The following is a 72,089-nucleotide window of genomic DNA, read 5'->3' on the forward strand; positions in this document are numbered from 1 at the left end:
TTTCTTTCCCTTTTTCTCCTTGAACTAAATCCATGGAGTCCTAAAAATCAACATAGTCTCAGAGCTTTAATATTTAGGACTCTGACTATGGTTTCTCAGGTTCATTCTCCGTTGTGTTCCTTTTTTTAGTTGATATTTATTTTTATGTTTCATTTTTTATGCTGCTATTCTCTCCGTGAACATGTACTAGTTTCTTAATATTTGTTTTCCTTCCTGATCATTATTATTGTTGTCTTCCGTCCTTGAAAACTTGTTTGAATTGCCCTACGGCCATGGCTTTCGCCTGCCCGTGGCTTTCAAGTACGCCACTCAATTCAATGTGACTTTTTCAGAGCACTATTGATGAGTGAGAGGCAGGATCATTGTCACTCTCATAAATTTCTCGAATGGCCCAGTAACTATGTCTCGGAAGAACTCGTCTCTGGAGTTGAGGTCGTCTGTCGTCTTCTTTTTCTTCTCCTTCGGCCATTTTCATCTGTGTGTTCTTTCTGCTTCTGCTTTCGGCCAGAGACTTCGGCATCAATGTACTATTAGAAGAAATGCTGGGGGACATACGAGATGCACTCCTGCACCATCTCCTTGGCATCCTTGGATATCTTCGAGTTCACCGGCAGCACCTTCTTCATGATCTAACTCACGTTAGCAATTAGAAGGAACCTTTCCTGCTCCCTCGGCAAGAACTCGCTGTAACCGTGGCTGTTAGTCTGTCCCCCCGATTCGTTGTTTGAGTCTACCATTCGGAAACATTACGACGGAAGAGTCTCTGCTGAATTTTCCAAGCTATCTCTGCAGTCGATGTGATCCCGTGCTGTTCGGGAGCGTACTGTGGGAAGAAGATATTTCTGGAAGGTCTATTCTGGAGTGAAGTATTTTTTGGAAAGTCCTCTCTGTTTGGAATTGTTGTCGAAAATTTTCCTCCCAAGCCGAGCTCGATTGCTGCCGAGCTTCCTGAGCACCAGCTACGTGTTGCTGTTTTTGGAAGTTATCGTTGCCGATGTTCGGCTTATATCCCGGTGATGTCTCTTATTTTGGAAAGGTTCCATTTCGATTTCTTCATTGAGATTTCTCTGCGGGATCCTCCGTTCGAACGCTACTGCTATTCGAAAAGGAAAGTTTCCTTTTTTCGAGCCATTCGCGGGAGGAAGAAGATGATTAAATATTTCCTAAGTTAAGAAATATTATTTCAGCGCTTAAGTTCAGAAAGGTTAATTGAGCGCAATCCTGACTCGCCCGAGTAAAGTCAGCGCAGCCTGTGCCCGAGTTCCCAGCCAACCACTCTTCTATTCCAGGCCGAGTCAAGTTGGACCAACCCGGACCGGGTCAACTCGGGTCCGGGTCAACTCGGGTCCGGGTCAACCTGATGCCGGCCTCTTAATTTCTACCTCGATATGCACGCCCAAGATTTTGGCGCGACTCGGTAAAAAAAAATTCTGGCTGGATTAATTTTTTTTAAGAATTGACAGATTATTCATTGGTCAGCATATTATTTGGTATAGATATGTGCAATGCATTACTTCATGGGTCATTTTACAAGAATTATTTTGGGTCGTGTTAAATGGGCCCAAGCCAAGCCCATTTAAGTTGCTGCTATTGTGTCTCTTTTTATGAGACAGTATTATTGAAGAAGTGGTAGCCTCATACCATTATTTATTGTCAACCTCGTAAAAAATATCAAAATGTTTTTGGTGAGGAACTTATTTTTATATTTATTGTAAACCTTGTCAAAAATATCAAATTTATTTGTGGTTGGTTGTGGTTGGGAGTCCATGATGGAGGAACTTATTATTATATTTACTGTCAACCCCGTAAAAAATATCAATTTTTTTTTGTTGGGAGTCCATGACGGAGGAAATTATTATTATATTTATTGTCAACCCCGTTAAAAATATCAAATCTATTTGTGGTTGGGAGTCCAAGATGGAGAAACATCATCCCCGTAAAAAAAAAAAATCAAAATTTTGTGGTTGGGAGTCCATGACAGAGGAATTTCATCATCGTCAAAATTATCACATTTTTGTGGTTGGAAGTCCATGACAAAGGAACTTATTGTTATATTTATGTTACATCCCACCATTAATATCATATATTACTCTACCACTTGAGAGTCATTGTCTTGTGGAGGGACACGGTGGTGAACGTGGACACTTCAGAGCAATGTCTTAATGGCTAGAAGTGATTTACTCTCACTGATATTATACTAGTTGGGCCTCATGAACGAGAGCACCAAGCGTGAGGGGGAGTGTTGGAAGATGAAGGCATATTATACAAAAAACGATTTATACATCATTTGCAGCAAGCTGGGAGTTCATGATGTTCTCTCACCCCTAGCTTGAGGGGGAGTGTTGGAAGATAGGGCCCAAGCCCACACGACCAAGGAAGACCCACATATCAAAGTATATTAGAAGATGGGCCCAAGCCTATAAGACCAAGGAAGACCCATAGATCCAAGAGAAATAGAACATGGGCTCAAGGCCAACAAATCAAGTAGAAGGCCCATAGGCCCACATACATTGATGGCAGGACGGTAAATAAAGGGTCATCTCATAGAGATGGCATTGATGTAATTAAATTATAGTTCCAGGGTTAAAACCCTAAGTTCAGGGGTGTTATTATAATATTATAGTTTCATAAATCTATAAATAGAGCTTCAGGGGTAGGGTTAGGAGAATCAATTCCATAACCCTTCTTCCTCCAGTTTTCTCCCAATGAGTTTCTTACCCTTGTTCTCCATGAGCTAAATCCATGGAGTCCTGAAAGCCAACATCCTCATCGAATTGGTGTCACCGGGCAAGATCAAGACCACTCTGTTGTTCTCTCCCATAACCAAGCTGCTACACCAATTACATTAGTGGCTACAAAGATCATTGACACTAAAAATCAGAAGTACAAAAATGTTGTGCTTTCTGTGGATGATGGCTTCCTTCATAATGCATTTATGTCCGACCGGGCTACACGGATGATGGTTGTCAAGAAGGATGGCACGATCACTACTGGTAACTAATGCCAAGTAGGTGATGTTGCTGGTGCAATCCTCTTTATGAGCAGTTCAGTTGCAAAGCAGAAGGCATTACCATTTCTTGGTGTATTCAGCAATTTTACTATTGTTGGTGTGGACCCTTCTGTAATAGGCATAGATCAGCCCATGGCAATTTCTGCTGCGGTGAAGGCGTTGTCTGAGGAAGTAGTTCCTGCATTCCATGTCATGGTGCTTTACAGTATTGGGGTGTGCTACATCAAATGATGTTGGCAATGTAAAAAAACAAAAAACAAAATCTCAGATGGAATGATCCAGTTTTGTCGTCCAGAGGTCTGACACAGATACCGCAGATGCTACTTGGGAACAGGTTGACACATCGGCATGGGCCAGTAGACCCTACCTTCAAGCTTGAGGACAAGCTCTTGCTCGTAGGGGGTGTAATGTTATGCACACAATAACATTATTAAAAGTCTAATTAATTATTTTTATTTAATTTAATTTATTTTATTTCAGTTAAAAAATAAAAGGCCACATGGGCATTTTTATAATATTTTATTTGTAGGGGTATTTTTGTAATATTTTATCTTGAACCTTGTAAGGTTGAACCTTATTTAAGGGGTAAGAGTAATAAGAAAAGACAAGCATTGATTTAGCGTAAACAAGGGTGTGTGTTCTCCTTAAAGAACCTAGGGTTTTCAAGCTTCTCTTCGGCTTGATTTTCATATTTCTCTTCTTCCTCCCTACGAATCCATGTGTCGGATTGAGGACCGTAACACCTTGCTCTGATACCAGTTGTTATGGTCCTGGATCTAACACAATGATTCGTAGGGAAGAAGAAGCAATGAGAAGAATCAAGCCGAAGGGAAGCTTGAAAATCCTAGGTTCTTTGAGAAGAAAGCACACCCCTGAGCTCGTTGAGGATAACTCAAAATCCTTGTTTACTCTAAATTAATACTTGCCTTCTCTTCATTCCTTTACCCTCTAAATAGGGTTTGACGCAAATAGAGTTTAGGGTTTAATAATTACAACTCTACCCCTGTGGCATCTAGCCTTAAATACTTAATGAAAATATACTTAAAAGCAATATAAAATATGAAAGTAAAAGCAATTAACTCAATGAGTCAAAGGTGCCTCCTTTGGGTGAGTCGGTTAGCTATTGAGTACTGAATAGTGTCCTACTACTTATGGGTTTGGCCCCATCTTACAATACTCTTAGATAAGTGGGCCTTCCTTGGTCGTGTGGGCTTGAGCCAATCTTCCAACAGTTATCAGGGGTAAGGATGTGATCTTCAATGAAGGTGCCATGTATAAAGATAGGTTGAGAACAGAGTCTGAGAGCACAAGTGATGAAGCCAAGAAGTTTGAAGTGATTCAGTTGAGAGATCTTCCATCTATTGAGATGGAGAATATCGCTCAGGAAGATCACGAAAACATACCCCTAGAAGTAAATCAGAACATTCCAGTGACTGAACTCAGAAGATCTGCTAGAACTAGCAGACCACCACAAAGGTACTCCCCTACACTGAATTATATTTTATTGACTGATAAAAGTGAACCAGAGAGTTATGAGGAAGCCGTGCAAGTTGATGAATAAACCAAGTGGGAGTTGGCCATGAAGGATGAGATGGATTCATAGTTATCCAATCAGACATGGCAATTGACCGAGCTACCAAAAGGGAAGAAGGACTGGCATAATAAATGGGTGTATCGAATAAAAGAAGAACATGATGGCAGCAAGCGGTGCAAGGCAAGACTGGTAGTGAAAGATTTTCAATAAAAAGAAGGCATTGACTACACTTAGATTTTCTATCAAGTAGTGAAATTGACTTCTATTAGAACAGTGCTTGGTCTAGTGGCAAATGAATACTTTCACTTAGAGCAGTTGGATGTAATGATAGCCTTTCTTCATGGTGATTTGTAGGAAAAAATTTACATGATGTAGCCATAGGGTTTCAAAGTACAAGGAAAGGAGAAAATGGTGTACAAACTTCAAAAGAGCTTGTATGGTTTTAAACAAGCTCCAAGATAGTGGTATAAGAATTTTGACACCTTTATGAGTACTAATGGTTTCTTGAGGTGCCAGGAAAATCATTGTTGTTATGTGAAGAGCCTTGATGACTCCCATATCATTCTACAACTATATGTTGATAATATGTTGATAGTAGGTGCTTGAAAATAGGAAATAGAAAAGTTGAAAAGGTAGTTGTCCAAGAAGTTTGCAATGAAGGATTTGGGTGCTACAAAACAAATCTTTGGGATTAGGATTACTATGGACATTGATGTCTTGAAACTGTCACAAGAAGAATATGTGAAAAAGTTGTTGAGCAGATTCAACATGAATAATTCAAAACAAGTACGTACTCCTTTGGCTAGTCACTTTAGGCTATCTATGGCTCACTTACCTTATACTGAGTAGGAGTGAAGTGGATTCTCGGGTATTTGAGAGGCACTGCAGATTCAACCTTATGTTTCAGAAAGTCAAAATTGGGATTACAAGGTTATGTAGATTCTGACATGGCTGGAGAAAATGATGGCAAGAAGAGTACCACTAGATATGTAAACACATTAAGTGGTATAGCCGTTAGTTGGGTCTCTAAGTTGCATAAGATAGTTGCCCTTTCCACTACTAAGCTAGAATATGTTGTTGTGACCAAAGCAAGCAAAGAGATTGTTTAGTTGCAGTCTTTCTGGGAGGAACTAGGTCTCAAGCATGGGAAGAATGTGTTGTATTATGACAGTCAAAGTGTTACTCATTTAGCAAAGAATCTCGTTTATCATGCTTGAACAAATCACATACAAGAGCGTTATCACTTCATCAAATCGGCTCTGGAGAATGGACTCTTAGCACTCAAGAAGATTCAAAGAAGTCAGAATCTGACTAATATGTTGACAAAGACTGTTATTGTTGAATTTATGGAAAAGAGAAATACTTCATTGACTTGTTGTAATCAGGGTACTTGAACCTCTATTTATAATAGAGGAAGGTAGTAGACTCCAATTACAAATAAACTACCTTTTTCCCAATTATACCTAAACACTAACACTTAAAGATAAGTCCTAGCATAATTAAATAACCCAATATAAATAGAAGACTAACATGACTAAAATTCCTTTAAACTAAAACTCCTCTATGAGACCTGCTCCCATAATAATTGTGGCTCTGTTAGACTTCTTACTGTGTAAGACTTCTTATGCCACCTCATGTGATCATGGTATGTTCCATATCTTATGGGCTTGGGCCCATCTTCCAATACTCTTAGATATGTGGGCCTTCCTTTATCTTATGGGATTGGGCCCATCTTCCAACACACTGGGATATGTGGGCCTTCCTTGGTCGTGTGGGTTTGGGCCCATATTCAAACACTCCCCCTCAAGCTGGGCGTGAGAGAACATCATGAGCTCCCAGCTTGCTTCAAATGATGTATAAGATCTTCTCGTATAAAATGGCAATCATCCATGTCTTCCAACAGGCCTCCTCATGTTGGTGCTCCCTTCCATGAGGCCCAGCTGGCATAAGATAAGTGAGAGTATAATTACTCCAAACCGTATGGCATCGATCCATACTCCAATCATAACCCATGCTAGATGTAGGGCACACTCCTATCATTCTCAGGTAGTGGCACTCCTATTTTTCGCAAGTAGTGGGTCTATACGCAATGCTCATAAGTGTAATAAAAATCCCCCATCATCGTGTCCCTCCACAGGACAATGACTCTCAGGTGGAAGGAGTAATAAATGCCAATTAAGGGGGTAACATATATGTAGTAATAAGTTCTTCCATCACAATATCCCAACCCGGGCACCGACTCTCATAGGTAGAAATGGGAGATAAATGTCTATCATTCACAAGACGGTGACGTGATACGGGATAAATGTTTGTCATTCACAAGACGGCAATAAAAGACATGATAAGTGGGTAATGCCTGTCATTCACAAGACGTCAATAAAAGACCCACGGGTACATAAAAAGTATCAATGGACTTAAAACACCCAACCATGATGGACTTAAACTCCCAACCTAAGCAACACACAAAAGGTTGGCCCAAAGATGTCTGTAAGAATCAATTAAAGGATGGTAGGAGAAAGGTTGTCAAATAACCAATGGGTAATGGGTATAGAGGAAGATAGGATGTTGAGGTCACCACTTCTTCAATAATAATGTCTCATCCAAAGAGACACAATAGCCATAGCTGATATATGCCTGGGGCCATATAACACTAACCAAAATAATAAAAATCCTTGTAAAAAGACCCATGAAATAATCTGATGTGAATTTGTACTAAATAATATGTTGACCAAAGAATATGTTCCGAATACTTCAAAATAATAATCCAGCCAGAGAAATAGGATCGAGTCAAACCAAGTTAGACATCACCAATAATAACCACAATTATTATTGTGAGTCGGGATTCTTGGTCTTCAACTTTCTTTGCTTGTACTTCTTCTACTTCTCCCCCTCAAGCTGGGAGGTAATGGCAGTGATCCAGCTTGAACCAAATAATATAGTTGTAGTAAATTTGCAATAGTATAGTAGTAGATAACTGGTATATGATGAAAGTCCTTAAGAGTAATTAGGACACATGGAATAATTCAGCTTAAATTCGGATTTTTTAATGCAATAGGATACCATAATGATCTTTGATTCTTCCAATGCAAATATATCCTTAAATATAGATTAGATTGATAAAAAACTTTCTCCTTATGAAAATAGACTTAAATACCTTTCATCCAAGTATAACTTATCTTCAAAAAATATACTTCTATTGAGATATATAATCTGATAGATTTTGGTCTTTGTAATCTAGTCGAACTAAGCACTCATTCTCATTTTGCTAGCATGACCATTGACTCTTCCAAGATCAATATTTCTATATAAAGAACTCAAATCGAGAATTATTTGAATAGGTAAGAAAATAGACTTACAGATCTTTATTGTGATATATGATTCTCCATAAAGTCTCGTTCTTGATAGCATAAAATAGCTCGAAAGTTGAAGTTTTATGCTCTTGTTTGAACCTCTTTTGTAATCTGACCTTCGCTGCTTCAAATATCAATTTCTCTTTGTAGATAACTCTGATTGGAAAAAAATAATTTTTCCTTCGATATTAGACTCAAATATCTTTCTTTAAATATATAATTTTCAATATGAAAATCTCAATATAGAGGAGAAATTGTAATGTGAATAATGGGTATAAGGACTGAAAAAATGATAAATACGAACCTAAACTGCTAGAGATAATAAATCAGAAAAGATCACATTACCTTTGTGGGTTAACCGAGTCAACTCACAAAAACTGCTCTAATAGCATATTGAATTTAAGAAAAAGATAAATACTTCATTGACTTGTTGTAATCAGAGTACATGAACCTCTATTTATTATAGAGGAAGATAGTAAAGCCCAATTACAATAAAACTACTTTTGTCCCAATTACACCCAAACTCTAACACTTAAAGATAAGTCCAAGCATAATTAAATAACCCAATATAAATAGAAGACTAACATGACTAAAACTCCTTTAAACTGAAACTTCACTATAGGACCTGATTCCATAATAGTTGTGGCTCTATTAGACTTCTTATTGTGTAAGACTTTTTATGTCGCCTCACGTGATCATAGTGGGCCCCATATCTTATGGGCTTGGGCTCATCTTCCAATACTCTTGTATGTGTGGGCCTTTCTTGATCTTATGGAATTGGGCCCATCTTCCAACACATTTGGATATGTGGGCCTTCCTTGGTCGTGTGGGCCTAGGCCCATCTTCCAATAGTTATGATTGAGAAACTGAAGTTGTGTGCAACTTCAGTTAGACTTCTCTCTGAGGATTGAGAAGTTGTTGCCTCTGTAGAGTAGATATTGATGATGGATTAGTCTCCAAGTTGAATATTGTTAAATTATGGAGCCTAATCAATGCCCTACAATAAGTCGATACGCGGATCAACCTTTTTCTCTTGTATCGCGGTTGTCCTAATTTTCTTTAGGTTTTATTATCACCGAGAAGGAGCTGGAGTTGTAGCCCAAGACAGATTAGAGAAAAGAATTGTAACTGTGTGTGGTTTCTCTTGTAAACTATTTCATCTTTATAGTGGATTACTGTAGTGGCGAAAGACAGGACGTAGTCTCACCTTGAGGAGAACCTATATAAATCTTGTAGTTTTTTGTGCTTGATTTTTCTTTCTTTCGTAATTATTATTATTGCTCTTGTTAGTTTGGAATTAGGGCATCTAATTCCTAACATCAACATGGTATCAAAGTGGGCAAAGATCTGAGATGGAAAAAGAGAAGAAGATGGAGAAGAAAGGGAGGAAGAAGATGAAAAAAAATTAAAAAGCGAAGTTTCTCATTTTTCCTTAAGTCTTCTTTCCCAATTCCTATTTTTCATTGAAATTTTCACTCTCTTAATGTATTTTTCATTTATTAAATTATATAAAATTCTAAAAATCTTTGAGTCTAGTTTTCAATTCAAAAATAATCGTTGAAATCAGATTTTCCTAGAAAGAGAAAACAACATTTGAAGCAGAAAAGGTCAAGTGGCAGAAAAATTTCGTGCAATAGTAGAAAGCTTCAACTTTTGAGCCATTTTATGCCATCACTAACAAGACTTTATATGAATAATTATATATTAAAATAAATATATGTAAGTCTATTTTCTTACTTATTCAACAAATTCTCAATCTCAGTTTTTTAGATTGAGATATCAATCTCGGAAGAGTTAATGGCCATGCTGGTCAAAGAAGAAATAGTACTCAGTTAGGTCAAATTACAATGTTCGGAATCTATCAGATCATTTATCTCAAAAGAAGTATATTTAACTAATAGAAGTTATACTTGGATGAAATTTATTTAGGTCTATTTTCATAAGAAGAAAATTTCATGTCAATCTAATCTATACTTTAGGACATATTTGCATTGGAAGAATCAAAAGTCATGCTGGTATTTTGTTGCATGCAAAGATTCGATTTTAAGCCGAATTTTTTTGCATCACTTTTTGATCAACAATATCAGGAAAGTATCTCATCATCTACCCTTGGAAAGTTTCTATTTGTTAACTAACAATATCTAGAAAGAATCTTTAGAAGATCATCTTATTTTCATAAACTTTCTTTGATTTATTTGTCACAGAGAAGAAGTGTTCCTATTCTGAATTATGGCAATTTTCAAAAAGTAGTTACTTGATTTAATGCTGAAAATTATAGAAGTATCTATGTAAGGAAATTTTAATCTGGGATCAGATTCAAAACGTGTGTAACTTCTCTGGTTATGAGAAATCCTTGGGGCATATTAACAACATTGTGGAGCAGCACTCGGTATACTTATCCCCTTATGAAGTGAGCAGCCTCACTCAGCCAATCACTTAATGAAATACTTTCAAGATATAATTGGTCTAGCCTCAAGTTTTGACTTTGGTTTTTTATCTTGCATTTTAGAATCGGTTTCATTCTATAATTACATATCTAAGCATGGACTATGATAAGAAATAGGACACTTATGTCATTGGCTACTAATTAGTTGGTTTACTAAGTCTAGCTCTTGGTTGGGTGTCTAAATTATTTACTGATGGAGTAAGCATGGAAGCAACATCCATTACTATTTTATTCACTCTTCACTGTTTTTTAAAAGAACTTGCAACTACTCTCGAAACTAGTAGTAGTCAGTTCTGTTATTCTTTTTAAGAAGATTATCAACACTTGGTTCAACTAATTCGCAACTTATTACTTGGCTCCAGCTTATTATTTGGTGCACATCTTCCTTATTCAAGGATGAACTTGCTACAAATTATCTTATGTGTCCTTATTACTCTTAAGGACTTTCACTATTTACGGGTTTCTGCTGCTATATAACAACATAATTGGTATATGTTATTTGGGTAGTGGTTCATTAAAACAACCTCTGTTGTGTCTCTTTGATTGAGACATCATTATTGAAGAAGAACTCCTTAGATGCATGCCTTGGGTTCATTATTTGCTAACTGTTATCGGTATTGGTTCATCATGAAGAATTTCAATTACTTCAAAAAATAAAACACATGATGGCCCCAACTTCTTCATCTTCTCTTCCTATTAGTTCCCCATTACCCTTTTATTGGGCAGCCTTTCTCCTACCGTCCTTTATTTGACTCTCCCTTACCCCTTTGTCCAACCCTTTTGGAGCGTTACTTTAGTTGGTCCTTTTATATAAGAGGGTGTTTTTAAGTTTGTTGAAACTTTTTGTTGGTACCTTTGGGTTTTCTATGTTCGTCTTGTGAATGATAGACATTATCCACTTTAGTGATTATTATCATTATATGTATTCGAAATCATTTGAAGTTGGTTTCGACTTATGATCTATCACCCATTTCTACCTTTTGAGAGTATGTGCCCAATGTCATACTTATCCTTGGGACACCGTGATGGAGAAGATTATTACTACATCTATGTTATTTGTTTCAAGTTGGGATCACTGCCATGACTTCCCAGCTTGAGGGGGAGTGTTGGGAGATATGATGTAATCAAAGTGTCATTGATGTAATTAGTTTATATTTTTTGTCTCTTCTTCACTCTTACTAGTGTGAAGGGTATAATTATAATATTGGTACTTTTAGCATCAATAAATATAGCTTAAGGGAGAGGGTTTGGATGAATTCCACAACCCTAATTCTCCGGCCTCTTTTTCATTCTCCAAATTCATCACTCTTCCTCTTCTCCTCCTAAAACTTTCTCTCCACAACTCTTCTTCTTCTTCTCACCCCTTAATCCTCTTCTAATGTGATTATACTTCATGGAATCCTAAGTTTCAACAAGATTGTCTACTCATGAATAGCTCCTGCTGAAAGAAAAATCTTTACGACATTTAATGTAGATAAAAATATCATAATGGTACAAATAGTTTTCTTCTCCACAAAGATTCGTAATCCATTTGAAATTATTCAGCTCAAATACACTGTGCAGTCTGCACCTTGAAAATCAAGAAAGAATTTTAAAAACAATAGCTATCAACTCAAACCATCATAAGGCAAAGAGATTTGATGGGGGTTTGTAACTCAAACTAAGGTTGTTTTATCCGGTACTCCTAAAGTGTCTCCACACGTTGGAGTTGAATCTACTATAAAAAGTCAAATGAACAAGCAATCAAGAAGCCACAAAGGCCAATTAAATCAAACTTGTCCCAAATTATAGAATGAACTTATATTGCAATACATAAGCTATATACCAAGATTTGGAGATCTATTAAAGTCAGATAAAAACACGTTACTCTTCATTTTGAATTTCTAATTGAGAACATTTCAATGATAGGTTAGGATTTGAATGTCGAATAATTGAAGTGAACCTCTATAGGTCTTGGGCATTCATATTAGGATCTAGTTTGAAATGAAAAAAAAACATGTATTTAAAAAGTTTTTATTTTATTTTCTTTTTATATAATGATGTTTGAAGTTATTTGAGGTAGATTTTTTTTAAAAAATTGTTAAACTTATTTTGTGTTTTATATTTTTTGGTTGTATTATATGTACCATGTTTATTTATGTCGTTTTAGGTTTTTCTTTTATTTTGAAGTTTTAGTTGTTTAAATTTAACTATATTTCATTTAAATTTTATTCTAAATTGAAAGTTTTATTAAATTTTACCATATTTTATATTTTCATTAATGAGAAATATTGTTTTTAGTTAATCTCTCTATAGTTCTTCATTTAATCTTATTCAAAAGATTGTAGTTACAAAGTTTTTTTTATTCCAGAAACTTATGTATTTAAATAGTATGCCATGAAAGTTTGTGGCTATGTAAACAAGTGAACCTTTACTTATGCCGTTTAGCCCCTCCCCTTTAGTATTTTTTTTCCTCTTCATGACTTAAGAAAAAAAGAAAAAAAAATATTTCACTAACTTGTTGTAGTTTGAGTACAATGAGTTTTTATTTATAATAGACAAAAAAAGTATAATTAAATTAAAATTAAACTACCCTCTTCTCAACTACCCCCAAAGTAAAACACTAAAGAATAAGTCCTAGAACAACTAAACAAGTGAACATAAATAGAATTAATATGACTAAAACAATTGAATTTTTTTTATAATTAATTTATTTTTCAATTTTATTTATGTTAAGTTTATAAGTATTTTATTTATATTTTAATTTAATTATATTTTATATTTATTTCCACATTTTTCAGTTTTTAGACTAATTATTTTTGAATTTTTATTTTTTGTTCATTTTGGATAATTTTTATTTTATATAAAATAAAATATAATGGAAAAGAAAGTAAGAAACCTATGCCCTTTGTTTAGTAAGTAATAAACAATAAATAATGGCAAATTAAAATTAGAGTCAAATGGAAAAGCTTAAAGATTTGACACTTTGCAAAAGAGAATAGACCAACATTTAACCCTTAACTATCGTTTGGGGATTTTCTTTTCCTTGTAGTTGAGAGGTGCCTAGATTTTTTCAAAAAAAACAAAAACTAATTTCATAACCTACTTTAATATCAATTACTCATTCATTAACAATGGTATCGCAAATCAACTTAGTCATGATATTGTTTGATTTGATAAGGCCTTAACAAGTTTTGACAAAATTAATCTAGTAAATTTTGTCGGAACTTATCAAATTATCTATTATGTAAAATTTCTAAAAATGATACTTTATTTGCAATTGTGCTAAGTGCTAGTGATTGATAATTCCATATGCTTCTTGATTTATTTTTAAAAAATAAATTATTCAAGAAAATATTATTTGAGATTCTCAATTTATTATATTCCATTGAGCCATAATATTATAGTTATTAGCTTACAATATTAAATTAATTACTAATTATTTATAATTATTCATTATTTTATCCTTCTTATTTGGTGTCGTATTTAATAATGGAAATATAAGTAAATAAACTAAAAGTGTAGTAAGTAAAAGTTTATGTAGAGAGTAAGATATTAATGTAAATATGTGAATATTAATTTTGTAATTATTATCAAGAAACATTCAAAAAATAAATCCAGAAAGATTGAAATCTATTTGAAAATATTTGACTAATGGAAAATTAAGATACAAACCAGCGGGAAGAAGAACTTGGGCGCATAACCAAGAATCAAGAATAGGGAATCAAAAATCAAGAATTAAGAATCTAGATCTTGAGCGAGTAAGATGATATCTTCTCTATATAAATGCATAACCACTTCACTTTCGGCATTCTTCCCTTCATCAGTTCTTTCTTCTTCCTGTTTCTCATTGCTTGTTTGCTTCCATTGTCATTCCTTTCTTTCCCAAGAAGCATGGAGCAAACTCATCGTCCCTATGTTGTTCGTGGCCTTTACTTGACGATGACATCTGAAGTTGGCCTCCTTCGATTATTTGCTCAACCCGAGACTGGTTTAGAAGGTTGCTAAAAGAAAGGTGGTTTCTACTTTAACGTCTTCAAATAGTGAGATGGGGAGATAATGTATTGCATTTGACTGCCAATGTATAGCTCTTTTATAGAGACTATTTCACTCTCGTGTGACTCTAGACTAGTGTTCAGAAATTAGAGAAAACCAACATCTCATTCCTCAACATCAGCTCTGCATCACAAATGGTTTATTGATCAAGAAACTTGTCTCAAATATCTTTAATTCGATATCAAATTTGACATAAAAATATTTGTTCTTGAATTTTTTATGATCTCTTGATTCTCTTAATTCAATATCAAGACCCTTGTTGACTTCAATGCGAATATCTTCTTAAATATAGATCGGATTGACATGAAAGTTTCTTCTTCTGAAATTACACTTCAATAAATTTCATCCAGGTATAATTTCTATTCATAAAATAAACTAGTTTTGAGAAAAATAATATGATATATTTTGGAATCTATAATCTGGCCAAACTAAGTACTCTTTCTTATTTGGCCAGCAACTATTGACTCTTCGAAGATCGATATCTCCATCTAGAAAACTCAAATTGAGAATTGGTTGAATAATTAAGAAAATAGACTTACAAATATTTCTTTGAATATATAATTCTCCCTGTAAAGTTGTTACAACTTGGGACCCACTATGGTGCACGAACTGGTGGGACCCACCATGAGGACATGGGATGCCAAGAAGAGTCCTCACCCAAGCTAGCATGAGTTAAGAAGATAAGAAGCACAAACTGAAATGAGTTAGAAGACTTGAAGATCAAGTGGGGCCAACAAAGATACCACGAGTTGTAATCTTATCCATATGAACTGAACGATCACTTGGGACCCACAAGGATAAGGCCACAAGCTCACCTTCTCCCGTATTTCAACGTTATTGAAGAAAAGTTATAGTTCAACTTATATTAGAACTCTATTAGATTGTGTTATCCTTTCAAGATAGACTTATCTTAGAGAGTTGGAGTTGGAATGTAATTAGGTGATTTAAAGGTTAATTGTATAAGGACTCTATCACTTCCTCTACTATAAATAGAGGTGTTGTAATTCAGAATAAATGAAGTTCTACAATTCTCTCTTGAGCACATCTCTCTCTCTCTCTCTTTGCTTGGCACACACCTTGTTCATCTTTTCTTCTTCTCTCTACCCGAGAGCCTTCTTCCCCTTTTCTCCTTTTTCTCTCTCTCTTCCCTTGCTCGGAATATTGAAAAAGGGATCCTAAATTCAACATGGTATCAAAGCATTAAATTTAGGATCCCTACATCAAAAGGAATGCTCTAAGAAGATATGATCAACTCCACTCAAAGAAGGCTCCTTGTGAAGGAAGATAAAAAAGTGTGAGATAAGTTACGTCATTATTTTTTTTTTATTACTTCATGTTACTGGTTTCAAAATTTGGAAGATGATTTCAAGATGAGTATGTGAATGTTTTTCATCTTATGAGATTTTGGATATGAATAACTCTCGATCTAGAAGAAGCTATCAAAGCAGTTTTGTCGGTTTAGAATTTTTGTTAACCGAGACCTTTCCATGATCAGATTGTTGAAAAAAAAAATTCATGGGAATATGATTCCCTTGATATATATAAGATTTATATTGAGTCTATTATGAGAGGTTATTTACTAAAAAAAATCAGAATAATGATTGTTTAGCGTCAATGCTAAATTTCTCCGTGCACCAAGTTGTTTGAAGATACTAGGATATTTTGGTTAGAATTTTTTGGAGAATTATTTTCGTTGAAGTGTCTATTATGGCTAAATAAAATGAGTAGCAAAGGTGGTATACTCAGAATTATCATAATACCCTTACGAAGGGTATCAAATTTTATGAGTTGGTCCACATCAATTCGGAGGTTTCTTATAACAAATGACCTACTTGGTCATCTCACCAACCGTGGACCACCTACTGATCAAGAAGACATTTTTTTTTATAAAAAATGGTTAAAAAGTGATACCATTGTGATTAGTAGGATAATCAAAATCATGAAAAAATTGTGGAAAGAATGCAGTCATTGTGGGAGATATGGCCACACTATAAATACATGATATTACAAGGAAAGGAGTTACTGTGGAAAAAAGGGTCACTATGGAGAAATATGTTATAATGCCTACGACAACTCAGACTTGAAAAAGGTTAATCAAGCCTTGGTAGGTGATATAAAGGAGGATCAGCCCACAAAATCAACTGAAAATAAAAGTTTTATTGATGAAGAATATGAGTTGTTTCAAAAAATCATGGGTTACGTTGAATTTATGGAAAAGTGAAATACTTCATTGACATCAATAACTTGTTGTAATCAGAGTACATGAACCTCTATTTATAATAGAGGAAGGTAGTAGAGTCCAATTACAATAAAACTACCCTTGTCCCAATTTCACCAAAACTCTAACACTTAAGGTAAGTCCTAACATAATTAGGTAACTCAATATTGATAAAAGACAAATATAACTTAAACTAAAACTCTTCTTGGTCGTGACCCTAAGATAAAGATACTTTTGTGAGCCTTTCTTGATCTTTCAACTGATGTGTTAAGGATGCCAGCTCTTGGTAATTATTGTGGGTCCTACTTCTTATGGGTTTGGGCCCATCTTGTGGACCTTCCTTGGTCATGTGGGCCATCTTATAATAATCTTACATATGGGGGCCTTCCTTGGTCGTTTGGGCTTGATCTTATCTTCCAACAGATTCTTCTCCAAGTTCCTCATTAAATACCGTTGCCTCCACTACTTTAGGTATGCTATTTGCCTCATCTTCATCCTGGATAATTGACTCAGGAACCTCTGAGCATCTTACAGGTAACTGTCATTTATTACATTCTGTATCTCTGTGTCTTTCACATAAGTTTGTTACCATAACTGACGGTTCTCAAACCAAGGTTCAAGGGAAAGGGTCTACTTCCGTTACACCATCACTTCTGCTCACTGAAATTCTATTTGTTCCTACCTTCCCTTTGAATTTGTTATTTGTTAGTCAGCTGACAAAGTATTTTAATTGCTCTATCACCTTCTCACCCACTCCGTGTGTATTTCAGGATCTTATAACGAAATAGGTGATTGGTGGAGGTCGTGAACAAGGGGGGCTATACTACCTGGATGTGCCAAAAATAAATATTGTTTCCACCAGTGAAACTGAGACAAGGCTATGGCACAACCAGTTGGGACATCCATCTTCACAATCTCTTCATTATATGTTTCCTACTCTAAAACTCAGGTTCAAGTTTAATTGTGAAGTTTGTTAACTAAGTAAACATCAAAGGAGTACATACTCACCTCATCTAGAAGTCAAAAGTATTACTCTATTTTTCATTAATTCATACCGATGTATGGGGACCCTTGAACGTCTCAAAATTTTCTCAAGTCTGGTATTTTATTATATTTATTGATGACTTCACTCGTACCACTTGGTTGTTTCTAATTATGAAGCGTTCTAAGGTACCATTGACTTTTAAGTCTTTTCATACTACGGTACTCACTCAGTTTGGTCAAAACATAAAAATACTTCGGTCTAATAATGCCAAAGAATATGTTTCCAAAGAACTTCACTCTTTTTGTGAAGAAAATTGTATTATCCATCAAACATCATGTGCCTACACTCCTCTACAAAATAGTGTAGCCGAATGAAAAAATCGTCATTTTCCTGAGGTAGCGCAAAGTTTATTATATGCCATGAAAGTTTCATACTATTATTGGCCTCATGCAATCCTTACCGCATGCTTTCTTATAAATCCTCTACCATCTTCCGTTCTTGGTAATAAATCTCCTTACTCTATACTTTTACCAAATGATGATCCATTTTCGCAACCCTTGAAATTCTTCGGGTGTCAATGTTTTGTCCATATTTCCTCCTCAAAACATAGTAAACTTGATCCTAAATCTATCATGCGTATCTATCTTGGATACTCTCGTATAACAAAAGGGTTATGTTTGTTATAATCCCACTCTTCAGTGTTTACTTGTGTCCAGGGATGTCACATTTTTTTAAAGACTCTTCATACTTTTCTGACAATGCACCTCCAGGTTTATCTTCAATACCAGGTTCTCCTCAACCAGTTGTGCCCCATGCTACAAAAAATTCTCAGCCCCCAGAAACGTTGACTGACACCACACCTACTGACTTTATGGATCCCACTGAGGTAAGTCCATCTCCTCCAGTTGTTTTTGGCCCACAATATGATACTCGTCCTCTCACACAAAGAAAAGAACCATGATCATGCACCATACCCTCTACGTCTCATCCCATATCAAATTTTGTGTCTTATCATTGTCTGTCCCCTACATGTTGTCAATTTCTCTCTGCTATTTCTTCCATATCTATACCATAGTCCTATCAGGAAGCTCTCAAACATCCAGGGTGGAAGGCAGCAATGGATGAAGAAATGCAGGCACTTTATGAAAATCAGACATGGGATCTAGTCTCACTTCCATCATATAAGAAACCCATCGATTGCAAATGGGTGTTTACTATGAAACACAATTCGGATGGGTCTGTGGCTCGGCTGAAGGCTCTCCTCATGGCTAAATACACAATGTTATGAAATTGATTATGAGAAAACCGTCTCTCCAGTAGCAACAATGAACTCGGTACGTGTGTTATTATCTCTGGTAGCTAACTCTTCCTGGAAAGTATATCAACTTGATGTGAAAATTGTCTTTCTGAATGGGGACATCAAAGAAGAAATTTATATGCAACAACCACCTGGGTATGTGGTTGAGGGGGAGTCAGTATATCGACTAAAAAAATCTTTGTATGGTCTAAAACTGTCCCCACGTGCATGGTTGGAGAAATTTAGTCAAGCCCTCATACGGGCAGGATTTTACAGATGCTCTGGAGATCACTTAGTTTTTATTAAAACACACCAAGAGGCAAGGTAATTCTGGCAGTATATGTTGATGATATCATTTTAACTAGTAGTGATTCTGAGGGCATCCAGGAAACAAAAGAAAAAAATATGTGCTGAATTTAAGACACAGGATCTTGAACTACTCAAATAATTTCTTGGTATTGAAGTGTTACAATCCAGACATGTCATTGTGCTATCCCAAAGGAAGTATGCCCTTGATCTACTGGAGGAGGTAGGAATGCTGGGATGCAAACCAACAAACACTCCTATGGACTTGAATACAAAATTATGTGCAAGTACTGGAGAAGATGTCGATATCGAAAAATATCAGAGACTAGTAGGAAGACTTATTTACCTGTGTATAACAAGGCCAGATATATCATATGCAGTAAGTGTGGTGAGTCAATACATGCGCAAACTACAACTTAGTCATTGGAAAGCACTTGAAAGGATATTACAATATCTAAAAGGAGTTATAGGAAGATGGTTTCTCTATAAAAATCATGGTCACTTCAACATCGAAGGATTCTCATATGCAGACTGCTCCAGATCCCCGGATGACAGGAAATCTACTTCGGGATTTTTTACGATGGTTGGAGGGAATTTGGTTACATGGAGAAGCATGAAGCAAAATGTAGTAGCACAGTCTAGTGTAGAAGCAGAATATAGAGCCATGGCACATACTGTTAGTGAAATCCTATGGATAAGATCTCTTCTCACTAAATTGGGATTCTACAAAAAACTCTAATGGATCTGTATTGTGATAATCAAGCAGCAATATACATTACATCAAATCCAGTCTTCCATGAAAGAACAAAGCATATTGAATTGGACTGTCATTTTATACAAGAAAATTTCCAAGCAGAACTTTTATCTCTAAAACATATGTCATCACAAAGTCAAGTCGCAAATATTCTCACCAAGCCGGTCACTCACAAAATTATGTCTACCATCTATAGCAAGATGGGCATCATGATGTTTTCTCACCCCCAGCTTGAGGGGGAGTGTTACAATGTGGGATCCACCATGGTGTACGATCTGGTGGGACCCACCATGAGGACGTGGGATGCCAAGAAGAGTCCTCACCCAAGCAAGCATGAGTTAAGAAGATAAGAAACACAATTTGCAATGAGTTAGAAGACTTGAAGATCAAGTGGGACCCATAAAGATACCATGAGCTGGAATCTTATCCATATGAGTTGGAAGATCACATGGGACCCACAAGGATAAGCCCACAAGCTCACCTCCTCCCTTATTTTAACATTATTGAAGAAGAGTTATAGTTCAACTTATATTAGAACTCTATTATATTGTGTTATCCTTTCAATATAGACTTATCTTAGAGAGTTAGAGTTGGAATGTAATTAGGATATTTAAAGGTTAATTGTATAAGGACTCTATCACTTCCTCTATGTTATGGACTCCATAGCATCACGAGTTATCCACAGGCATAGGAATTAAATTATGACAATTTACTTCTAATGTAATTTCATTTGGTTTGGTTTACTTTGGGTTGGTTTAGATGTAATGTGGCGTGAACCACTTGACCTATGGGTCACTTTTGTAATTCTATCCTCAACCCTATTTAGGGAGACATCAAGGGAAGGAGAGAGGCAATTAGTTGAAGATAATCGGCAGAGGATAGACCTTTAGGCTCAATCCCTGGAAGAGGTGTGTTAGACAACCTCTGACTTGCGTGAGGCCATAAAATCAATGGATGCTGCCATCCTCCTCCGGCGACAAGAGGACAATGGTACACGAGCACAACCACCGGCAACCTACTCTCCACTGGCCAAGCACCATCAATTCCATCCACCACCTCCCCCACAACCACCAATGCGTCAACACAACCCCCATATGGGGTCTGCCGTTCAGGGACCAAATACGGTTCCCAGGTATTTAAAACTTGACTTTCCTACATATGATGGGTCTCAAAACCCCTTGATTTGGTTAGCCAAGTGTGATTAGTTCTTTTATCATCAAAAAATACCTACGGATGAGAAATTTTATTTGGCCGCCTACCACATGCTCGATGAAGCGCTTCTATGGTACCACCAATTCCGAAATGACCAATTGGTTCAGGATTGGGCAACCTTTAGGCAGTCTTGTATGATAAGATTTTGTCCTCCAGCCATTGGGTGAATTAATCAATTACAAGCAAACTGGATCACTAGAGGTGTACCAAAAGACCTTCCAGGAAAGGTTAGCCAGAGCAAACCAATTTGTCAATCACACCCAGTATGTTCATATTTTTACTGCGGGTTTGACAGAAGATCTGAGACTGGAAGTTGAATTACATGGTCCAACAGATTTAGACCATGCTATATGAATTTAGCCAGGTCAATTGAGCACAAGAAGCGTGTTCTAAAGGAGTCATTGGTCAGAAAACCAGCTCGGCCAAGAAGGGGCAATGCCACTGCGCCAACCCCTTATTATGGACCTCCACGTTCTGGAGCCAGTGCAACCCCATGCCCAGATAGCTCTAATTCTGCTCCACCTGCTCCTTAATTCAAAAAACTTAATAGATAGGAAAAGGATCAGAGAAAGGCCGAGGGCCTTTTTTTAACTGTGATGAACAATATGTCATTGGTCACCAATGCAAAAGATTATTCAGTATATGTCTATGAGAAGATGGTGATGACATACTACCTGAGGAGGAGATTTTGGAGACAGACCAGGAGGGTCCAGAGATTTCCCTTCATGCCATGACTGGTCTACGCAGTTCTAGTACCATGTAGGTTAAATCCTAGTTACATCATCTACAGTTATTGGCTTTAGTTGACTCTAGCAGTGCACATAATTTCATCAGTCAACTGGCGGCAGAACAACTTGTGTTAGTAGTCCAGCAACAAACTGGCTTTTCGGTATCTGTAGCCAATGGGGCTAAAATTACTAGTGTGGGCATATCTCCAATCTGTTAGGGTCCTGGGTTAAGTACCTATGTCTTCCGCTCCTAACAGGTCGGTCTTTTGGGTGGTATTGGCTAGGTGCTTAACATTTGGTATCAGAGCTAGCGCTGCGTCCCGACTTCGAATCCCTGCGCCCCCAAAAATGGATGCTGGTGGTCACACGCCTGGACTGACCCGGGTTCGACCCGGCTTCGGTTGCTCTATTGTGGTAGCCTCCGCGGTCGTCGGCTCGGGGAAGGGTGGGGTACTGTTAGGGTCCTGGGTTAAGTACCTATGTCTTCCGCTCCTAATAGGCCGGTCTTTTGGGTAGTATTGGCTAAGTGCTTCACACAATCACACACTTTGATATTGAGGGACATGCATTTATTATAAATTTCCTGATGATTCTAATTTCAGGTTTCGATTTGGTACAAGGAATTAAATGGCTCCAATTGTTGGGGCCAATACTATGGAATTTTCAAGCTCTGACTATGTCCTTTACAGAAGACCACCTTCAGATTATATTGCATGGCACCCAAGCACCAGTGCCCTGTACACTATAGGTTGTTCAAGTCCAGACCACGGCCAACTGTAAGTTATCTCAATTAATTACAAAATTTGAGGATATCTTTCAGGACCCTACTACTTTACCACCAATTAGGCACTGTGATCACTGTATCCGTTTGAAAACGGGCACTGAGCCTATAGTAGTTCGTCCTTATCGTTACCCCCACTTACAGAAGGATGAGATTGAGAGGTAGTGCCAGAAGATGCTAGCCCAGGGTATTATTCAGCCCAACAGGTCTCCTTTTTCCTCACCGATATTACTGGTCCGCAAGCATGATAAGTCATGGAGGCTTTGTGTGGATTACAGGCAACTCAATGCGCATACAATTAAAGATAAATTTCCCATCCCAGTTGTGGACGAGTTGCTAGATGAGCTACATGGAACTACTATTTTTACCAAACTGGATTTGAAATCTGGCTATCAGCAAATCCGAGTTCACCTATCAGATGTGGAGAAAATAGTGTTCCGCACGCATCACGGCCATTTCGAGTTCCTCGTAATGCCATTTGGTCTCTCAAATGCGCCAGCCACCTTCCAGACCCTCATGAATGAGGTATTTTCCTCTCTCCTGAGGAAATACGTATTGGTATTTTTTGACGATATTTTGGTCTATAGCAACAGTTGGGAAGAGCATCTTCAGCACCTTCACCAGGTATTTTCTCTTATCCGCTCACATCATTTGGTTTTAAATCAATCCAAATGTTCTATGGGAACTTCAGAAGTGGCATACTTGGGCCACGTTATTTCAGCAGTTGGGATGAAAGTAGACCAGAGTAAGATAGAGGTGTTATAATCAGGAATAAATCAAGTTCTACAATTATCTCTTGAGTACATCGCTCTCTCTTTGTTTGGCACACACCTTGTTCCTCTTCTCTTCTTCTCTCTACTCGAGAGCCTTCTTCCCATTTTCTCCTTTTTCTTTCTCTCTTCCCTTGCTCGTAATATTGGAAAAGGAATCCTAAATTCATCAAAAGTGTCATTCTTGATGGCATACGCCGACTTAAATTTTGAAGCTTTCTATTGTTGCGCTATCCTCCCTTGCAATCTGACCTTTCCTTCTTTAAATATTGATTTCTTTTTGTATAAAATTGTGATTTCCAAAATGCATTAGGTGTTTAAAAGTAGACTCTAATATCTTTCTTTCAATATATAATATTAAATATGAACATCTTAGTATAGAGGTGAAAACTCAAAAAAAAAAAAAAAAAGCAGGTACATGGACTAAAAAGAGAAAAAAAATATAGATAAGAACCTAAACTGCTAGAGATAATAGATCAGAAAAGGATCACATTATCTCTATGGGTTGACCAAGTCAACTCATAGAACCTGTTCTGATATCATGTTGAATTTATGGAAAACAGAAAAACTCCATTGACTTTATGTAATCTTAGTAAATGAACCCCCATTTATAATAGAGGAAAGTAGTAGAGTCCAATTATAATTAAAATACTCTTGTCCCAATTACACCCAAACTCTAACACTTAAAGATAAGTCCTGGTATAATTAAATAACTTAACATAAGTAGAAGATTAACATACTAAAACACCTTTAAACTGAGACTCTTCTGTGAGACATCCTTTTGTGAGACTCCTATAAAATTCCACCATGTTAATTTTGGCTCTGTGAAAGTCCTGTAAGAGCCTTCTGTATCTTCTCTTCAAACAACTAAAACTCTTATGTGAGACCTCCTTCCATAATAATTTTGGCTCTGTAAGACTTCTTATTGAGTCATGTCAGACTCTTTCATATCTGCTCTTCAACACTCCCACTCAAGGTGGAGTTTATAACTTCAACTTGTAATGAAAAGAATTTTGGGTCTTCAATTTTCTTATGCTGAAAAAAATTCTTGACAAATGCAATTCTTCATAGAGGCAAAAACTTCATCTTTTGTGCACCACCTTTCTTGAATATTTTGGTCACATAAAAATTATCACAACATGTGGAAGAAAATACCTCTTTCTTCTACTTCTTCTTGTACTTCTCCCCTTCATGCTAGAAGGTATCGATGTAATCCCAGCATGAAACAAAAACATAATTGTATTTATTATCTCCTCCATCAAGGTGTCCTGAGGATAAGAAAATTGGATACACTCACAAAAAATAAGATTGGTGATGTATGTATAAAAAAGGTCAAAACCAACCTCATAGGATTTCAAAAAAAATTAGTGATAATAATCATTGAAAAGGATAACATCTGTCACTCAAAGGATGACGATAAAAACCCACTTAAAGGTACTCATAAAAAAGTCTCAATGGACTTAAAACACCCATATGTATTTAAAAAGAGAAACTAACCGAAGCAACGCACAAAAGGTTGGCCCAAAAGGGAATGCGTGAATCAAAAAGGATGGCGAGAGAAAGGAACCAATCAAAAGAGGTATGTGGGGAATGCAACAAATGAAAAATAACCACCTCGATAATAAGAAGGAGACTGTAATGATAGAAAAATAAGTTAACAAATTCGACCAAGTATGACATCAAGATAATTTACTTAGGGTGAGAAAAAAAATTTAGAGTTGATGATGCAGAAGATATACGACCAAGTAACAAAAAACACAAAACTTTGAAACAACATTGACTATGGAAACTCTGATAATTGCATAACATAACTTACAAGTTTCTATTAGGAAAGTTTCTAATCGAATAGTCAATGGATTTTTATCTAGAATACTTTCCAGATTTTGCTTAATCAAAACATAAACTTCCAATGATAGACTTTTCTAAATTTGCAGCACTTTCCTACATTAGATTATTTAAAGATAAGAGATTTATGGGATCAAAGAGGCTTCGAAAAACAATAAAGTGTTAAAGTCATACCAAAACACTTTGAATAGAAGACATTTTTCCTAAAAAACTCGGACTTTCGGAGAAAAGGAAATTCAATTCACACCAATGCCTAAGAGATAATAGGAGAGAAAATAGGGGAAAAGAGAGATTTTACTATAAATATCTCAAAACATATAGCTCAGAATGACAAACGGTTAATTTCTCAAGAAACTAGACTCGAAGATATTTAATTTGATGCCTAATTTGGCACAAAAATATTCATTCTAGAAACTTTTCTTACCTCTTGATTCTCTTTGTTTTGTGGCACGACCTTGCGACTCCAATGTTAATATCTCCTTAAAATAGATCAGATTGACATGGAATTTTCTCCTTCTAAAACTTGAATTCAATACATAACATCCAAGTATAACTTATTTTTATTAAATATTCTTTTTTTAGTTAAAGAATCTGAATGATTTCGGACTTTGTAATCTAGTGCAACTAAGTACTCTTTCTTCTTAGGCCAACATGACCATTGATTCTTCCAAGATCGATATTTCCCTAGAGAAAACTTAAATTGAGAATTTGTTGAATAGGTAAGAAAATAGACTTAAATATATTTATTTTATGTATAATTATCCATGTAAAGTCTCAATCTTAGTGGTGTAAAATGGCTCAAAATTTGAAGCTTTCTATAGTTACTCAAACGTCACTTGCAGTCTGACCTTTGCAGCTTCAAATATTGATTTCTCTTTGTATAAAACTTTTATTACCAATTTCTTTTTTTGTGTAGGAACGAACACTTGAATATTTTTTTGTCAGTATATAATTTTTAATATGAAAAGCTCAATATAGAGGTGCAAATGCCAAGAATACAACATGTCATGAGACTGGAAAGAGAAAAAGAAAAGATAGAATAAAAATCTAAACTACTAGAGATGATAGATAAAAAAAAGGATCACAAGATCTCAGTGGGTTGACCAAGTCAACTTGCATAACCTTTTTTGATACCATTGACTAAGTAAACTGTTGTGGACTCAATAGCACACCGAGTCACACAACGAAGGAGGCAACAACAACTCAATAGGATTTATTTCTTATATTACTTTTAGTAGGATTTATTTCTTATATTGTTTTAAGTAGGAGTTATTTCTAATTACTTTTATATGTAGGGGCATTATGGGAATTATTGTAACCCTAATCCTAAAACTCCATGATATGATCTATTTAAAGGAAAAAAATGAATGAAATAGGTAAGCTTAGAGATTTTAGAATAACCTAGTGTAAACAGGCTGAGATCACCTCTTGATCTCGAGTTTAGGGTTTACTCCAAACATCCAACGTATCCTTTACCCTCCTTTGCCATCCATCTTCATCCACCTTCATCCTCCATCATCTATAGCTGGAAGAGGAGCTTCCTGCCCCTTTTCTGAGCCCAAAGAGAGGGTCTTCCCTCCTTCTCAGTGTCAACAGCCAGCAAGGGTTCTAACCCTCTTGATGAGCAGAAAAAAGAAGGGTTTTCTGGTTCTTCCACGTGAAGGTCTGGTGCATCCCATCCTAGATTGGAAGCATCACGGAAATCTAGCATCCACGTCCACCAAGGTGAGCCAAGAGATACACCCAAGCTAGGCCTTCAATCCTAGCACAAGCATGAACCAAACCTGGGTTGAAACCCTGGTTTTTGTGAGCAATGAAAGTTATTTCTACCAGTCCTTTCTCTATGTGAATTAATTCAATTCTAGCTATAACTTTAGCACTAGAGGTGATACATCAAAAAGGGAATTGATCACGTGTGGAAGATCAATCCAAGGAAGGAGTTTTAACCCTCATTATCGAGTCCAACAACTCGGTACAAGTGCTGGATTCTCAAATCCCACGCCGTGTTACTCGATCCATGACCCAGGACCGTAACAATGTGGTATCAGAGTAGGGTAACATGGGGGATACTCTTAGCAATGAAGAAATCCAAATTAAGATACAAAAGATAGAAGACAGCCTTCAAATAGCACAACCAGTGTTGGGGAAGGTTTGAGGTTTGGAAGAAGAGATGAGCCAAGTCATCAACATGCTAACTGAGCTGAAGGCAGAGAGACATCAGAGCCCAGAGGCGAGAGAGGTTGCTCAACCATATCATAGAAGAGGGGAGCAGTGGCCTGGGCGCACTACTGTTCAAGGACCACAGCATGAAGGCACAATTCCAAGGTACACCAAGTTAGAGTTTCCCTCTTTCAATGGTTCAGTTGATCCCTCAATTTGGTTGCATAGATGTGAAAAAAAAAAAAAATTGAACCAAGGGACTACTGAATGGGATAAGGTGCAACTAGCCTCTTTCCAAATGACAGATGAAGCCATGTTCTGGGTTACGCAAGTAGAAAAAGAGAGACCAGGGATGACTTGGGGAGAATTTAAAAATCTATGCACAGTTAGATTTGGCCCTCCTGCCAACAGCAACCCCTTGGGGGAGTTAGTCCTATTGCGACAAACTGGTTCAGTGGAACAATATCAAAACTATTCCAAAAAAAGTTGGCTCGTACTAGTGAGAGGGTATTGGTTGACCAACAGGTCTTCCTATTCACAGCGGGTCTCAATGAGTATTATTTCTAGAGGTAGAACTCCTTATGCCTACGGATTTAGCTCATGCAATGAATATGGCCTGAGCAATGGAACAACGATAACAGTTGCAACAACGTAAGCCGGGTTGGTTAGGTGAGAGGAACACTTTCTCCACGTGGCAAGGGCGCTGCTATACTTCATCTCAGAGAGCATCTCCAGCAGCACCATCCTCCAGACACACTCCGACTACAACTCGGATAGCCGATCCCCACCTTGGTTCCTAACTTTATCAAAAAATTAACCAGTGAGGAGATGGCAGAACGGCGGTCCAAAAATTTATGTTATAACTGCGATGAGCAGTATCGGGTGGGGCAGCAATGTAAACGATTGTTTTGGCTCAAGGTGGAGGATTCAAAGGATTCAGAGGAGACAGAAGATATTATCGAGGAGGAACCACCGGAGATGTCCTTGCATGCTATTACTGGGCAGAAACCGCCTCACACAATGCAAGTCTGAGTTCATGTCATCGACCGAGAATTGGTGGGACTAATTGACTCAGGGAGTACACACAATTTTTTTGAGTTTGACAGTCGTACAGCACCTCCAGCTCCAGATACACCCTCATCCGACAGCCACCATCTCAATGGCCAATGGCGAGAAGGTCCCTAGCTATGGGATTAGTAAGGCAGTAACTTTTTCCATTGGCTCTACTTCATTTAATGCTGAATTTTTTGTTATTCCCCTGGCGGGATTTGATATGGTATTAGGCATTAAATGGTTACAAACATTGGGGCCCATTCTATGGGACTTTTCAGCTTTAACCACGAGCTTTGATGTGGTCGGGAGTTGGGTGCTCTTACAGGGCTGTCAGGTGGACAGGGCCCACCGCATGCACACTTTGAAGACACAGGAACTGCTTGACAGTACTAGTGATGGTTTGGTTGAGGAGTTCTCTGACCTCTTCCAGGAGCCTTCAGGATTGCCTCCCCAGAGGCACTGTGACCACAGGATCTGTCTGAAACCAGGATCTGAGGTAGTGGTCATGCGACCGTACCATTACCCAAACCTTCAGAAGGACAAGATAGAGTGTCAGTGACAGAAGATGTTGAAATAGGGTCTTATTCATCCCAGTCGCTCCCCGCTCTCTTCACCCGTCCTACTTGTGAAGAAACTTGATGGGACATGAAGATTTTGTGTGGATTATCGGGAGTTGAACGTGTAGATAGAGAAAGACAAGTTTCCGATTTCGGTAGTGGATGAGCTCCTGGATGAGTTACATGGGTCATGGTTATTCACTAAACTCGACCTCCGTTCGGGATACCATCAGGTCCGGATGCACCCCTCTGATATCGAGAAGACGGCGTTCCGCACGCATCATGGCCATTTTGAGTTCGTCATCATGCCGTTCGGGTTATCAAATGCACCCTCTACTTTTCAAGCTTTGATGAACGAAGTATTTAGCCCCTATCTTTGAAAAAAATTTCTTGTGTTTTTCGATGATATTCTTATATATAGCAACTCGGTTGAGGAGCACTTGGCACACTTGAGGATTGTTTTCGACTTGTTACGAGCACATCAGCTCTATTTAAAATATTTGAAGAGTTCTTTTGCGGCTTCACATGTGGGGTATATGGGACACATTATCTCACATGATGGGGTTATGGTAGATCCCAAGAAGATCTAAGTTATTCATGAGTGGCTGAAGCCACATTCCTGTTCTGCATTACAGGGTTTTTTGGGTCTTACGGGCTTCTACCGCAAATTTATTCAAAACTATGGGCCGGTGGCAGCACCATTGACCATTCTGCACAAGAAAAATTCCTTTATTTGGAATGAGGAGGCCACCAACTCATTTGCGGCACTAAAAGCTGCCCGCACCAGTATTACAACTTCCCAGCTTTGATGAATTCTTCGTGGTAGAGTACGATGCTCCGGGCGTAGTCATTGGGGCCGTTTACTGCAGCTGGCCCATCCTATTGGTTATTTTAGCAGACAGCCTATGAGCACGAATTGATTGGGTTGGCCAAGGCGGTCCAACATTGGAGGACTTATCTCTAAGGCCGGGTTCTTCTCATACGCACGGATCACTATAGCCTTAAATTCCTACTAGAATAGCGTTTGACGATGTCGCCACAGCAGCACTGGATCAGTAAGTTGTTGGGGTTTGACTTCTCGGTGGAATATCGTGCAGGGAGATTGAATAAGGTGGCAGATGCCTTGTTGTAGTATTTTGAGGATCAACAGTCGGTCTATTCGATCAGCCAGCAGAGATTTCTCATCCTGGACTTGGTGAGAGATGCACATACCACTGACCCTGCACTGTAGAAACTGCATCAGAAGATTTCGGAAGGGACAATGAATTCGAAGTGGTACATCTAGGATTCACTTATTTGTTACAAGCAATGGCTTTTCCTTCCACTTTAGTCTGAATTGATTCCAGCTATTCTCTTGGCCTACCATGACAGTACACACGAGGGGATACAGAAGACCTTGCACAGAATTCGAACTGATTTTTACTGGCAAGCCATGAAGCCCTCTATTGCGACTTATGTGGGTGACTGTCAAGTCTGCCAGCACAACAAAGTCGAGCACTTGAGTCCAGCCGGTCTTCTCTAGTCTCTAGCCCTTCCTACACAGGTTTGGGCCGACATTTCGATGGATATTTTGGAAGGTCTACCCCTGTCCTCCAACAAATCCGTACTTTTCATGGTGGTTGATAGATTCTCCAAGTACAGACATTTTATATCACTGGCTCATCCTTATACAGCAACATGGGTTTACCAGACTTTCTTAGAGCAATAGTCCACTTACATGGCATTCCAGAATCCATTGTGAGTGATAGAGATGCAGTTTTCACGTGCACCTTTTGGCGAGAACTTTTTCTCTTGAGTGGGACTAAATTGAAGTTCTTCTCCGCCTATCATTCGCAGACAGACGGGTAGACAAAGGTGGTGAACCGCACCATCAAGATGTATCTACGGTGCTTGGTGGGTGATCATCCGCGGCAATGGGTTCAATGGCTTCCTTGGGCCGAATACTGTTATAACACTTCGTTCCACTCTGCCTTGCAATCCATTCCTTTCCAGGTTATATATGGATGGATCCACCTCGCCTTCTCATGTACAACCCAGGGTCCACCCCGCATGGACGCGATTGATCAGACACTCATGGAACGGGATCTGCTGATACAGAATATCACAGAATGGCTACGACGTGCCCAAGTTCGGATGAAGGATATCTATGACAAAGGCCACCGTGAGGTCTCTTTTGAGGTTGGGGATTATGTGTGGCTACGGCTCCAGCCCTACCGTCAGCAGTCTCTGGCAGGGCCTCCATGACATAAGCACTCTCCCAACTTTTTTGGTCCGTTTCCCATTCTTTGACGCGTGGGACCAGTCGCCTATCAGCTTAAATTATCGTACATGGCCAAACTTCATGATGTGTTTCATGTCTCTCTTTTGAAGCTACATTCCGGAGCGCAACCTACATCCACTCCATTCCTACCACCGGTTGATAATGGCAAGGTTATTCTTACCCCTGTTGCGGTGTTACGCGCTCGGTTGACCAATGACCATTGGGAGATTCTTGTTCAGTGGACGAACACTAAACCCGACGCTGCAACATGGGAACGTGTGGACATCTTCAAACAAGTCTACCCAGCTTTTAAGCTTGAGGACAAACACTTTCTCCAGGGGGAGGCAGATGTTGTGGACTCAATAGCACACCGAGTCACACAAAGAAGGAGGCAACAACAACTCACTCAATAGGATTTATTTCTTATATTAATTTGAGTAGGATTTATTTCTTATATTGTTTTTAAGTAGGATTTATTTCTAATTACTTTTATATGTAGGGGCATTATGGGAATTATTAGAAACCTAACCCTAAATCTCCATGACGTGATCTATTTAAAAGAAAGAATGAATGAAATAGGTAAGCTTTGAGATTTTAGAATAACCTTGTGTAAACAGGTTGAGATCACCTCTTGATCTCGAGTTTGGGTTTACTCCAAAAATCCAATGTATCCTTCACCCTCCATTGCCATCCATCTTCATCCACCTTCATCCTCCATCATCCATAGCTGGAGGACGAGCTTCCTGTCCCTTTTTCAAGCCCAAAGAGAGGGTCTTTCCTCCTTCTCAGCGTCAACAGCCAACAAGGGTTCTAACCCTCTTGACGAGCAGAAAAAAGAAGGATTTTCTAGTTCTTCCACGTGAATGTCTGATGCATCCCTTCCTAGCTTGGAAGCATCACAGAAATCTAGCATCCAAGTCCACCAAGGTGAGCCAAGAGCTACACCTAAGCTAGGCCTTCAATCCTAGCATGAGCAACAACCAAACCTGGGTTGAAACCCTGGTTTTCGTGGGCAACAAACGGAATTTCGACCAGTCCTTTCTCTATGTGAATTAATTCAATTTTAGCTATCACTTTAGCACTAGAGTGGATACATCAAAAAGTGGAATTGATCACATGTGGAAGATCAATCAAAGAAGGGAGCTTTAACCCTCATTATTGAGTCCAACAACTCGGTACAAGTGCTAGATTCTCAAATCCCATGCCGTGTTACTCGATCCATGACCCGGGACCGTAACATAAACTCACAAAACCTGATCAAATACCATGTTCAACTGGAAAAGAGAAAATTTTCACTAACTTATTGTAATCTGAGTATATGAGAATAGAGGAAATTAGTAGAATCCATAACAATTAAACTACCCTGGTCCTAGTTACCCCCAAAGTCTAACACTTAAAGATAAGCCCTAGCATAATTAAACAACAAAGCAAAAATAGAACACTCACATAACTAAAACACCTTTTTATTGAAGCTCCTCTGTGAGACCTCCTTCCATAATAATTCTTTCTCGATAAGACTTCTTACTATGAGAGTCATATAAGACTCTTCCATATCTGCTCTTCGAAATCCTACAACAATTGAACAACTGAATACAAATAGAAAGAGTAACATAACTAAAACACCTTAAACTAACACTCTTCTATGTGACCTCCTCCTATGAGACTCCTTCAAGACTCCACCATATTTATTCTTGCTTTTTGAGTGTCATTTAAGACTCTTTCATAAATTCTCTTTAGCCTAGTATTTCAAATACTTTTCCTTCTAAAGACATCAATTTCAAGGTCTAAAGCATTGAATTGATACGAGCTTCTCAAAGACCTCAAGATTCATGGAAACTTAAGAAATCATGAATAAACACCCTTAGAAGATGAATATAAATTGAAGACTAGAGTTTTAGAAATCACTGAGAAATTACTAGAACTCAATCTAAGTAAGCGAGTAGTCCAGTCCTTCCAAAACTTGAGGTACAATGCTGAAATGAGTTAGAAGACTTAAAGATCAAGTCGGACCCACAAATATCCCACGATCTGGAAACCTTATCAAGATAAGTTGGAAGATCATGAGGGAACCACCAGGATAAGGCCATGAGCTGGCCTCCTCCCTTATATTTACGTGATTGAAGAAAGAGTTCTAGTTCAACTCATATTAGTCTTCTAGTAGATTATTTTGAATAGACTTATCTCAGAGAAATAGAGTTGGAATGTAATTAGGAGATTGAAAGGGCAATTGTATAAGGACTCTATCTCTTCCTCTAATATAAATAGAGGTGTTGTAATACAGAATTAATCAAGTTACACATCTCCTTCATGAGTTAATCTCTCCCTCTCTTTGCTTGGCGCATACCTCTTTTTCTCTTTTCTTTTTCCTTCTCTCTACCCAAGAGCTTTTCTTCCCTTTTCTTCTTTTTCTTTCTTCTTTATCTTGCTCAGAATATTTGAAAAGGGATCCTAAATTCAACATGGTATCAGAGAATTAAATTTAGGATCCCTCGTCAAATGAATGCTCTAAAGAAGTGATGATTAACACCACTCAAAGAAGGCTCTTTTGTGAAGGAAGATCACAAGCCGAGAGATAAGTGCTTAAATTTTTTTTTTCTCTTCATGTTACTATTTTCCAAATTTAGAAGATGATTTAAATATGAGTATGTTAATTATTTCTTCTTATTATATTATGGATATGCATGCCTCTCTATCTAGAAGAAGCTATCAAAACAGTTTTGTCGGTTTGGAAATTTTGTTCACCAAGACCAGTTCATGATCAGATTATTGGAATTTTTTTTCGTGGGAACAAGATTCCCCTGATATAGAAGATTTTTATTCCGTCTCTTATGAGTGGTATTAGAGGAAAAAAATCAGAATAATAATTTAGCATCAATGCTAAAATTCCCCATACATCGAGTTGTTTGAAGAGTTCTACATGGTGTTATTATTAGAATTTTTTGAAGAAGGGCCTATCATGGCTGAAGAGAATATGAATATAAAAAGTGATATAGTAAGAATTACCACCATACCCTTATATGGGGTATCAAATTTTATGATTTGGTCCACATCGGTTCGGAGGCACCTTATAACAAAAGACCTACTTGGTCACCTCACCACCCTAGGACCACCTATTGATGAAGATGATACTTTTTTATAACAAATGGTTGAAAAATGATACTTTGGTGATTAGTTGCCTAATCAATAGCATATAAGAACATGTCTCCAACAATATCATTCATCTTGACACTGCTAAACAAATTTGGGAGACATGTGCTAAACTATACTCTTGCCCGAATACTCTACATAGACCATGTGACATTCTCCAAGGAATTTTGAATACTAAATAAGGAGAAAATATTCATGAGTACTTGGCCAACTTTAGAGACTTTCTTCAAGAGATGAAGTTAGCTCAGCCTTCAACCACAAATATTTCTATCCAAGACAAGCAGAAGGAAGCCTTAATTACTGCTATTTGCCTTGCAAGTGTTAAACCCCATCTTGAGATTGCCAAGAGTCAACTTCTGAGTGCTTCTGTTGTCCCCAAGTTTGATGATGTATGTGCAACAATACTTCGTATTCCAGACATTTCTTCCTCCACTACTAAAGTATCATCCGCTATGTATTCTAATCATAGAGGATCATCATCTGACCGCGGTCGAGGCCGAGGTTATAGAGGAGGCAGAGGACGAAGTGGAAGGACTGGTGCTAGCAGAGCAAATGGGAAAGAATGTACTCATTGTAAGAAATTTGGCCACACTATAGATCAATGCTATTACAAGGATTCCAAGGCATGCAGTTACTGTTGATAATATGGCCATTATAAAGAAATATGTTATAAAGCCAATAGACAGTTAGAATTTACAAGGGCTAATCAAACCTTTGTAAGTGATACAAAAGAAGAACAGACCACAAAATCAGCAGCACAGAAATATTTTACTGATGAAGTCTATGAGCTATTTCAAAAAATGAAGACAATTCTGGGTTCTTCTCCTAGTTCCTCCACAACTACGGATGCCACTACAGCTTCAGGTATGCTATCTTCCTCATCTTCATCCTGGATAATTGACTCAGAAGCCTCCGAGCATCTTACAGGTAACAAAAATTTATTACATTCTCTATCTCCGAGTCTTTCACACAAGTTTGTTACCATAGGTGACAGTTCTCAAACCAAAGTCCAAGGGAAAGGTTCCACTTTAGTCACACCATCACTTCCGCTCACTGATATTCTTTACCTTCCTACTTTCCCTTTGAATCTAGTATTTGTTAGTCAGCTGACAAAATATTTTAATTGCTTTGTTACCTTCTCACCCACTTCATGTGTCTTTCAGGATCTTATAACGAAGCAGATGATTGGTGTAGGCCATGAACAAGGGGGGCTTTACTACTTGAACATGCCAAAAAGGAATATGGTTGCCACTACTGAAAATGAGACACGGTTATAGCACAATCGGTTGGGACATCCATTTGCACAATCTCTTCACTATATGTTTCCTTCTCTTAAAGTAAGGTCAGAATTTCATTGTGAGGTTTGTCAATCGAGTAAACATCAAAGGAGTACATACTCTCCTCGTCCAGAAGTCAAAAGTGTTACTCCATTTTCTTTAATTCATACTGATGTTTGGGGGCCCTTGAGTGTCTCCAAATTTTCTCAAGCAAAATATTTTATTATATTTATTGATAATTTCATTTGCACAACTTGGTTGCTTATATTTAAGGAGCGTTCTGAGATACCACTTATTTTTAAGTCATATCATGCTATGGTACTCACACAATTTGGTCAGAAAATAAAAATTCTCCGGTCTAATAATGCCAAAGAATATGTTTCCAAAGACCTTGACTATTTTTGTCAAGAAAAAGGCAGTATCCATCAAACATCATGCGTCTACACTCCTAAAAAAAATGGTGTAGCCGAATGGAAAAATCGTCATATGTTTTGTTCATAATTCATTTCTAGACATAGTAAATGTTATAGTCCCAGATCTGACACAGAGATTCGTAGGGAATAAGAGAGAGACGAAGATCAAGCCAAAGGGATAGATTTGTTAAGGAGAACGTACACCCCGAAGCTTGTTGAGGAGAACTCAAAACCCTGTTTAACCTAAAATCAATGCTTGCCTTTCTCATTACTCTTACTCCTTAAATAGGGTTGATCCTTACAAGGTTTAAGATAAGATATTATAAAAATACCCCAATAAATAAAATATTCCAAAAATACCCCTATGGCCTAAAACTGAAATAAAATAAAATAAATTAAATTAGATAAAAAATAAAATAATAATTTTATTGTGTGCATAACATTGGAAACTTGTTGGGATTACGTATGACGCAATCTAATTTCTAGCACAACAATCCGATTTCCAACTAGCATCCATCTTATTTCTGGAAGTTGCTCTTTTATTCGTGATTATTTATGCAAGTTTATCTTTGGTATCTTATCATCCAACTGGTTCGGAAGTCACAAATCATCTAGCTGGTGGAAGACTCCAACCTCGGTTTCCATTCAAAATTGGAAATTAGTTTGGAAGGTTCGACCAAGATTATGCCTCGTATCTCTGCTATTCCATCCAAATGCTGCAATCAAGTTCAAAAAGATTTTATCATTGCTGCAATTTTTTTGAAAGTCGCAGAACTATCTTTGCCACTCATCCAGCTCTGCATGGCTATCACCAGGCGCCACTTCCCTGCTTCGGGAGGACGAAGACACTGGATCCATTCTACTGAGGTTCTGTTTCTGACTCATCCACCGTTTCTGGTTAGTTTTTGTCTTGCTTTGTTCCGAAGGTGATACAGAAATTTAAGATGAAGAAGAATATATGAACGGAGAAGGAGAAGACAGAGTAAGGAAGATAGATTTCAGGATTAATCACATATCCCCATTACATTTCATCCCGACTATATATAGCCATACAATAAAATACCCACGACTTTGAAAAGGAAATAACCTCCCACGATCAAAGAACTAATTAACCCATTAAAATTAACTGATTAAACATTAATTAATAACTGCTAAACCACTAACCCACTACACAACGGCCTTAGCCATGTCCGGCCTTACCTTCGTGATCTTCTTCATGTGACCATATCATTCCCCACCCCTTAAGAATCCTTGTCCTCAAGGATGAAATCAGAATAGGATCCTTGTCCTTAAGCTAGTATATAAGCCACCCGACCAACTTTCGTAATGACTTTGTATGGAACCAAGAAACGTTGGGCGAACTTCATGGATGGTCTGGTTCAGGTTGATCGCTATCAATATCCTCGATGCCCGTAGGGGAAAAATCCTCGATCATAAATAATTGTGGTCGTTCGCAACGATGGCCTGGAATGAACTTCTCATCACAATAATAGCATAACCCCTTTTCTCGACGTTCTCGTGCCTCTCGGTTGGTTATTCGGCAGAAGGTTGTTGGTTGAATATTAGAGCTTTGGTTTATGTGCTGGGTTGGTGGAGGTCCTAACACCCTAGCTATTGGTTTGGCTGAGACCTTTGGTGTCGCAAAAGTTGGTTGTGAAAGTATTTGGTGATTTGGTTGCCTCTGCAGCTGATTGTGTTCCTCGATGAGTCGAGCCACTCGTATTGTATCTGCCAAGGTTCTAGGTTGTTTATTTTTAACGTCGATGCGAATGTTGTCTCTAAGTGCTGCAATAAAACAACCAATTATAAATTTTTCCGATAGGCCGTCCACTCGGTGGGCAAGCGTTTCAAAAGCTTCTTGATAAGCTGCTACGGTTGTGGTTTGTTTAAGGCGATTAAAAGCTTCTGAAGGGTCCTCGTAATCGGTTGGACCAAATCGAGGTTGTATAGCCTTGGTAAACTCATTCCATGCGAATGGTCCGCGAAATTTCGTCAACCACCTGTGCCATTGCAAGGCGATGCCCTCTAAATGGAAGGAGGCTAGTTGAACTTGTAGTTCTGGTGCAATGTGTTTGAATTCGAAGTATTGCTCAGCCTTGTAAATCCATCTAGTTGGGTCGTCTCCGTTAAACCTTGGAAAGGACAACTTGAGGTGTTGATGAGAGTGGTCATTTATAGTGTTTGAGGGAGAAATATGTGGGTGTGAGGATTCATCACGTGCAAATGGGTTGGTTTCAGAAGGGCTAGTGTTTTGGCTACGGAAGTCTCAAAGAGCCTGGAGCTCGGTTAACACGGCTTGTAAGACTGCGTTCACCCAATCGAAACTAGACTCGTGTTGTGCCAAGATTTTGTTGACCTCGTTGTGGAACTCTGCATTTGTTTTTCTGCGAGTATCCATGGACGAACCCGTATTTTTTTATTTTTTTAAACGACAAAAAAATAAAAATAAAAATAAATAAATAAATAATACAAGAATTGGTTAGGAAGAAAATATGATCATTTTAGACCGAGAGAAGGAGACAGAAAGATAATGAAGTGTAAATAAGAGAAAAAATAAGACAAAGGCTATTTCTGACAGAGAAAAAAATGGAACGGATTAAGGGAAGTTGACGACAGGAGGGAGAAAAATGAAAAAAATACGAGGGACGCGGGGGCAGAAACAGGAAGAGAAAAAAAAATTTTGGCAGAAAGAAAAAAAATGGAATTGATTAAGGGAAGTTGATGACAGGAGGGAGAAAAAAATCTGCTCTGGTTTTCGGAAACAAAAATTTTCTTCGATTCCGACAGCGTTGAGGAAGATTTGCGGGTCTGATTCTCAGCGGCAACGGTAGCGACGAGGAGGTGAAAGTCAATTCCGGCAGAGTTGAGGAAGATCTGCGGGTCTAATTCTCAGCGGCAACAACAACAGCGAGGAGGCAATGACTCTTTCAGTCGCAGAGCTCGAGTCCCAGCAGCAGCAACGACAACGTTGAGGAAGTCGTTGGCTTCAAATTTTCTTCCCAAACAGAGATTTCTGATTTTGAAATTTCTTCCCTAACAGAGATTTTCTCTGATTTCGGAATTTCTTTTCGGTGACAAAGGGAAGGGCTGCGGTAACTCCAATTTTTGGAATTGCTTCTCGGCGAGGGAAAGTGACAGTCGAGAGAGAAATTTAAGTACGACTTGGAAAAGAAGCTGCGTTGGAGGGAACAAAAAAAAATTGGAACAGAGAGGTTTGAAAGGAAGCGGCGACAACAGTTTGGAGATGATTATTCTGAGTTTTGGAAAGATGGAAAGAACGGAAGGAGAGTTGGGGAAATTGAAGAGCGTTGACGGAGAGAGATGTAGAGACAGAGGAAGGAAACTCGCGGATGGAATCCTGGAGTCATAACAGCTCTGATACCACTGATACGAAAATTTAAGATGAAGAAGAATATATGATCGGAGAAAGAGAAGACAGAGTAAGGAAGATAGGTTTCAGGATTAATCACATATCGCCATTACATTTCATCCCAACTATATATAGCCATACAAGAAACTACCCACGACTTTGAAAAGGAAATAACCTCCCACGATCAAAGAACTAATTAACCCATTAAAATTAACTAAATAAACACTAATTAATAACTGCTAAACCACTAACCCACTCCACAATGGCCTTAGCCATGTCCGGCCCTACCTTCGTGATCTTCTTCATGTGACCATATCAGAAGGATCTCCAGTTGTTGCTTTGCCACTATCTCGTTGTTTTCTCGCTCTATTCGAAATCGTCACAGGAAAGAAGACACTATTCTGGATTTAATCTTGCCAACTTAGGTGTTGATATTAATCCAGCAAAATAGAACCAACGAGTCTGTCCTATTCCACCCAGGTTAACCCAGCCAGTGTGCAACAAGAATGTCTCCGCTCCGCTTGGGTTAACCCAGCAAGTCGGGTCAACTCAGTCTGGGTCAGTTTGACTCGGCCATCTCATCCTTGTCTCCTGACTCAGTGTGACTCATTTATTGACACAGATTTTTTTACTCGGTAGATTTTCATTATTTAGTATGTGTTATTTGGGTCTAGGCCGTGTCTCTTTGATTTAAATATTATTAAAAGAAACACTTCTCGATTGTTGACTGTTGTCAACATTGGTTATTCTGATGAAGAATAAAGAATATAGTAGCCCCAGAATCTTATTCTGATGAAAGTCGATTCCGGCAGCGTTGAGGAAGATCTGCGGGTCTGATTCTCAGCGACAACGACAACAGCGAGGAGGCAATGACTCTTTCAGTCGCAGAGCTCGAGTCCCAGCAGCAGCAACGACAGCGTTGAGGAAGTCGGTGGCTTCAAATTTTCTTCCCAAACAGAGATTTCTGATTTTGAAATTTCTTCCCGAACAGAGATTTTCTCTGATTTCGGAATTTCTTTTCGGTGACAAAGGGAAGGGCTGCGGTAACTCCAATTTTTGGAATTGCTTCTCGGGGAGGGAAAGTGACAGTCGAGAGAGAAATTTAAGTACGACTTGGAAAAGAAGCTGCGTTGGAGGGAACAAAAAAAAAATTGGAACAGAGAGGTTTGAAAGGAAGCAGCGACATCAGTTTGGAGAAGATTATTCTGAGTTTTGGAAAGACGGAAAGAACGGAAGGAGAGTTGGGGAAATTGCAGAGCGTTGACGGAGAGAGATGTAGAGACAGAGGAAGGAAACTCGCGGATGGAATCCCGGAGTTATAACAGCTCTGATACCACCGATACGAAAATTTAAGATGAAGAAGAATATATGAATGGAGAAAGAGAAGACAGAGTAAGGAAGATAGGTTTCAGGATTAATCACATATCGCCATTACATTTCATCCCGACTATATATAGCCATACAAGAAACTACCCACGACTTTGAAAAGGAAATAACCTCCCACGATCAAAGAACTAATTAACCCATTAAAATTAACTGAATAAACACTAATTAATAACTGCTAAACCACTAACCCACTCCACAATGGCCTTAGCCATGTCCGGCCCTACCTTCGTGATCTTCTTCATGTGACCATATCAGAAGGATCTCCAGTTGTTGCTTTGCCACTATCTCGTTGTTGTCCCGCTCTATTCGAAATCGTCACAGGAAAAAAGACACTATTCTGGATTTAATCTTGCCAACTTAGGTGTTGATATTAATCCAGCAAAATAGAACCAACGAGTCTGTCCTATTCCACCCAGGTTAACCCAACCAGTGTGCAACAAGAGTGTCTCCGCTCCGCTTGGGTTAACCCAGCAAGTCGGGTCAACTCAGTCTGGGTCAGTTTGACTCGGCCACCTCATCCTTTTCTCCTGACTCAGCGTGACTCATTTATTGACACAGATTTTTTTACTCGGTAGATTTTCTATATTTAGTATGTGTTATTTGGGTCTAGGCCGTGTCTCTTTGATTTAAATATTATTAAAAGAAACACTTCTCGATTGTTGACTGTTGTCAACATTGGTTATTCTGATGAAGAATAAAGAATATAGTAGCCCCAGAATGTTATTCTGATGAAAGTCGATTCCGGCAGCGTTGAGGAAGATCTGCGGGTCTGATTCTCAGCGGCAACGACAACAGCGAGGTGGCAATGACTCTTTCAGTCGCAGAGCTCGAGTCCCAGCAGCAGCAACGACAGCGTTGAGGAAGTCGGTGGCTTCAAATTTTCTTCCCAAACAGAGATTTCTGATTTTGAAATTTCTTCCCGAACAGAGATTTTCTCTGATTTCGGAATTTCTTTTCGGTGACAAAGGGAAGGGCTGCGGTAACTCCAATTTTTGGAATTGCTTCTCGGCGAGGGAAAGTGACAGTCGAGAGAGAAATTTAAGTACGACTTGGAAAAGAAGCTGCGTTGGAGGGAAAAAAAAAATTGGAACAAAGAGGTTTGAAAGGAAGCGGCGACAACAGTTTGGAGAAGATTATTCTGAGTTTTGGAAAGACAGAAAGAACGGAAGGAGAGTTGGGGAAATTGCAGAGCGTTGACGGAGAGAGATGTAGAGACAGAGGAAGGAAACTCGCGGATGGAATCCCGGAGTCAAAACAGCTCTGATACCACTGATACGAAAATTTAAGATGAAGAATAATATATGAACGGAGAAAGAGAAGACAGAGTAACGAAGATAGGTTTCAGGATTAATCACATATCGCCATTACATTTCATCCCAACTATATATAGCCATACAAGAAACTACCCACGACTTTGAAAAGGAAATAACCTCCCACAATCAAAGAACTAATTAAACTATTAAAATTAACTGAATAAACACTAATTAATAACTGCTAAACCATTAACCCACTCCACAATGGCCTTAGCCATGTCCGGCCCTACCTTCGTGATCTTCTTCATGTGACCATATCTGAAGGATCTCCAGTTGTTGCTTTGCCACTATCTCGTTGTTGTCCCGCTCTATTCGAAATCGTCACAGGAAAGAAGACACTCTTCTGGATTTAATCTTGCCAACTTAGGTGTTGATATTAATCCAGAAAAATAGAACCAACGAGTCTGTCCTATTCCACCCAGGTTAACCCAGCCAGTGTGCAACAAGACTGTCTCCGCTCCGCTTGGGTTAACCAAGCGAGTCGGGTCAACTCAGTCTGGGTCAGTTTGACTCGGCCATCTCATCCTTGTCTCCTGACTCAGCGTGACTCATTTATTGACACAGATTTTTTTACTCGGTAGATTTTCATTATTTAGTATGTGTTATTTGGGTCTAGGCCGTGTCTCTTTGATTGAAATATTATTAAAAGAAACACTTCTCGATTGTTGACTGTTGTCAACATTGGTTATTCTGATGAAGAATAAAGAATATAGTAGCCCCAGAAAGTTATTCTGATGAAAGTCGATTCCGGCAGCGTTGAGGAAGATCTGTGGGTTTGATTCTTAGCGGGGACGACAACAGCGAGGAGGCAATGACTCTTTCAGTCGCAGAGCTCGAGTCCCAGCAGCAGCAACGACAGCGTTGTGGAAGTTGGTGGCTTCAAATTTTCTTCCCAAACAGAGATTTCTGATTTTGAAATTTCTTCCCGAACAGAGATTTTCTCTGATTTCGGAATTTCTTTTCAGTGACAAAGGGAAGGGCTGCTGTAACTCCAATTTTTGGAATTGCTTCTCGGCGAAGGAAAGTGAAAGTCGAGAGGGAAAGTGACAGTCGAGAGAGAAATTTAAGTACGACTTGGAAAAGAAGTTGCGTTGGAGGGAACAAAAAAAAAATTGGAACAGAGATGTTTGAAAGGTAGCGGCGACAACAGTTTGGAGAAGATTATTCTGAGTTTTGGAAAGACGGAAAGAACGGAAGGAGAGTTGGGGAAATTGAAGAGCGTTGACGGAGAGAGATGTAGAGACAGAGGAAGGAAACTCGCGGATGGAATCCCGGAGTCATAACAGCTCTGATACCACTGATACGAAAATTTAAGATGAAGAAGAATATATGAACGGAGAAAGAGAAGACAGAGTAAGGAAGATAGGTTTCAGGATTAATCTCAAATCGCAATGACATTTCATCCCGACTATATATAGCCATACAAGAAACTACCCACGACTTTGAAAAGGAAATAACCTCCCACGATCAAAGAACTAATTAACCCATTAAAATTAACAGAATAAACACTAATTAATAACTGCTAAACCACTGACCAACTCCACAATGGCCTTAGCCATGTCCGGCCCTACCTTCGTGATCTTCTTCATGTGACCATATCAGAAGGATCTCTAGTTGTTGCTTTGCCACTATCTCGTTGTTGTCCCGCTCTATTCGAAATCGTCACAGGAAAGAAGACACTATTCTGGATTTAATCTTGCCAACTTAGGTGTTGATATTAATCCAGCAAAATAGAACCAACGAGTCTGTCCTATTCCACCCAGGTTAACCCAGCCAGTGTGCAACAAGACTGTCTCCGCTCCGCTTGGGTTAACCCAGCGAGTCGGGTCAACTCAGTCTGGGTCAGTTTGACTCGGCCATCTCATCCTTGTCTCCTGACTCAGCGTGACTCATTTATTGACACAGATTTTTTTACTCGGTAGATTTTCATTATTTAGTATGTGTTATTTGGGTCTAGGCCATGTCTCTTTGATTGAAATATTATTAAAAGAAACACTTCTCGATTGTTGACTGTTGTCAACATTGGTTATTCTGATGAAGAATAAAGAATATAGTAGCCCCAGAATGTTATTCTGATGAAAGTCGATTCCTGTAGCGTTGAGAAAGATCTGCGGGTCTGATTCTCAGTGGCAACGACAACAGCGAGGAGGCAATGACTCTTTCAGTCGTAGAGCTCGAGTCCCAGCAGCAGCAATGACAGCGTTGAGGAAGTCGGTGGCTTCAAATTTTCTTCCCAAATAGAGATTTCTGATTTTGAAATTTCTTCCCGAACAGAGATTTTCTCTGATTTCGGAATTTCTTTTCGGTGACAAAGGGAAGGGCTGTGGTAGCTCCAATTTTTGGAATTGCTTCTCGGCGAGGGAAAGTGACAGTCGAGAGAGAAATTTAAGTACGATTTGGAAGAGAAGCTGCGTTGGAGGGAACAAAAAAAAATTGGAACAGAGAGGTTTGAAAGGAAGCGGCGACAACAGTTTGGAGAAGATTATTCTGAGTTTTGGAAAGACGGAAAGAACGGAAGGAGAGTTGAGGAAATTGAAGAGCGTTGACGGAGAGAGATGTAGAGACAGAGGAAGGAAACTCGCGGATGGAATCCCGGAGTCATAACAGCTCTAATACCACTGATATGAAAATTTAAGATGAAGAAGAATATATGAACGGAGAAAGAGAAGACAGAGTAAGGAAGATAGGTTTCAGGATTAATCACATATCGCCATTACATTTCATCCCAACTATATATAGCCATACAAGAAACTACCCACGACTTTGAAAAGGAAATAACCTCCCACGATCAAAGAACTAATTAACCCATTAAAATTAACTGAATAAACACTAATTAATAACTGCTAAACCACTAACCCACTCCACAATGGCCTTAGCCATGTCCGGCCCTACCTTCGTGATCTTCTTCATGTGACCATATCAGAAGGATCTCCAGTTGTTGCTTTGCCACTATCTCGTTGTTGTCCCGCTCTATTCGAAATCGTCACAGGAAAGAAGACACTATTCTGGATTTAATCTTGCCAACTTAGGTGTTGATATTAATCCAGCAAAATAGAACCAACGAGTTTGTCCTATTCCACCCAGGTTAACCCAGCCAGTGTGCAACAAGACTGTCTCCGCTCCGCTTGGGTTAACCCAGTGAGTCGGGTCAACTCAGTCTGGGTCAGTTTGACTCGGCCATCTCATCCTTGTCTCCTGACTCAGCGTGACTCATTTATTGACACAGATTTTTTTACTCGGTAGATTTTCATTATTTAGTATGTGTTATTTGGGTCTAGGCCGTGTCTCTTTGATTGAAATATTATTAAAAGAAACACTTCTCGATTGTTGACTGTTGTCAACATTGGTTATTCTAATGAAGATTATAGAATATAGTAGCCCCAGAATATTATCTTCACAACCCCCCCACCCCTTGTACTTGGCAATGTTACTCCTACCATTTGAAAATTGCTGCCCTGTGGAGGGACATAGTGGTAGAGGAATTTATTACTACACTTCTTAACAATGCCTATAGACCCGCTACTTATAAAGGATAGGAGTGTGCCCAACATCCAACGTGAGTCAAGTTTATTATTCACCCAAGAACTGTCTTTTTGAGCTACCTAAAGAAAGTGGGTAGACTTTGCGCCCCACAGTAAGGCTACTTTTTGGCCTATGAAATTAAGACAAAAATATTTTTTAATGACTATTTGACTAGAGTATGGAGTGATGTCTTACAGCTATTAGTGATTTTACTCTCTTATATTATGCCAACTGGGTCTCTTGGAAATAACAAAGAGACCACCAGCTTGAGGGGGAAATGTTGGAAGATATTGTGGACTGCCATTTTATACAGAAATATCTTATACACCATGTGTAGTAAGTTAGGCGTTCATGATGTGTTCTCACCCCAGCTTGAGGGGGAGTGTTGGAATATGGGCCAAAGTCCACACGTCCAAGTGTGTGGAAGATGGGCTCAAGCCCACAAGACCAATGAAGGCCCACAGATCCAAGAGAGGTAGAAGATTTTATGCACGCAATAACATTATTATTTTAGTGTTTTCTTTAATTTACTTTATTTATTTCAGTTTTAGGCCACAGGGGTATTTTTGTAAAATTTTATTAATAGGGGTATTTTTGTAATATTTTATCTTAAACCCTAACAGGGTGAACCCTATTTAAGGGGTATGAGTAATGAGAAAGGGAAACATTGAAGTATTAAGAATTAGGTTAAATCTAGCGTAAAGAGGCTTGAGATTCGAGGTTAGGGTTTTCCTCAAAAACTCACGTATTCTCTCATCCTCCATTGATCTTCATCTTCCCCATGTCTTCCTACTATCCCTCTGGTAGTGCTTGGAAGACCCGTAACCCATGGCAGATCCCAGATCCTCCCAAAGAATCCTTATGTCAAATCTAGGACCGTACTAGTAGATGGGCTCAAGGTCCTTAGACCAACTTAAAATGGCAGTCCACCATATCTTCCAATAGGGCCAAACTTAAAATGGATTTCTACGGGTTAAATCTCTTGTGATGTAGGTTTGTCTCCAAGCCAAGGCACCGAAAAATGTTTGGATTTTGGATAGCAGTTGCTCGAGGCACATGACTAGTGGTAAGAAGAATTTTGTAGAACTCAAACTGAAAGACAGTGGTCATGTAGCACTTCGAGACAATAGCAAAGTTACCATCAAAGGAATTGGTAAAATCAGTACCTCAACCTCTTTCATATTTGGTGTCTATTATATAGAAGGGTTGATGCATGATTTACAATAAATTTTGTGACAAAGGTAACAAAGTTTCTTTTGGAAAGGACAAATGCTTTGAGAGTCAAGGAATTGGTACATAATGAGTTTGACGAATCTAATTCGCCGAATACAACCCCAACTCCATTTTTTTATGACGGAGAGGGAAACCCCTTCGATTCATCCTCATGATCTCAACCTCAAAACCACAATCTTGAAGAGAACCCAAATGACCCGAATAACTAAGAAGAACCACCTATAGAGCAAAAGAACTAGTTCATGGCTAATCACCCTCTAGAACAAATCATTGGTGAACCTCAAATCAAAATTTCATTTAGAAGAGTAACTCATGAAAGTATGGCAAATAGTGCATTCTGTTGGAAGATAGGGCTCAAGCCCACACGACCAAGAAAGGCCCACATATCTAAGAGTATTATAAGATGGGCGAAACAACCAAAGAAGGCCCACAAGATGGGCCCAAACCCACAAGAAGTAGGACCCACAATGATTACCATGAGCGAGTATCTTATCACATCAGTTGGAAGATCAAGAAGGACTCAAGAAAGTATCTTTATCTAATGGTCATGTCCTAGAAGATTTTTAGTTTGAGTTATGTTTGTCTTTTATCTATATTGAGTTATTTAATTATGTTAGGACTTATCTTTAAGTGTTAGAGTTTGGGTGTAATTGGGATAAGGGTAGTTTTATTGTAATTGGACTCTACTACCTTCCTCTATTATAGATAGAGGTTCATGTAATCTGATTATAATAAGTCAATGAAGTATTTTCTTTTTCCATAAATTCAACATGGTATCAGAGCAGGTTCTGTGAGTTGACATCGTCAACCCACGGAGGTAATGTGATCCTTTTCTCTAAATCCTAAACCCTATGTCTAGGTTCGTAGTTATTTTTTTCAATCCCAACACGCATAGTTTGGTTTGCGTTTTTTACCTCTATAAGTAGCTTTTCATATTTAAAAATATATATTGACAGAAAGATATTTGAGACTACTTTCCAAATAAAAGCGATTTGTTTCAATCTGATTTATCGACCAGTAGCAACAATCTTCAGATTCCGAGGTATTGTTTGCTATCAAGAACTAGACTTTATATGGATAAATATACTTAAAAATAAATATCTATAAGTCTATTCTTTTTCCTATTCAACCATTTTTTTATCTGAGTAATCTACCAAGATAAATCAATATATGAAGCAACAAAGGTCAGATTGAAAAAGAGGTTTGAGCGTCAGCAGAAAGCCTCAACTTTCGAGGTATTTTGTGCTTTCAAGAAAGAGACTTTATATGGAAAATTATATATCAAAAGAAAGATACATATGTCTATTTTCTTACCTATTCAACCAATTATCGGTATGATTTTTTATAAGGATATATTTACCTTGGAAGAGTCAATGGTCATTATTAAAAAAAGGAGAAATAGTACTTAGTTCAGCCAGATGACAAAGACTGAAATCTATCAGATAATTTATCTTTTGATAATTATATTTTATGAAGTGAAGTTATACTTTGATGAAATTTATTTAAGTCTAGTTTCATAAGGAGAAAATTTCATGTCAATCTGATCTATATTTAAAGAAATATTCACATTGGAAGAATCAAAGGACATGTTGGTGTTCTGTTGTATTGAAAATTCCGAATTTATGCCCATTGTTTTGCATCACTTTTTGAGTTGATACATCAGGAAAATATCTCCCTTCTCCCTGGTTTGAGGGATTATTTATACATCTCTGTTATTTTGGCTTATTGTTACATCTATGATATTTGGTTCAAGCTGGGATCACTTCCATTACCTCCCAACTTGAGGGGGAGAAGTAGAAGAAGTACAAGAAAGAGGTATTTTATTCCATATGTTGTAGATGATTTTATGTGACCAAAATATTTAACAAATGGGAAGCACAAAAGATGACGCTTCTACATCTAAGAAAAAAATATTTATATCGGATTATGATTGTTTCATGGGTCCTTCTACAAGGTTTATTATTTTGGTTCGTGTTATATGAGTTGGAAGATGGTCGTGTTATATTCAGCTGCAACTATTATGTCTATTTAGGGACATTATTATTGAAGAAGAAGTGACCTCATATCATCATTTATTTTATCCCATCAAAAATATCAAAATTATTTGTTGTTTGGGAGTCCATGACGAAGGAACTTCATCCCCGTCAAAAAGATAAAAATTATTTGTGGTTGGGAGTCCATGATGGAGGAACTTCATCCCCGTAAAAAATATCAAAATTATTTGTGGTTGGGAGTCCATGATAGAGGAACTTCATCACTGTCAAGAATATAAAAATTATTTGTGGTTGGAAGTCTATGACGGAGGAACTTCATCCCGTCAAAAATATCAAAATTATTTGAGGTTGGCAGTTCATGATGGAGGAACTTATTATTGCATCTATGTTATACCCCCCTGAATTGGCCAACTGGGTCTCAAGGAAGAGAGCACCAACGTGAGGGGGAGTGTTGGAAGATTGGAGTACTGCCATTTTATACAAAAGATCTTATACATCATTTGTAGCAAGTTGAGAGTTCAAGATGTTCTCTCACCCCCAGCTTGAGGGGGAGTGTTGGAAGATAGGACTCAAGCCCACACGACCAAGGAAAGCCCACATATCTAAGAGTATTATAAGATGGGCCGAACGACCAAAGAAGGCCCACAAGATGGGCTCAAGGCCATAAGAAGTAGGACCCACAATGATTACCATGAGTTGGCATCCTTATCACATCAATGGGAAGATCAAGGACTCAAGAAAGTATCTTTATCTAATGGTCACGTCCTAGAAGAGTTTTAGTTTTAGTTAGGTTTGTCTTTTACCTATATTGAGTTATTTAATTATTTTAGGACTTATCTTTAAGTGTTAGAGTCTGGGTGTAATTGGGACAAGGGTAGTTTTATTGTAATTGGACTCTACTACCTTCCTCTATTATAAATAGAGGTTCATGTACTCTGATTATAATAAGTCAAAGAAATATTTTCTTTTTCCATAAATTCAACACATTCATTTCTCAAAAAGAGCCCAAAGCCTTTGCTGAAGCTAAAAAGATGACTTTTGGATTATGGCAATGCAAAAGGAATTGAATCACTTTGAAAGGCAAAAGTTTTAAACTCTAGTAGCTAGACCCCAAAATCAATAGGTCATAGGAACTAAATAGGTTTTTAAGAACAAAGCCAATGAGGAAAACCAAGTTGTGAGAATCCAAGCTTGGTTAGTTAAAGGATATAACCAAGAAGAAGGAATTGATTTTAGAGAAACTTATGCACCCATGGACAGGCTAGAGGCAATTAGAATCCTATTAGCTTATGCTCATCTCATGGAGTTCAAATTGTACCAAATGCATGTAAAGAGTGCTTTCGTAAATGGGCACATTCAAGAGGAAGTTTATGTTGCATAACCCAAAGGATTTTAAAACAAGAGCAAGCTTGATCCTGTATACAAGAATAAGCGATGTTTTAGAGAAAAAAAGGTTATAAGAGAAGTAGTGTAGATAAGACTCTATTGACAAAGAAGCATGATCAAATTTTGATTATCCTTCAAATTGTGAATGATATCATATTTGGTTCAACAAACCCCACTCAACATCAAGAATTTACTAGTGTAATGAAGAATAAGTTTGAAATGAGTTAAATTGATGAACTCACACTCTTTCTTAGACTTCAACTAATGCAAACCAAAAATAGTAAAATCATAAATTAGTCCAAATACACTAAGGGATTACTTAAAAGAATCAACATATAAAATCTTCAGTCAATTAGAACACCCATGAGTTCGTTCTTGAAACTTTACTCGAACAACTCTGGTAGGGCAATAAATCAAAAACTCTAAAGAAGTATGATAGGTTCCCTATTTTATCTTTCAGTCATTAGACCGGACATAATGTTTTTGGTATGCGTATGTGCTAGATTTCGATCCAATCCTAGAGAATCTCACTTAGTAGCTATGAAAAGAATTTTCCGTTATCTACTTGGAACACTGAACTTAGGTCTTTTATACTCAAAACTCATCAGCCATTGATCTAATAGGTTACTCTAATGCCGATTTTACCAGATGCAAAATTGAAAGAAAGAGTACAACTAGTAGTTTCCAATCACTTGGAAATATACTTGTCTCTTGATTTTCCAAGAAACAACACTCAATTTCTCTATCAACCCCTGAGGTTGAATACATTGCATGTGAAAGTTGTTGTGACGACTTCTTTGGATGAAACAACAACTAAATGAATATGGCTTAGAGCAAATTGAAATTCCAGTCCATTGGGACAATATGAGCGCCATAAATCTTAAGTAAGAATCCGGTTCACCAATCTCGATCAAAACACATAGACATAAGAGATAAATTCATCAAATTTTTGGTTCAAACCAAAGTGATTAGAATTGAATTCAGAATTCAGTCCTACTAAAAATCACCTAGCATAAATTTTCACAAAGTCATTAGGATTTGATAGGTTCTCAAACCTTTGAGGAGAATTAGGCATGAACAACCCACCTTGATTCACTTAAGTTGATAAAATTGATCTTGAAGAAAACATCTCATACTAGCAATACCATAAGAGTGAAGTGGAAATCAAAAGATTATATTTCAGTCACTCGTATTGATCAATCAATATATACTGATTGATCTATCAACTTAAGCGATCGATCAATCAATCGAGAAAGAATAATTGATCATTCACATTGAAAAGTGAATTTTAAATAATGTTTCACTTCATTTTTCATTCCAAAACCCTTCCAAATTTGATCATTAGTGATTTCCTGCACTCTAGACTATTTCTCATCCATCCCACTTCGATTTTAGGAGCATTCTATGTCTAAATCCCAAAAATGAACCTTTTTTCCTTCAATTCCTCCACCAAATCAGACCTTTTTATGATGGCTCTCACCAAGCTCATGGCTAAGAAGCATAGTCCACCAAAAGAATCTGACACATGCGAGGAAATGCTAAATTGGAGAGAACATTTATGTACTCACCAACAGTTTCACTTTGAAAAGCATTGTTCAGCCTAGTAGGGTGGATTTGAAATTCTATCAGAAGGAAATAGAAAATGTTGAAGAATTTTTCCTCCCCTACAAGGGTATTTTGGAGACAGAATTTAATACGAGGTAATGACCAAAGACCTCAATATGGCACAATGAATCATCATGGAGATAGTCACACATGTCCTCAACCTAAGGAAAGGGACTTTTTCCCGTTTGACTATGTCTGACATCTTTTGTATGTAGGCCATCACTCAAAAGGTCAGATTGACCTTCGGGTACTTCATGGCCAATAGGATGATGGACATAACTACCAGCACAAGCAGATGACCTCCCATTTGCTGAGGAGATTAGGACCATCCTCCGCCATTGTGGGGTTGACCTCATGAATGAGGAAAACATTGACATGACGAGGAAGATGTCAATCACTGAAACCAAGGTTGGGAAGTTCGGCTTCACCAAATCATGAGGTCAATGGGTGCAGAAAGAAATGATAAACAAGGAGGCAACGCAAGCTGTTGACTCCAGGGATGAGATGAGCCCCAAACCTCAAGCCAACCAAATTGAGTTCACGAAGAGGAGACAGATCACTGAAGAAGCTTCCTCCTCCATGGACCAACTTAGAGCATTGGAGGATATGGTGGACAATGTTCGGGCCACTGAAGCAGCCATTCTTGCTAGCAAGAACAATTGAAGACCAGCTAGATCAAGATTAAGTCAGTCTGCATAGGCTCGAGAGTATGTTGAAGGATTTCCTTAGCCATTCCACACCACCTTCCTAGTTGCCTTCTGACCCTTCTCTTTTTGTTGATTCCCTTGTATTTACTTATGCATGTACTACACTTTTATTTACATTTGACCATTTGTATTTACTACACTTTTTGTAAATTTGAAATCATATATGGAAAGGCCTTTGAGCCACATTTTGTTACTCATGAATCGTATTTTCTATATCTTTTTGAGTATGAAAAAAGGGGGGAGAAAAAGAATTAGACCCATTTGGCACACTAAAAATTACAAATTGAAACTTAAAATGTGACAAAAGATATGCATAGATTAAGGGGGAGCCATTTCCAAAATTTTCACATTTAACTTAGCTCCAAACTTTGAGATGTTGTAATTTTAAAATTTTCAAAATTAGGTTTTGTCATCATCAAAAAGGGGGAGATTGTTGGCTGACTGTTGACTCCCTTCTTGATTTTGATGACGAGGCATCAATTTTAAGGTCTAAAGCATTGAATTGATTCAACTTTCTCAAAGACCTCAAGCTTCAAGGAAAGTCAATAACTCTTGAAGAAGAGCCCTTAGAAGATGAAGAAAAATTGAAGAGTAGAGTTTTAGGAATCACTAAGAAATGTCAAAAACTCGATCTATATAAGAGTGCAGTCCACTCCTTCCACAACTTGATGTACAATTGAAAACTTGGAGCCGTAGGACATACATAGCATTCAAACATGTTTTCACAAATACATATATATATTCCATACATGTTAGAATCCCTCGTATGGATTTGAGCACATGCAGCAGCCAAAGACAAGCTCAAGATATTTAAATCTCCAGAGAATATATCAAGTAATGAGTTGACTCCTTGAACAAGGAGTCTAGCCCATGCACTCAAATGCAAGCCACAAGAAATAAAATTCAGTTAACATTAAGTTTGGATTTAATAAAAAATTTAACCCCTGTAGGAGGAACCAAGGTATAGGGTTCGACCCCAGAAAAAAGGAGTCAACCCCTAGGGGAAAACTAAAGGTAAACTCAAGCCTAAAAAGAGTTGTTGGAGCAAGTGGATTCAACCCTGCCACAAATGACTCAAGCCCATGTTCCAAAAATGGAACTTTAAGCATATCAAGAGAAAACATCTTTGGTTGCAAACCTCAAAATTCTGTGAGTGTTATACTAAAATGACAATCAGTACAAATAGTTCACTTCAATTATTTTTCATTATTTTCTGAATTTTATGTATTAATTTTTTGGCAAAAGATAGAAAAAAATGTTATAACCTACTAACAACTAGTTTTTTTAATTGGATTTCAAACCTCTAAATGCCCAACTCTTCTCTATCCTAAACATCAATCTTAGCCACAAAATTTGATGTGCCTTCCATCCATACTCAGTGATCCCCTTGTTCCAAACTTTGAAATCGATGAATTGAAGTTCTCAACTTGAGTTTTAAAGCAAGCTAAGTATTTTTTTTTTTTTTTACTTTCATTGTTATTTCAATACATTGCTTGATTGACTTCGGTTTTGTCAACTATTTTATTTGATCCTTGAATTTTAATAATCAAAATTCTTTAAAAATATTACTTTATATTTTTTAATCTTTCATATACAGTGCTACTAATCATATAGATATAACCACTTAAGTACTTGTGAGATTCGACTTAGTTGTTCCATTTATCTATTTATCTATCATGAGGCATATTGTGCTTGATTGAAAAGTGAGACATCCTTGCTATAGTAGTCATTTGTTGACATACTAAATATCTATACTATTGTTGTTGTCATAAGTCCCGGTGTAGGTAGGTGTTGTTGTTGCCATAAGTCTCTATGGGGGTAGGTGTTTTTGTTGTTGTAAGTCCTTGTGTGAGCAAGTGTTGTTCTAAGTTTTGTATTTAGAGTTTGTTAAACATAAGTCCATAAGTGGGGCAGATGTTGTAATGGCACCTATGCAGTTCTAATATATAGATGTCATGGAAACCTCTTAGATGACTTTCACAATAAGAAGTCCTACAAAGCTAAAATTATTACGGAAGGAGGTCTCATAAAAGAGTTTCAATTTAAAGGTGTTTTAGTTAGGTTAGTATTCTATTTATGTTGAGTTATTTAATTATGCTAGGACTTATCTTTAAGTGTTAGAGATTGGGTGTAATTGGGACAAAGGTAGTTTAATTGTAATTGGACTTTGCTACTTCCCTCTATTATCAATAGGGGTTCATGTACTTTAATTACAACAAGTCAATGAAGTATTTTCCTTTTCCATAATTTCAATATGGTATCAGATTAGGTTCTGTGAGTTGACTTAGTTATTGAACTTATGGAAAATAGAAATACTTCCTAGACTTCTTATAATCAGAGTACATGAACCTATATTTATCATAGAGGAAGGTAGTTGAGTCCAATTACAATTAAAACTACCTTTTTCCCAATTACACCCAAACTCTAACACTTAAAGATAAGTCCTAGCATAATTAAATAATCCAATATAAATAGAAGATTAATATGACTAAAACACTTTTAAACTGAAACTCCTCTATGAGACCTGTTTCCATAATAATTGTGGCTCTCTTAGACTTCTTATTGTGTAAGACTTCGTATCCCACCTCATGTGATCATGGTGGGTCCCATATCTTATGGGTTTGGGCCCATCTTTCAATACTCTTGGATATGTGAACCTTCCTTGGTCTTATGGGTTTAAGCCCATCTTCCAACACACTTGGATATGTGGGCCTTCCTTGGTCATGTGAGCATGGGCCCATCTTTCAGCACTCCCCCTCAAGCTAGGGGTGAGAGAACATATGAACTCCCAGCTTGCTGCAAATGATGTATTTGATCTTCACATATAAAATGGCAGTCCTCCATTATCATTCTGATCTTCACTATCATTCTCAAGTAGTGGTACTCATATCTTTCACAGGTAGTGGGTCTATACGTAGTGCTCAGAAATGTAGTAAAAATTCCTCCCATCACTGTGTCCCTCCACAGGACAACAACTCTCAAGTGGTAAGAGCAATAAATGCCGATTGAGGGGGGTAACATATATGTAGTAATAAGCTCCTCCATCACAGTGTCCCAACCCGGGCACTGACACTCATAGGTAGAAATGGGTAATAAATGTTTGTCATTCACAAGATGGCAATAAAAGACATGATACGTGATAAATGATTGTCATTCACAAGACGACAATAAAGGACATGATAAGTGGGTAATTCCTGTCTTTCACAAGACGGTGATAAAAGACCCACGAGTATATATATATATATATATATATATATATATATATATATTTGTGTGTGTATATATATAAATCTCAATGGACTTAAAACACCCATATAAGTGATGGACTTAAACTCCCAACCACAACAACACACAAAAAGTTGGCCCAAAGATGTATGTGAGAGTCAAATAAAGGATGGTAGGAGTAAGGTTGTCAAATAGCCAGGAAGATAGGATGTTGAGGCCACCACTTCTTCAATAATAATGTCTCATCCAAAGAGACAGAATAGCTATAGCTGAAATGGGCCTAGGCCCATATAATACAAACCAAAATAATAGAAATCCTTGTAAAATGGCCCATAAAATAATCATTTGTGAGTATTTTCACCAAATCATATGTTGACCAAGGAATAAGTTGTCAATACTTCAAAATAATAATCCAATTGGAGAAATAGAATCAAGTCGAGCCGAGTCAGGTATCACCAATAATTACCACAATTATTATTGCGAATCTGGATTCTTGGTCTTCAATTTTCTTTGCTGCAAAAATTTCTTTCTTATATGCAAAAGCTTCATCTTTTGTGTTCCCCCTTTCTTAAATATTTTTTTCACATTAAAATTACCACAACATACAAAATACATCTTTCTTGTACTTCTTCTTCTGCTCCCCCTCAAATTGGGAGGTAATGGCAGTGATCCCAGCTTGAATCAAACAACAAGGATGTAGTAATAAGGACACAATAGCAGCAGTGGAAATGAGCCAATGCCAAAATAACATGTACCAAATTTTTAGCAGTAGATAACCGATAAATAATAAAATTCCTTAAGAGTAATAAGGACGCATGAAATAATTCGGCTTAAATCCGCATTTTTCAATGCAACAGGATACTAGCATGACCTTTGATTCTTCCAATATGGATATATCCTTCAATATAGATCAGATTGATATGAAACTTTCTCCTTATGAAAATAGACTTAAATACCTTTCATCCAAGTATAACTTTACTTCATAAAATATACGTCTATTGAGATATATAATCTGATAGATTTTGGTCACTGTAATCTGGCTGAACTAAGTACTATTTTTTCTTTAGCCAGCATGAATATTGACTCTTCCAAGATCAATATCTCCTTATAAAAAACTCAAATCGAGAATTGGTTGAATAGGAAAGATACTAGACTTACAAATCTTTCTTTTAAAATAGAATTCTCCACATAAAGTCTCATTCTTGATAGCATAAAATAGCTTAGAATTTGAAGCTTTTTGCTGCTGCTCGAACCTCTTTTGCAATTTGGCCTTCACTGCTTCAAATATCTATTTCTCTTTGTAGATAACTCCGATTGGAAAAAATCACTTTTGCTTGGAAAGTAGACTCGAATATCTTTAAAATCTCAGTATAGAGGCAAAATATCAAAGCAAACAACGGGTAGAGGGACTGAAAAAGAGAAACAAAAAAAATAAATACAAACCTAAACTGCTTGAGATAATAGATCAAAAAGGGATCACATTATATTTGTGGGTTGACCGAGTCAACTCACAAACCTGCTCTGATACCATGTTGAATTTATGGAAAAGAGAAATACTTCCTTTACTTCTTGTAATCAAAGTACATGAACCTCTATTTATAATAGAGGAAGGTAGTACAGTCCAATTACAATTAAACTACCTTTCTCCCAATTACACACAAACTCTAATACTTAAAGACAAGTCCTAGCATAATTAAATAACCCAATATAAATAGAAGATTAACATGACTAAAATACCTTTAAACTGAAACTCCCCTATGAGACCTACTTCCATAATAATTGTGGCTCTATTAGACTTCTTATTGTGTAAGACTTCTTATGCCACCTCACGTGATCATGGTGGGTCCCATATCTTATGGGCTTAGGCCCATCTTCCAACACTCTTGGATATGTGGGCCTTCCTTGGTCTTATGGGCTTGGGCCCATCTTCCAACACACTTGAATATGTGAGTCTTCCTTGCTCGTGTGGGCTTGGGCCCATCTTCCAACATCAGTCAACCCACATAGATGATGTGATCCTTTTTCGATCTATTATCTCTAGTAGTTTAGGTTTGTATCTATCTTTTTTTCTTTCTTTCTAGTCCCTATACCCGTTGTTTGATTTACGTTTGCACCTCTATATTAAGTTTTTAATAATGCATATTATATATTGATGGAGTTTTATTCTAAGAATCATCTTCTTCCCTATATTATTTTTCATTCCTATATTTTACATGTTGTTGTTTCTGAAGAATAACAATTTGGCGATGGCGCAGAAGGAGAAAGGTGCTTCTCCTCTTTTGAGAAATCTGTTGTAGCTATTCTTTTTTCAGGAAGACTCCCATTGCTATTGCCAAAGAAGATGACTCTGCTATTTAATATTGGTAATCATTGGTGTGTTGTCACCTTCGTTGCTTGACTTTGTCTGCTGAATATCTTCCGAAATATTATGGCTATTAATTACAGAAAGTTCCAATTCCAGTATGGAATGGCATCGTGTTGATTTATGAAACCAGCATCCTGAGTTCGCCCATTAATCTCGTATCTTCGTCGAACTGGAAAATTTTCATTATCATCGTATCACAACAACAACAGGCTGCAGTTGGAATAGCTAATCCTTCACTGGCTTTTTTTCCTTATTTGGCTCGTATCTTTGCTAGAAATGGATCTACTAGATTTTCATGGTGTTTCGCTACTGCATTGCTATCTATTCCGTGTTTTGGCCGATTGATTTAATGAGTTGGTTCTAATTCTACTCTATTCGGAGCCGTGGGGAAGAAGAAGACTCGATTTCCATTTTATTAAATTCATCAAGCCTTTGGGAGTATCTTTCCATTTTTATTCTCTAGTTTTCCAAATTGGTTGTCATCACTATTCAGAAGGTTTTGCGTTTGGAAGTTGTTGTTCTCCGCTGGCCCTTCCATACCTAGCTGGGTAGAATTATCTTTTTGTCATCTTGTTACCATTTCTGGAAGACGAATCGGTTCTCCATTGTGCTCAACAATCACTAGCACCACTGAGTTGCAGTTTCTAGAAGAAGGTTGTTTCCGCCAAGTCCATTACAGCTTCGGCGTCGGAGAAAAAGATCACTATAGCTGAATAATATTTTCATAAGTTAGGAAAAAATTGATCTAGTGCTGATTCAGCCCCAACCCGGACCAGGCCGAGTTAACCCAGCAACCTGAGCGTTGCTTCCTTCTATTCTATCGAGTTAACTCAGGCCAACTCGAATCGAGTCAACTCTGTCCGGGTCAACCTGACTCTGCCCACTTATTTTCTGCCTCGATTATACGCGTTCAAGTCCCAAGTTCTATACATATTTCTTCTGCAACTCAGTTATATTAGTTTATTGTTTGACTCGATTCAACTTGGTTCTCTATCTTTGGCTGGATTATTATCTTGGATTATTACTTGGTTCCAACATACTATTTTGTGCAACTTCCTTATTTACTGATGGACTCACTGGGGACTATTTCATGTGCTCATATTACTCTTAAGGACTTTCATTATTTATCGGTTATCTACTGTTATACTTCTGCAAATTTGGTACTTGTTATTTTGGCATTGGCCCATTTCTGCTACTGCTATTGTGTCTCTTTGGTTGAGACATTATTTCTGAAGAAGAACTCAATGGTTTATGCCTTGGGTTCATTATTTGCTGACTATTGTCGGCATTGGTTCATCTGATACAGAATTTGAATTTCTTAAAAAAATAAAACACATGGTGGACTCAGCATCCTATCTTCCTCTTTACCCATTACCCATTGGTTATGTGACAGCCTTTATTGTACCATTCTTTATTTGACTCTCACATACCCTTTTTGGACCAACCTCTTGTGTGTTGCTTCAGTTGGTTTACCTTTACATATATATATATATATATAGATATATATATATATATATATATATATATATGTGTGTGTGTGTGTGTGTGTGTGTGTGTGTGTGTGTGTGTGTTTTAAGTCCATTAAGGCTTTTTATATGTATATGTGAGTCTTTTATCGCCGTCTCTTGAATGACAGGCATTATCCACTTATCACCCATTTCTACCTATGAGAGTCAGAGCTCGGATTTGGACACTGTGATGGAGGAGTTTATTACTATATCTATCTTATTTGGTTCAAGTTGGGATCACTGCTATTACCTCCCTGCTTTGATACCAGTTGTTAGAAATTAGACGCCCTAATTCCAAACTAACGAGAGCAATAATAATAAACACAAAAGAAGGGAAAAGCAAGCATAGAAAAGCACAACAAGATTTATACAGGTTTGCCTCAAGGTGAGACTACGTCCTATCTTTTTCCATTGAGTAATCCACTATGAAGATGAAATAGTTTATAAGAGAAATCGCACACTTACCAGGTGTTTCTCTCTAACCTCTCGTGCTGCAACTCGAGATGCTCCTTAGACTAAGATCATAAAACCCTAATAGTGGTGCCCCCCAATTTAAAGAGCTAGGGCAACCGCATTACAAGAGTAAAATTCTCAAACTACCCTTAATGAAATAACAGTCAATATATTGTTGATCAGACAGGGGATCCGCCTCTACACCCTCCCACGGCAACCTTACCGCAAAGGTCGATCTGCAACCAACTCGGCATCAAGCGTTAATTAGGTTCCACAACTTAACAAGGGGGAGTGTTTAAGACAAGAAGCCTCTTACATGACTCTCACAATAAGAAGTTTTACAAAGCCAAAATTATTATGGAATGAGGTCTCATAGAAAAATTATAGTTTTAAAGGTATTTTAGTTATGTTAATCTTCTATTTATGTTGGGTTATTTAATTATACTAGGACTTAGTTTTAAGTGTTAGAGTTTGGGTGTAATTGGGACAAAGGTAGTTTAATTGTAATTGGACTCTACTACTTTCTTCAATTATAAATAGGGGTTCATGCACTCTGATTACAACAAGTCATTGAAGTATTTCTCTTTTCCATAAATTCAACAGTTTTACATAGTGGATCCTTTAACTCCAAGGCAAGAGATTCCTGGGAGTGGAATACCAATATGAAATAGTGATTATGAACTACTATAAATCTTGTTGTTGCATATGTGATTGTGTTGGGTTGTTTTAATGTTCATAATTTTTTTATAAACTTATTTACCACCACACAAACGCCCCCCACCCCCCGTGGTTTGTTTGAACTAATATTTTCAGGGGAGAACCTGTCCCTGCCCCTCCTGCCCTCTCTCCCTTAAATGTAGGATGTAGAATATGTATGAGGCTTATAGTAGGTTCTACAATTATAAACTACTAAAAGTCTAAATACGATGAGTATTTGTATCCTTTTTGCATAAAATAAAAGAAAAGGGTACTTTTGAGATCAGGTATGGGGGTAATTTTATATTTCTTAGAGAGGTGAGCATAATTTAGCCATTTATCAGGAGTTGAGAATATTAACACTTTTCAATAACCAAGGTCAAACTATAGGAATTTCAGTAGTAGAAGATCTAGGACAATTCTGAAAACCATTATTTCAAAATCATTTTGCCATTTAGATAGCTGTCATCATTATTGAGTTTAGAGCAACATGGTAGTTCCCCATAACCATTGGCACAAGGTGAATATGACCTGCCTTCCTACATTAATGGGTGTATAAGCTCCAAGATCTTTACAATTCATAATCTTATTTGCTTTGAAGCTGGGTTTATCAATTTCTAAAGACATCTCACTTTTCAATCGAAGATGTGACTCAAAAGAGAGTCATTATTAGTACTAATTATCACTCACATAGGACGCTTCACTACTTGTAGTTTACAAGCATTTAAATGAATTCAACTTAGTGAGACATGATAGGATGCTACCATGAAATTTCCACGCACAACTTTCTCATAATAAAAATACACTCTCGCCAATGTAATAATCCAAACAGACAAGATCACAAATTTTAATCTAGTGGACTCAAACCACTAATTCAACATTAGTTTAAATTAAAGACCAAAAATGGTCTTTAAATAATCGAAGCCCCTACTTTGTCATCTTCAGTTAGATACTAAAACTTTTCCTTGCCATAGCTTCGTCTAAGCTTTATCAATGTGACTGATAAAACTTTTCCTTGCCATAGATACGACTTAAGAATCCATGATAACTAGGTGGCTAAGCGCAGTTCTTTATCTAACAAATTTCAGAATTGAAATAAATTTCCATGTTGAGGACCAAGGGTGATTGAGTGCAAGATCAGACAAAAGAAAGGCCTCAATCATTAAAGATAAACATTCGCTATTCATAAGCTTGATTTCAAGGCTAAGAATGAAGAAAAGGTGCGTGTCTTACTAAGTTGACTATGTGCCAAAAGACGAGAATAGTTCTACCAGATCTTTGTTTTTTTTATTTATTTATTTCTATCACTTTAAATTGCTACCCCTGTACTGAATTGACCGCCATCTCTCTTCTGAAATTTTGGTCAAGGCATCTCTTTTCCTCAATTGAGTTATTCAAATGGCATTTAAGAGAAGGGAAGGTTATGTCAGGCATCTTGCAGCTGGGTTCTTATTTCAGCACATGGCAGACACCCAAACACGCTCGCCTTTCCTTTTCTTATGGGCAATGTCTAACAAGTACCTGCTTTAAATTATGCTTTTGGTAAATTAGTACTGAGGCTACAAGCACTAATTCTCAGCACCGATATCTTCATATGACCCAATTATCATTTCACGAACACAGTTCCAATCTACAAGAACAAGAAGGTTGAGCACTAATCAAGTCATTGCTTGAATCAATAACAGATTCATGTCCAAGAATTTGCAGTTTGTTTTACAATAAGATAAGTAGTTAAATCAACTTGAGAAAGACCCTGTCAATGTTCTCAGTTGTCCGCAGCTCCAAAAACAAACACTTGGAAAGGGCATAATATATTAGATGTATAGGAACATGTGATATCTAGTAGTTTAGGTTCATATTTTACTTTTTTCTTTCTTTCCTATTATGTACCTATTATTTCCTTCTCCTTTACACCTCCATACAGAGTTTTTAATATTTAAAAATATAGTTTACAGAAATATCTTTGAGTCCACTTTCCAACCAAAAATGATTTTGGCAATCGAATTTTTCTACAAAGAAAAATCGATATTTGAAACAGCAATGGTCAGGCAACAAAAGTGATTCTAGCAATAGCAAAAAACTTTAATTTTCTAGCCGTTTTATGTCATCAAGAACAAGACTTTCTATAGATATTTATATGTCAAAAAAAATATCTATAAGTTTATATTCTACCCTATAAAACCAATTATCGATTTGAGTTTTCTCGAGGGAGATATCAATTTCGCTAGGGTCAATGGTCATGCTGGCTAGGGAAGAAAGAGTACTCAATTAGGCTAGATTATAGAGTTCAAAATCTATCAAATTGTTTCTCTCAAAAGAAATATATTTTTTGAAGAAAAATTATACTTGAATGAAAGGTATCAAAGTATAATTTCATAAAAAATAAATTTCATATCAATCTGATCTATATAAAATGAGATATTTGCATTTGAGTTGGTTAGGGTCAGTTTATATAATGAAGTAAATCAAAAGGTCATAAAAAATTCAAGAAAAACGTTTTTCAAGTCAAATTAGGTGTCCAAGTAAATCTCTTGGAGTCTAGTTTCTTGAAAAACATATTGTTTGTGAACCTAATCTATATTTTGGGAGATATTGATATCAAAAGTATTAAAGGTCAGTTTTTGCCAAAAATCTCTCATTTTCATACTTTTTCTCCTATTTTATCTCATATTATCTCTCTATGCATTGACCTAAATTGAGTTTCCTTTTCTCCTAAGATCCTAGTATTTTAGCCAAATTTCCCTTATAATCAGAAATTTGTTGTCAAAATTAATCACTCCATGACGTGCTCATTCAAGGTATGTCATATCCTGCTTCAATGTTGTTTTCAAATTTTGCATTTTTGTTACTTGGTTGTGCATCTTAGGCATCATCAACTCTGAAAAATTAGGATTTTTAGGAGCTTTATCGTACGGCTAGGAGTGATTTTTTTCTCTCATATTGTGTTTTGTCCAAACTGGGTCTCTATGTCCTTTTTTATCCCCAACTTAAGAAGAAGAAAAACAAGAAAGAAGAATTTTATTCTACATATTGTGGTAATCTTTTATGTGACAAAAATATTCAAGAAATGTGGAGAACAAAAGATGAAGAATTTAGCATCTTTGAAGAATTTTTTCAGCAAAAGAAGATTGATAACCAACAATCATTTTTTTTACAAACTGAAGTTGTGAAGTCCAATTTCAGGAGGGAGAGTTGAAGAGCAAGTATGGGGGAGTCTTACATGACTCTCACAACAAGAAGTCTCATAGAGCCAAAGTTATTATGGTGGAGTCTGTCATGATCCCTGGTCATGGATCTTGTAACACGGCGCTAGGAAGGATAATCCAAAGCTAAATGGACGAGTTTTGCACTACAATGGCTACTCTTGGTTTCGGTAAATGGAAAAGAAAAAAGGAGAAATGAGAAAAAATAAGATACATGAGGGAACCTAGACCTTAGAGCTTATTGAGGAGAACTCCAAACCCTAGAGCTCGTTGAGGAGAACTCCAAACCCTATTTAGGCTAAAATCAGACTTGTCTCTTCCCATTCCACTTTCCCCCCTAAGAAAGGTTGGCGCCAACACAAGTTCAAGATAAAAGATTACAATAATGCCCCTACAATATATTAACTCTTCAACGGAAATAAAATTAAAGTAAAAGTTGAAGGGTTTGAGGAGTGACACATGAAAGACATTGTGAAGTTGAAAGTCTGGTGGAAGCTAAAGCTAGTAAGTCACCTGGCCAATGCGTTGGAGAACCGAGAAGGGCCCAAAAAACTTGGGTGATAGCTTGTGGTAGGGGCCAACAATGTAATGTTGACGGTAGGGTTGGAGGCGGAGACACACTTAATCACATGAGTTGTAAGTAACATCTTTGTGCCCCTTGTCATAGAATGCCTTCATCCGAGCCTAAACTTTCTGGAGACATTGGGTAGCGTCGTGGAGTACCTGATCATGGTCGAGCAGTGCCTGGTCAAGAGCTTCAACTCTAGTGGATCCAGCCAGATATGAAAGCAATCGTGGAGGATCCCTACCATAGAGGACCTTAAAAGGGGTAGCTTGCAAAGTTGTATGAAGAGACGCATTGTAGCAATATTCTTCCCATGGAAGCCATTCTACCCATTGTTTAGGGTGGTCGCCCACAAAACACTGTAAGTACAATTCCACCGTGTGGTTAAAAACCTCAGTCTGTCCATCGAATTGTGGATGATAAGAAGATAAAAAGTTGAGTGTGGTACCGCATAATCGAAAAAGCTCTCTCTTGAAGTGGCTGGTAAAGACTGCATCACGATTAGTCACGATGGACTCCGAAATGCCGTGCAAACGAATAATATTTTCTAAAAACAGTTGAGCTACTTTGGAAGCCGTATATAGATGAGCCAATGGAATAGCGTGAGAGTACTTCAAAAATTTGCCAACCACCACAAATAGTACTAATTTGCCAGAAATTTTGGGTGGCTATCAATGAAGTCCATGGATAGATCAGCCCAAACCTGTGGGAAGGGCAAGTGGTTGAACGACGCCCGCTGGTGATAAATGTTCGGCCTTGCTGTGTTGGCAGACGTGACATGAGGCACTTAATCAGTAATTACGGACTTCATACCTTGTCAGGAAAAATCAGTCCTGATCCGATGCAACGTCTTTTGAATGCCCTCATGAGTGTTATCACGATAAGTGGATAAAATTACTGCAATCAAGGGAGAGGAGTGTCGTAAATAGATGTGATTGTCATATAGTATAATGTTGTCCTGGATAGCCTAGTTGGAGTCCATTATCCCTATCATAATCTTATGAGACAGCTCCTAAAGTGTTGGAGTCGTCTGATGGTCCTCTTTAATGGAGTCTTATAGGATAGACTTTGGCTGACTAATGGCACATACTTGGTGTTGTTCGTCCAAACGTCGGGATAAGGCTTCAGCCACCTTATTCAATTTCCTCGGCTTCTGTTCCACCGTAAAGTCAAATCCCATTAATTTGTTGATCCAATACTGATGTGGCGTTGCTCCAGTAAAAATTTGAGGATGTAATGATCAGTCTGGATGAGGATGGTGCGTCCCCACAAGTAGAGTCACCAATGTTGAACCGCCTTGGCCAAACCTAATTAGCACTCGTTCATAAGCGGGTAAATTCTAGTGATGTGCCGCTAATTGGTGGCTAAAATATGCAATGTGATGCTGAGTTTGCTATGGAACCACCCCAATACCTCCCTCGGAAGCGTCCACTCTACCACAAATAAGGCCTCAAACGCAGGCAATTATAGGATAGGGGTGGAAGCTAAAGCCTGCTTGAGTGCATGGAAGGAATCCGTAGCTGCAACGCTCCAATTGAAGGCATTTCATGTTATGGACTCCATAGCATCGAGAGTCATGACTAGGCATAGGACTTAATTGTTGTTAAATTCAGGTTAAGTCATGGGGTACTTCTGTAATTTTTGCGTCAAGTTAATTGGCCAAATCTTGGCCTACTTGTATGCATCACTTCCTTGGTTTATGAGGACGGAAACTTGAAATCAAACAAGCAAAGTTCAGTAGATTAATTCCAGTAGGCTAATTAGAATTCATGTCCTCCCTTGGAGGTTCACTCTCATCACGCCCTCACTCATCTTCTCTCTCGGAAATCACCAGCAACCAGTTGATGTTCAAAAACTACAACACGTCCTTCTTCATCTTCAACACTGGAACCAAGAGGGCAACACCGGGTGACATGATCCATAGCAAGCCAACCTGACAACGTGGTACCAAACAGGACCACCGTTGGCGATTCCTCTTCCCCTGCTGAAATCCAAAATTTGGTGGAGGAAAATCGTGTGGGAATGCAAGCCCAACTTGACTCCATGCAGCAGCAAATTCTTTCCCTCAACGACACTATCCAGCTCCTGGTGGTTAAGATGGACGAAGCCTCCCCTCGCCCTACTACCCAGCACGGACATGCCTCCTCTCCCCCTGCCCAACCACCGTCCCAGACCCCGCCGCCACCACGCCCCATTCCGTCATCCCCTTCCTTCAGCAATGGGCGTCCAAGGACCAAGCCATTCGTTGGAGCCTAGATTTGCCAAATTGGACTTCCCCCAGTATAATGGGTCTTCGGTCCTCTCATTTGGTTGCATAGGTGCAACCAATTCTTTTAACACCAATGCACCCAGCCCGAGGAAAGGCTTCTACTTGCTACCTTCCACATGTAAGATGAAGCGCTTCTGTGGTATCATCAGTTCAAAAACAAGAATCCTATGTCCAATTCGGAGTATGTCAAAGTTTCATGTATGTTGTGGTTCGGACCCCCAGCCCCCGACAACCCTCTTGGAGAATTAGCCAACCTCAACCAAACTGGCTCAATAGAACAGTACCTGAAATCCTTCCAAGAAAAACTGGCCCGTGCCTCTCACTTGGTGATCCCCAACCAATATGTTCTTGTGTTCACAGCAGGTCTGGTTGAGGGCACTTCGCCTTGAGGTTGAATTACATGCCCCACCCAATCTTGACCATGCCATTAATTTGGCCCAAACATTGGATGCTAAACAGCGCATCTTGAGAGACTCTATTGGCAGAAGACACCCTGACCAGCCCCCTCCCCCCCCCCCCTAGCATCTTACCCCCACTTCCATTCCTCCTACACAGTCTCCACCCCCCACACCACCTCCCCAATTCATCAAACGCCTCTCTAAAGCTTAACAGGAACAACAGCGAGCTCAAGGCCTCTGTTTCAATTATGATGAGAAGTATCACGCCGACCATCAGTGCAAAATGCTATTTTATCTTGACGGGGGCGATCCTGAAGAGGGTGACATTTCAGAACCTGAAGAGGAGACAGCATTGGAGGAACCTGCCCTTCCCTCCACGCCATGACCAGCTTGCACAACACCAACACCATGCAGGTCCACGCCCACATCCAAAATCTCATGGCATTTGCCTTGGTTGATTCGGGCAGCACCCATAACTTTCTCAGCCAAACCGCAGCACAGGAATTGGGCTTACCAGTCCAACACAACTCTGGCCTCTCAGTTTCAGTGGCAAATGGGGAGAAGTTTACCAGTATTGGAGTATGTTCAGCAGTCCGGTTTGATATTGAAGGCCATCCCTTTGTCACAGACTTCTTGGTCATTCCTCTTGCCAGGTTTGACTTATTTTTGGGTATCAAGTGGCTTCAACAACTGGGTCCGATCTTATGGGATTTCACATCCTTAACGATGACCTTCACTTCTGGACAGCGAGACATCATTCTTCATGGCACTTATGCCCCCTCCCGCTGCACACTCCAGCACTTACAGGTAGCCACCTCGGACAGCAGTGCCTTACAGTCCTTGATTACCGAGTTTGGGGACTTATTTATGGAGCCTCAGTCACCTCCTCCCATCAAAACCTATGACCATTGTTTATGTCTCAAATTGGGTAGGGAGCATGTCATTGTCCGGCCATACAGCTATCCGCACTTACAGAAGGAGGAAATTGATAGGCAATGCCATTAAATTTTCGAACAAGGCCTTATTCAATCCAGTTGGTCCCCTTTTGCTTCTTCGGTGTTGTTAGTGCGCAAGAAAGATCAGACTTGGCGCTTTTGTGTCGACTACAGAGAGTTGAATGCACACACTGTCAAGGTCAAATTTCCAATCCCCGTGGTAGATGAGCTCTTGGACGAGTTCCATGGTGCCAACTTATTTACCAAACTGGATTTGAGTTCCAGGTACCATCAGATCCAAGTCTACCACCCAACGTGGAGAAGACGGCATTCCGTATTCACCATGGCCACTTCGAGTTTCTGGTCATGCCATTCGAGCTCTCCAACGCCCCCTCCGCCATCCAAGCCCTCATGAACGAGCACTTGCGCACAGTGTTTCAACTCTTACGTGCACACATCTCTTTCTCAAGCACTCCAAATGCTCGTTTGGTGCTCCGGAGGTAGCTTATTTGGGCCATGTTATTTCTGCCGCCGGCGTCAAGGTGCATAGTTCGAAGATCCAGGCCATTGTGGACTGGCCTACTCCACATTCAGCAACAGTGTTAAAAGGGTTCTTGGGTTTATCTGGGGACTACCACAAGTTCATCCACGTCTACGATCAGCTAGCAGCACCCCTGACGTGCTTATTGAAACGCAATGCGTTTGCATGGTCCGAGGCAGCAGCATCCTCATTTGCTCAACTCAAGCTTGCGTTAGCATCAGCTCCCATGCTTCAACTTCCAAATTTTGAGGATCTTTTTGTTATTGAATGTGAAACATCCGAGGGCAGCATCGGGGTAGTTTTACAGCAGTAAGGACATCCCATTGCCTATTTCAGTAGACACTTGGCCCTTCATCATCACAAATTAGCTGCCTATGAGCGTGAACTTATCGGTTTAGCCAAGGCCATTCAACATTGGAGGCCATATCTCTGGGGTCACCACTTCCTTATCCGTACTGACCATTGCAGCCTTAAGTACCCTCTAGAGCAGTGCCTGACCACGTCCTCTCAACAACACTGGCTCAGTAAATTGATGAGCTTCAACTTTCGGGTAGAGTTCAAACCGAGTTACCTCAGCAAAGGAGCTGATGCATTGTCCCGCCGCGAGGCGCCAGAGCCCCACCTCCTTGCATCAGTCAGCCCCGCATCTTACTGCTTGACACTATTCGGGATGAGATTCAGCAGACCCGAACCTCCTCACCCTCTGCCAATGCATTGAACAACAGAAATTTTACAGCAGCTGGGCCATCCAGGACAGCCTCCTCCTATACAAGCAGCGCATTTATCTGACTGCCACATCGCCCTTACTTCCCACCATTATTTCCACCTATCACGACGGTACTCACGAAGGTGATCAGCACACTTACTTCAGCTTGAGTCGTGACTTCTATTGGAAAGGTATGAAGAGCATGGTGGCTGACTACATCTCCGCGTGCCAGGGATGTCAGCGCAACAAAACCGACACTCTCCAACCAGCAGGTTTGCTACAGCCCCTTCGATTACCTACTCAAGTTTGGGCAGAGATCTCTATGGACTTCATTGAAGGTATTTCAAAGTCATCCAGTAAGTCTACCATCCTGGTCGTGGTGGACCATTTCTCGAAGTATGGCCACTTCATTGCTTTATCACATTCATATACAGTGGTGCATTTAGCTCAGATTTTCATGCACAACATTGTGCGCCTTTATGGCTTATCGGAAACCATCACCAGTGACAGAGATGCTCTTTTTACTAGCTCCTTTTGGAAGGAACTTTTTTGACTACAGGGCACCAAACTGGCTTTCTCTTCTGCTTACCACCCCCAGACTGATAGGCAAACAAAGGTTGTCAACCACACACTGGAGGTTTATTTACGCTGCTTTGTGGGCGATAATCCGAAGACTTGGGTCCGCTAGCTTGCGTGGGACAAATTCTGCTACAACACTTCCTACCACTCCTCCCTCAAGATGACCCCCTTTCAGGTGGTTTATGGTAGACCTCCCCCTCGCCTGGTCTCCTACCTTGCTAGCTCTTCACGTGTGGTTGCCATTGACCAGGCTTTGATGGAACGGGACAACATGTTGGCACATATCCGCGACAACCTATTGAGGGCTCAGTTGCGCATGAAGAACTCTTATGACAAAGCCCATCGTGACCACTCGCTGACTTTGATTTCTTCTTGGGCCTTAATGTCTGTTGACTTGTCTGCTGACATGGCTGCTGACTGCTCATTCGGACAACTGCCTTTCTGTACACAATCTACAGGTATGCTCCTTCGAAAAAGTCTTCTGGGCCATCTGGCAGAAGCTTTCTTTGGTTGTTTTGCTGAAGGAGATATTTCCTTGGAGAAGTTTCTTCAGTGTAGCTTCGAGAATGGTCTGGACAGATGCCGGAGTCTCTTTATAGCTTTTTGAGACGATCGTCAATGGGATGGAGGTCTAGTAGACAAAGCTTTTCTTTTTCTGAATCAGTTGTTGGATGAGTTGTATCAGGTTCTTGAGCCCGTGAATACACCTGGTTGGCCAGACTGCTTCTGGGCATGGCTTGGCTTTTGGAACATGTCTGGGATCATATTCCATCTTCGTGTCAACTTCTTTGATGCCTTCAAGTGTCACGATAGAAATGCTCGAAAACATCTTGATGTCAGTAACAATTTCAGCAATACAGGAAATGAAATTAAGTCGAATTCATTTACTCTTTGTTATGGAGATGAAACTTTTGCAAGCCTCCATAATTTCTTTTGGCATTTTCTCCAAAATTGATAAGTCGGTGGAGTGAAGTACCATCTGTTTTATGAATCCATATGAATAAAGCATGGACGCATATTTTGAGTCTATTTCATGAGTCAGCTTCACTTGATTCTAGTTGTTGCTAGTCTCAATGGTGAAGAAGGGAGTGTTCATCCCTTTTCCAATTTGTTCATTCCATCTCTGGAATTGAATGGTATGATCGGATTCGATCTTTGAACGAACATTGTCCACCTTTTGAGGGCGTAGCGAGGGTTCCTCAGACATAATGTCCAACAGTTTTAAAGGTTTAAATTTCTTTAAAAACTCAAACTCAAACTCATTAAAACATGTTTTATCTGGTTTATTTAGGCTTTTCAACCTTGTAAACTCAGATGGGGTAATCAATTTTTTCTTGAATGATTTCTCATTACTAGACAAGTCCGTTTCCATTAGAGATGGATCCGTTAAGACTTCCTTTTCAGCTCGAGACAGACAGGTAGAAGTCCCTGATTCTGATTTCATCGAAATCGTTAAGGTTTCCTTTCTAGCTCTAGACTAGCAGGTAGGAATCCCTGATTCCCCTATCTTCAAAGAAGACTGGGTTGTGATTTCCTTCTCATGCCTGGCATGACCGGTAGAAATCTCGGGTCAACCTGTGTTTATCAAAACAATAAAGTCATTCATCTGCTGATTAGCTGACGTTGTGGCTTCCTTTTCTCGTGAGGGAGATCCGGTAGAAGTACCGGAAGAGCTTGGCATATCAGGCCTTTTGGTGAGTTCTTTTAGCTCTTTGGTTAATTCCTTAACCTTGAGTTGTAAGAGTTCTCCACTTAACCCGTATCGGGCATAATTCTCATGTATGTCTCCTCGTTCAGAGAGAACTAAAAGACTTTCAAATAGTGACTGTAGGGTTGAGAGCAATACCGTGAGTGTGGCAATTGTTGCTGCTAGGTCCGTCAAGGTGCTGCTGAGAGGATCTATTTTACCTATCTGTAACACAAGAAAATTCTCAAGTAAGAATATCAGGTAAATAATTTTTATCTCCTTTAATGTGTTCAACAGTAAAAGAG

This window comes from Aristolochia californica, unplaced genomic scaffold (genome assembly GCF_029961685.1).
Source record: "Aristolochia californica isolate CCGP_79_NKW_82.1479 unplaced genomic scaffold, dmAriCali1.0.hap1 SCAF_4, whole genome shotgun sequence".
In the NCBI taxonomy this organism is placed as follows: Eukaryota; Viridiplantae; Streptophyta; class Magnoliopsida; order Piperales; family Aristolochiaceae; genus Aristolochia; species Aristolochia californica.